General features: G+C 53.8%; 1 protein-coding gene across 1 annotated transcript; it reads left to right on the plus strand.

The window, feature by feature from the left end:
* Positions 1-9,501: 9,501 nt before the first annotated feature.
* Positions 9,502-60,122, plus strand: KLF13 (KLF transcription factor 13). The gene is made up of 2 exons (XM_045899559.3): positions 9,502-10,561; positions 54,006-60,122. The coding sequence occupies exons 1-2, from the start codon at positions 9,970-9,972 to the stop codon at positions 54,293-54,295; spliced, it is 882 nt and encodes a 293-aa protein (XP_045755515.1). The 5' UTR covers positions 9,502-9,969; the 3' UTR covers positions 54,296-60,122.
* The last annotated feature ends 10,035 nt before the right edge of the window (positions 60,123-70,157 follow it).

Below are 70,157 nucleotides of genomic sequence, written 5' to 3' on the forward strand. Positions count from 1 at the left end.
GTAGAACAAAGCACATCCCTCACTTTGCCTGGCACCGAGCCCCTTCTACATGTATCTCATTTGCTTGTTTTTCTCCCATCCTTTCCTCTCACTTGTGCTTTTACATTAGTTAAGGCAAGGTAAGCCCCAGTAACAGTTAGGCCCTGAATTGCTCTGGCTCAAATACAGTGACCATCCAGGAGAGCACTGTTGGCCAGATTTCTGGGTCCCTGTCTCTTCTATTTGGTGGCTCCATCATCCCTGAGGGCTTTGTTGTCATAATCATCCAGTTGGCAGAAGGGGAAAGAGAACACACAGGTTAGAAACCCACTCTCTTAAAAGCCCCAGGGCATAAGCAGCCCACAGCCCCTCCACTCATATTCCCTCACTCAGAACTGGGTCACCTGGCCACATATAACTAGACAGGTGGGTGGGGAATGGGGTCAGTCACTGCTATAGAAAGTGGAGATAGATTTTGTTGCTGTCTTAGTCCATCTGGGCTGCTATCACTGAATACCACAGCCTGGGTGGCTTATAAACAACAGACATTTATTTCTCACAGTGCCGGAGGCTGGAAAGTCCTAGATCAATGTGCCACAGATTCTGTGTCTTGTGAGAACCCACTTTCTGGTTCATAGATATGAACCTCACAAAGCGCTGGGTCCTCACAACACAGAAAGGGCAAAGGGGCTCTCTGGAGTCTCTTCCATGAGGGCCCTTATCCCATTCATGGGGGCTCTACCCTCATGACCTAATCACCTCCCTAAAGCCCCACCTCACATGAGGGGTTAGGTTTCAACCTATGAATTTGATGGGGAGGGACACAAGCGTTCACTCTACAGAAATTGGAAAAGGCAGAGGGAAGAATCACAATCACTACTGTGATTTGAGAACATTTTTATCTACCATGTCAGTTAACAGTGGCATAATATGCAAAGACCAGTGGCCCTCCAGGGAAGGTTTCATGGAGAGTCTGACACATCTTTTAATTGTGATTAGTCCTTCCATCAAAGTTATATATGCAGATACCTTAAAGGTGCAAGGTTTGTTATGAAACAGCAATCCCTCAGCTTCCCTGCCTTCCTTCCCCCATCCCAGAGACAACCCTTCTTGCCTCTTTTCCCTGATTATTTCTATAACTCAAACAGCGCGTGCTTGAGTTTTCTATTGCGTAACAAATTACCACAAGTTTTAGCAGCTTTAAACAGCCATTTGTGATCTGGCAGGTCTGTAGGTCAGAAGTCCAGGAATGGGCCAGCTGGCTTTTCTGCTCAGGTTCTGACGAGGCCAAAATCAAGGCATCACCCAGGCCATATTCTTCTCTGGAGCCCAGGGCCCTCTACCAAGCTCACATGATTGTGGTTGAAGTCTGTTCTCTGCAGTTGTAGGGCTGAGGTCCCCAGTTCCAGTTATCATCTGGAGGCCAGTCTCAGCCACCCATGTTCTTTGCCATATAGCCTCTCCTCCATCTTCAAAGCCAGCAACATAAAATCTCTCCCACCTCAAATCCCTCTCATGCTTCCAATCTCTCTGACCTCCCATATCTGACCCCCAGACCCAGATAAACAGGCTCATGTGATTGGGTCAGGCCTACCAGATAACCTCCCCATCTTAAGGTCAACTGATTTGGGCCTTAATCACATCTGTTAAATGCCTTCGCAGAAACACCTGCATTAGCGTCTGACTCTGTGGGAGGAGGTATGTGTAGAACGGGGACTGGAATGTTGGGGGCATCTTAGAACTCTGTCTGCCGCAGCATGATCACATCGCTACCTCTTGGGCTTTCCATTTGGGGTGCTGGCGGTTACCTCCTCATATATAGATGTGGACTTAGCTTCCTTTCCTCTTGCCTCTTCTGCCCATGTTCACTCCTCAAAAGGTCCCATTAGAGTGACATAGAACAGTTCATTAGATCAATGCTCCATGTTCGGTGTTCTCGTGAAAATACCCTCTGTAACTGAGCCAAGTGGTCAACTACAATGGACTCCTTTTGTTTTCTTTGGAGCTCTTGATTGCTTTCTTTTTTGTTTACTTAGTTTTCTATGTAATTACCATTAATTCAACCCCAAACTCTTTGCCAGTTTTCTCAATATCCTCAGAAGTCGGGCGCCTGGGTGGCTCAGATGGTTAAGCGTCTGCCTTCAGCTCAGGTCATGATCCCAGGGTCCTGGGATCGAGTCCCGCATCGGGCTCTCTGCTCCTTGGGAGCCTGCTTCTCCCTCTGCCTCTCTCTCTCTCTCTCTGTCTCTCATGAATAAATAAAATCTTAAAAAAATATATATCCTCAGAAGTCACATTTTGTGGAAGTCACAGGTTTTGGGGAAAGTATTAATACTTCGCTCAGTAGCTCAGCTCTTGTCTTCTGGGAACCTCATGGGGCTGCCCCTGGCTCCCTGTGGGTGGGGCAGTCCTTGTGACCATTATGAACAGAAGTGACTGTCTGTGTTCCAGAGCATGGCTGCCCCATTGATCTGGGTGCTGGGATGAAGGTGATCATGCCCCAGAGCAGTCCCCAGCCAATCCTCGATGGATGAAGAATTAAAGTTTTGGTATTTGAAGGCACAGAACTTTTGGAATCATCTGTTACTATAACATAACTTAGCTGCTCCTGACTGATAGAGAGTAGTAACCAGTGTGGGGTGTTGCTGCAACAGGAAATAAGATTTGCTGCATTGGCTTCAGGGCTGATGAAGGCAAAGAGAAAACTGATGGTGGAGGCTGGAAGGATAGCCATCATGTGTCCAGTGATAGAGTATTTGGCAAATTGTCACCTGGGATAACTTGGAAAAATCAGAGAAAAGAGACTTAAGGGTATTACTCTACCATCAAAGATCAAGAGGCTCAAGGAAACTGCAGTTAAGTTGAGAGAGAAAAGCATGTATCAAAAAGCACTGGAAAGGGGCGCCTGGGTGGCTCAGTTGGTTAAGCAACTGCCTTTGGCTCAGGTCATGATCCTGGAGTCCCTGGATCGAGTCCTGCATCGGGCTCCATGCTCGGCAGGGAGTCTGCTTCTCCCTCTGACCCTCCCCCCTCTCATGTGCTCTCTCTCATTCTCTCTCTCTCAAATAAATAAATAAAATCTTAAAAAAAAGAAAAGAAATCTTTAAAAAAAAAAAAAAGCACTGGAAAGAGGCTATTGACAATGTAGCTAACTGGAATCAAACAGATTAGGTAAGAAGTTAACTACATTTTGATTTAATCAGTTAGTAATATTTAAAATGAGAACAATTTATCTTTAAAAAAAAAATCAACGAAGTTCAGCCTTTTGATGTGGGTCAGAATGCTATACCCTCAGCCGCCAGGCCACCAAATGTATGCAAGTGTTGACTAGGGGTGTCTAAATCGCAGAGGAAAGCTACCACAAGGGACTCTCCAGAACAGTCATGAGACACACCACAGATAAGGAGGACACAGAAGGAAGAAATACAAATTAAAGTATGCACACACATTAGTGAAACCATGGAGAAATGACATTTCCAGATCTGTGACTTTGCAAGTTGATACTGTTCCTCTGTCTCTTTGGTGTTCTCAAGTTCGAAGGCATTAAAAAAACCTTTAAATATATATCTTATGCTGTATAAGTACACCATCTATAGTTACTCTTTTATTGTCATTGCAGAATATTTTACAGTTCTTCCTTGGTTATAATATTTTCACAAGAGTCAAGTAGCCATGAACATTGAAATTTGAATTTTGTTGCGTTCTTATATGGATTGAAATGGGAAAAACTTACTGTTTGCTCTAGAGCCTATGTATCTTAAGAAATCATACCTAAAATGCCTCTCACAGCTGTCCTGTTTTTAAATGAGAGGCATCGACTATATTTATTGTCTTCCTCATGTTTACATCAATGTCCTGTTGAAAATATTCTAAAAATATAATTATTTAAGAATAAAAAGAAGAGAAGTTAACTAAATTTTTGAGAGAAGTAGTATGCCAAAGAAACTATGTACAAGGACTAATAGAATTTGTGGCTGGAATTTACGATTAGCCTTCTACAGATGGAAGTGGGCTGGAAATTGCCCAGCTCCCAAGAAGGGTGTATTCCCAATGCCCACCCCCACCTGTGCAGATAAGGAAGATAACGATGAAGAAAGAACCCCCAAGGGTGAAGCAAGACTCCAAAGTACTGTGCACTGGCCAGGCCTTCCCAGACAGCAGGATTGGGATGATTCCAGGAATATCCTCACTCCTGGGTGGGGGAAAATACCTGCCGAGCAGGATTTTAGGTTTGCTATGGACACAGTTTACTGGGACTCTCCCACTCCTCTGCTTTCTGAATCAGGGTGTTTGTTGTGTTATTCTGTCCCTTTCTACCACTGTGCGTTGGGATTTTGCATTGGGGCTAGGAGTGGGGTGGGGGTGGAGGGCACAGGCAACTCCTCTTTAGGTCATAGGTTTCTAGACTAAAAAGAACTGTATGAGCCAGCTATACATGAACCACACACATGAAGAGACCACTGAGCCTCCTACAGAGGTCCTGGACCTGGAACTGGACACTGCAGTCCCCCTCGCCTCAAATCCCTGTCATCCTTCGGTCTCAGATTTCCCTGTCCCTAGCCTCTAGATCCAGATTTGAAAGGCTCATGAAAGTGGGGCAGGCCCACTGTGTGTGGGGGGGAGGGGAGTAGATGTTACGTGTGGGAAAGAAGGCCCAAGTGACACCTGTGGGTGAGTGCTCTCACTGTCCCTCTGACATGATGACCAGCATGTTCTAGAGAGGCTGCTCCATCAACCTGCTGGTCCCTGGGTGCCTCACTATGGACTAATAGCATGGCCAGAAATAAAACTTTGAGATCTGCAGGTTGTTTGTTCTGCAGGATGGCCCAGACTCTCCTGACTGATACAGGGATTCTATCTATCGTACCTTGTGAAGCGGTGTTCCCAGAGCTTCTGACCTGCTCCATCCAGGTTTGTCTGGTCGTCCTCTGTGCCCACCCCTCCTCGCCCCCCCCACCCCCTGTGGAGTGCTTCCTGGACCACATGCCTCCCTCTTTGTTGATGTAACTCTTCATTTTGGAAGCATTATCTCTGGTAGCTTCCTACCCTGAGAAAGGATGCATGGAAGGTAAATTTTGTGACCTAGTGCATCTAAAAATATTTGGTTTGTACTTTGTCTGGGAGAAGATGGGAAAAATAATTTTACTTTAGGTTTCCCAAGGCTTTGCTCTTTGCCTTCTAACTTCTACTTGTTGCTGTGGAGAAGCCCACAGACATTCTGACTCCTGACAATCTCGATGTGACCTGCTTCTATTGTCAGGATATTTTTTTGTCCCCATTATTCTAAGCTTCAACAGCAATCTGCTTTAGGGTAGGGCTATTTTTTCCCAATGTGCTGGGCTCCCTGTGGGTCCTTTCAGCACAAATTCTTCAGTAGTGGAGACTTTTCTTGGATTAATTCATTGATGACTCTGCCCACCCCTTGTGTTTTCTCTGATCATTCATTCAGGGTTCCTGTTATTTGATCAATGGACTTTCTGGATGGTCCTCTAATTTTTTTCTCTATTTCCCATCTTTGGCATTCTTTTTTGCTCTACTTTTTTTTTTTTTTTTAGGGTTTTATTTATTTTAGAGAGAGAGCACAAGCAGGGGAGGAGCAGAGAGAGAGGGACAAGCAGACTCCATGCTGATCACGGAGTCTGATGCAGGGTCCGATCCCAGGACCCTGAGATCATGACCTGAGCAGAAATCAAGAGTCAGATGCTCAACTGACTGAGCCACCCAGGCACCCCTTATTCTACTTTCATAGGGATTTCCGCAACTGGTTTTTTCCTCTCTGCTATCTTATTTCAAATTTCCAAGAGCTTTGTTTGTTCTCTGAATGTTTCTTTATATGTGTCATGCCTTCATGGGTTGCAATATCTTAATTTCTCTGATGACATTATTAGTAGTTTTGTTGACGTGGACTTCTCTCTGTATAGTCTCTGTTTCTTCCAAGCTGCTTTTAAAAAAAAAAATCCATTGGGGGCTTTAGATTTCATGATACAAGGCTTTCCTGAGATGCCAGGTCAGCTTTGGCGGCCTGTGAAAGACTGATTAGAAGCCCTGTACACATGGGTGGGGCCCATTAACAGCGGCCTTTCCTTTGGGTGATCTCGCTTAGTTGGGCAACCACAGATACCAAAGAATTTAGGTATTTCCCTTGGCCTCGTCCTGATGCCCCAGAAAAGACCCTTTGTCTCCTGGCTCCTGCAATCTGAAATGCCAAAAAGGGGGCAGGGGTTGGTCTCAGCATCCAATATCTGTAGGTTCATTTAGTCCCCCCATTCCTTTTATGGCACCTCTGCTGTCAATTATGCCTGGTGTCTCTCAGTGCAAGATGCTCGCTTATACTTTCTTTAGATAATAACCATCCAGTCTTTTGTCAGGATAGGGACGGCTGCACAGAATTAGGGAGGGGATCTGGGCAATTCAGTGCTTCTTAGCCAGGCTTTCCAGCTTCTTCTTAGGTTAGCCTCTCATTCACACTCACATCCAGAGGTACCTAGTTCCATCCATTCATGGACCTTCTGGACATTCCAAGGTTTGTTCCTGGCTATCATTTCAGGATTTCATTTTCTCCGGTCTGCTAAGTATTGTAGCTTCAAAAATTGTGTTGTTGTTACTTCCTCCCTTGCTCTCCCCATCCTTGACAATTTCTGTCTTATAACAAGCAAACTTACTGTTGTTTCAGGAGGCTCCAGAAATTAGTCAGTCTACCACCTTTACCAGAAACCCCAGCCACCTTTTCAGTCTTGTACCTCTTTACTCCGCAGACACATCTCCATCTACTTGTTCTCATCTGATCTTCCCTACTCTGCTTTTGTATATTCTGTTCCTTCCATCTGACACTTGATCCCCACCCACCCTCATATATACAATGAGCTACCTCTGCCAGAATCCTATTTAGCAAGAAAAGCATGGATTCACAGCTCTGGGGAAGAGAAATGAATCTCTGGATACTGGAACATACTTCTACATGGTAAAGGCTGCAGAGTCTGAGGCTTTCCTTTTTTTTTTTTTTAGAAATAATTTTCCTTTTTTTTTTTTTTAAACGATTTTATTTATTTATTTGAGAGAGAGAGAGAAACAGCATAAGAGGGGAGAGGGTCAGAGGGAGAAGCAGGCTCCCTGCTGAACTGGGAACCTGATGCGGGACTCGATCCCCGGACTCTGGGATCATGACCCAAGCCGAAGGCAGTCGCTTACCAACTGAGCCACCCAGGTACCCCCGAGGCTTTCAGTGAACAGTCATCAGATGGGTGGGAAACCAGCTAAGGGGCTGAGTTTTGCATCCGGAATGCCACAGGGCACCGCTGAAACCCTTAGGGAGACTGCACTCAGCACTCATGGGGAGAGGCCTAGGGACTGCTTTGAGCTGTGGATGGGGGTGGGGTTTGTGGCAGTGCAGGGGACCCTTGACCCAGGCTGGCCTCCCCTCACGCAGGGCAGGTGTCTTATCCATGGCTGTGGCCCAATGCCTAGAATAGTGCATACCCGTAGGAGGATGGCCAGTGTATGTGCAGGCGGGGGTGGGGGGGTGGGTATCCCAGCAGGGGTCATGGAGAAAGCCAAGAGATGTGGTATCTCAAAGACTGGGGCAGAGTCCCCCACTCAGGCTGGAGAGGAATAGAGAGGGGATGGGTGCTGGTAAGTCCGTGTAGGGCCAGCTCTATCTTTAACGAAGTGACTGATTGTGGCATGCAGTGGGACTACAGGGACATTCTGAATCATTATTTGGTCAGAACACAAATCTCTTAAATGTCATCAACACAATCTGCCTGACAGAATGATTTCTTCCTGCCAGGAGACCCTCTTCCAGGGACCTGACCCAGATGGCCCTTACAGAGCTCACCCCAGGGAAGCACGCCTGTGGTCTTCCCAGAGGGCACCAACTGGATCAGTGAGAGGGAAGTTTAGGGTTTCAGTGACAGACACCCAGGGCGCTCGATCATCCACGCCAGTTTACGGTTCACCATAGCACGCAACAGAGAACGTCTCTTTCAGTTCCTTCTTCGTTACCTGGAAAGACGTTTTATCTACCCAGGCCTCAAATTAATTTGGTGAGAAATGGCCGCTCTGAATTTTGTGCGCAGGATGACCTCGCCCCACCCAGCCCCCTTCTCAGGTCCGCAGGCTCCCCTCGCGGTCGGCGGACACATGCAAACCGTCCTTTAAGGCAAACCAGCCAGGGGCTCCCGTCCCAGGCCTCAGCCTTCCGGTTCAGGGGCTGCCAGCGAGGGTCCGGAAAGGGGCTTGCGGCGCTTGATTCTGAGGCAGGAGGAAGTTATGTACTGGCCTCTCCAGTGATGGCCTAGGCCTGTAGAAGGATGGTGGGGCCGAGGGGATGGGGGGGCGGGGGCGCCGGTGAGAGTCAGGGGCAGTTGGCAGGGCAAGGGCCAGGAGTACACGGGCTGGGCGCAGCGGAGTGTTTCCTTCGGGAGGCCCGGACAGGGGGTGGGTGGGGCGCGGTGGGCGGGGTCCTCGCAGCTGGTAGCATTTGAAGCCTTCCCCACCGCGGTGGGAGAGGGGCAGCCTAGAGAAGTTGGCAGCTGGCCTGGGGTGGGGAGGAGGAAGGGGCCCCGCGTTCCCCGAACAGCGGCGCCGGCTGCACCAGCACGTAGTTCACTCTTGCAAGCACAGGACGCGGTGGGCACGTCACCCACGTTGCCAGGTTAACCACCAGCCCGGAGCCAGCGCGGCTCCGGCTGACCTAGGCTCACCGGCAGCGCGATCCCCTCCGGGTCCCCGGCCGCCCGGGACCAGTCGGGGAAGCAGCCGGTCCTTCCTGCGGGAGCGGCCCCGCCCCACCCGTGACCTCGCTCCCAGCTGGGCCGCAGGGAGGCCCGGAGCTCAGCAGAGGTAGCATGGAGGGGGCGAGCGGCCTGCGTCTCGAGGCGCGGCCACCTAGGAACCCTGCAGCGGCGGGGTGCACGGGGAGTTGTTCCGCCCACAGGCCAGGCCCGCAGCCCCGCGCCCAGCCGAAGCGGACACGCCTCCTCGCCGTGCAAACGTCGCTCTGGAAGGGAAGAGAGAAGCGGAGGCGAGCCCCGCCGAGGCGCACCCATCCCTGGCGCCCCTCACGGGCGGGGTGGAGGGACAAAGGGGCGCCCTCCCGAGCGCTCGCTTCCACTCCGGGGTTCGAGGCTGTCACCATACAGAAGACCCGGCAGGAAAATGTCCCGCGGGTTCCCCGCTGCTAGGGGGGTAGGGTGGGGTGGGGAGCGGTCCCCTCACAGCCACGCCCCGGCCCACCGCCCTCGGACGTCCTGCGTCAGCGTGCCCGGCTCCCGGCTCAAATTTCCGCTCCTCCTCCCGCCGGCCAAAAGGGCACGCCCATTGGCGCGCGCAGGCCCCAGGGCCCGGTCGGCCTCCCTAGCCGCCTGGATTGGTCCGACCGCCTACCCACGAACCTACGGCGTCCGCCCCTGTCCTAGGCCACGCCCCCTCCTCAGACGCGGGCGCGCGACCGCTCTATCCTGACGAGGCGCGCTCTGGGATCCCCGCCCCCTCCGCGCGCGCAGTTCCCCGCGGCCGCCGCCGCCTGTAACCTGCGCCGCCAGGATGTGGCTGGGGGCTGACGTCGGGTCCAGATGTGGCCCCGGCCCCGCCCACCCCCGGGGCCGGGCCGCCCACACCGACCCGCGGCGCGCACGGCGGCTGTCCCGCCTGCCACAATGCGCGGCGAGGCTGCGGCCGCAACTTGGCGAGGTAGTCTCTAACGTCGCTGCTCGGCATCCCTAGGACAGGCCGCCCCTGACGCCGCGCGGGGACCCCACTGGCCCGCGCCCCCCATGCGCTCACTCTTTGGTGCCCGGCCGGGCGGGCGCCGCGCGGACGCGGAGCCGCGCGGGTGACGGCAGAGGCGGCTGCGCGCCCAGCCCAGCCCGCGGAGAGGGCGCGCCGCGCCCCCGCCCCCCGCCCGCTCTCGGGAGGCCGTGGGTGCGGATGCGCCTCTGACGACTCGCAGCCACCAGCAGTGCCGCCGGCCCGCCGGCCGGAGCCCGCAGCATGGCAGCCGCCGCCTATGTGGACCACTTCGCCGCCGAGTGCCTCGTGTCCATGTCGAGCCGCGCGGTCGTGCACGGGCCGCGGGAGGGGCCGGAGCCCGGACCCGAGGGCGCGGCCGCCGCTGTCGCCGCCACGCTGCCCCGCGTCGAGGAGCGCCGCGACGGCAAGGACAGTGCCTCGCTCTTCGTGGTGGCGCGGATCTTGGCGGACCTCAACCAGCAAGCGCCGGCGCCCGCCCCGGCGGAGCGCAGAGAGGGCGCCGCGGCCCGGAAGGCGAGGACCCCCTGCCGCCTGCCGCCTGCGCCGCCACCCGCCCCCGAGCCCACCTCCCCCGGCGGCGAAGGTGCGGCGGCCGCGCCCCTCAGCCCCGCGTGGAGCGAGCCCGAGGCCGAGCTCGAGGCGGGGCTGGAGCCGGAGCGGGAGCCAGGGCCCGCGGGGAGCGGCGAACCCGGCCTCAGACAAAGGGGCCGGCGGGGCCGAAGTCGCGCCGACCTGGAGTCCCCGCAAAGAAAGCACAAGTGCCACTACGCGGGCTGCGAGAAAGTTTACGGGAAATCCTCGCACCTCAAGGCGCACCTGAGAACTCACACAGGTCAGTAGGGCCGCCCGGGCGCCCCGAGCGCGGACGGGGACAGCGCAGGCCACCGGGCCACGCCCCCGGAGCTGCCGGCGGGGCGCGAGGGGCGGTCGGGCCGGGAACGGTCGGGGCCTCGCCCCTTCCCCCGCCACACGGTCCTGCGGTCGGCCCCGCGCGCCGAGCGAGGCGGGTCTGGGAGCTGGGAGCCGGCGCCCGCCCGGCGACCGCGCCCCCGCCGGGCACGCCCCCTCTCCGGGCACTCTCGGGCGGGGCCGCGGGGGCGGATGTCGTCATCTGGGCTGCGGGCGTAGGCCCCGCGGGGGCCGGGGGGCGGCGCGGGCAGGTGCGGGCGAGCTGGGTGGGGGCCTCGCGTGCTGCTCGGGGAGATGGGCGGCGGGGGCGCCCCGGGGCGCGGGGGAGGGGTGCCCTCGCCCCGGCCCCTCCCCTGCCGGCCCCTCCCCCGCCGGCCTAGCGCGCGCTCGGGAGGGGAGGGACCCGCCCGGCCCGGCCCGGCCCGGCCCGGGCGAGCGGCGGGCGAAGTTCACGCGGGGACAGGGCTCCCTCCAGCCACTCGGCACATTCTTCGCTCTCCTCTTCCTGTAATTTTTCCAGCGCTCTAAGGTTTAATTTGTCGAAACCAGAGCCAGCAGCGGCCGACGCGGGTGGCGGTCCGGGTTCTCGGCCGGAGGCTCTTTGTGGGAGCCCCGCCCATCCGGCCAGCGGGGGCGCGCCCGACCCTAGGGGGCTCCTCGGCCTGGGGGCGCTTTCACTCACCTAGTCCACAGCCTATTCCTCCGCGCCCCCTTCTCCTCCGCCCTGCTCTCACCTGCGGGGTGCCGGATGCGTGCGGGCGGCACCTGCACGGGGGCGGTCGGTCTCAGAGGACCATCGCCTGACCCCCAACCCCCGGGCAGCCGTCCCCTTCGCGCGGGCCCGGGACCTCGTCTTGGTTGTTTTTCGTTTTCTTAAACACAAAGGTGGGATGCAACCTTTCTCACCCAGTTTGGTTTTAAAGAATTGTGTGTTTTTTCTGGGTAACTCTTCTGTTACACTTAATTCTTCCACATTTGGAGCAGGTTAAAAACCCGTATAAATACAGTTACCTTGATACCAACGATTTAGACTTCACATTTATAAAACAGTACAGAAACTGGTTACAAGACTGGCTTAAAAACTGCAGTCCTCAAGACCCTGGAGCTGAAAGACCCCCTTCTCCTGGTATATTTAGAACTGAGCTGTCCCGAGGTATGCAGGTGTCAAAGCCAGCGGATTTCAGACAAACCTTTACCTCGGGGGCTGCCCACGCGGTTTTCGTCCCTTGCTGTGGGCGCCCCAAATCACGTGGCTGGTGGTGGGGTCGAGGGTGAAGGCGGGGCCATTTCTATTCATTTTGAGTCAGAATTAAGGATGTGTGGACCGAGATAGGGGGTGGGGTTAGTGTAGGGATGTTGGTTCAGCTTGGGAACGTTACTGCAAGGGTGGGTGTGGCCGTGGAGGAGGGGCCAAACTAGGTTGAGATCCTGGAGCACCCAGATTACCGGGGCGGGGGCAGTGCGTGGGGCGTGGCTCGAGGACCGACTTGGGGGGCGAGGCCGACACTGGACCGGTCATTTAAGGATTGGAAACTTCGTAGCCTGTTTGACTGTGGCCTTCCAGCGGGCTAGCGGGGTTCGAGAATTGCGGAGGGGCAGGCTGAGGGGCGGGGCTCGCTGTCATGGGCGGGGCAGGCTTGGACGGGGGCCGGAGCTGGAGGATAGCTGGTGGGTTGCCTTGCTCCCTGATTCAGGCTCTAGTGTCTCTGATGGGGTCCCTTGGCTAGAGGATTGGGCAGAGGCGTTGGGAACCCGGGCCTCCCCAGGTGGGGTGGAACCCAGTCTCTCTGGGGTGCTTTGAAACCCTAAGCAGGCAGAAGAGGATGGACCCCACACTGGCTGCAGTGTGCTGGGTTTAAGAGCAGGGAGGTGGCCTTGCCCTCCAGGTGAGCCCTACCTCCAGAGCAGATGTAGACCTCCAAGTCAGGAGTGTACGGGGTTCCTTTGGGGCCCTTGGAAATGTAGATTTCCAGGTCCCAGATATTGACCTTGCGCCGAAGTTTTAGTGGTGCCCCAGGTGAATCTGATTATGAACCAAGAAAACCTGCCTCTGGAGGGTGTCTGGTTCAGCCTCAGGTGGAGAGCACCTCTAGGGAGCTGGAAAGCCTGTGCCCAGGTGTGCAGAACATAATTAGCTGGTGTTCATAGAGGAGACAGGGGTAGCCCACAGGCCACATTGGGTGACCGAGAGGCCAGGCTACCCTGGGAAGACCTGAGCAGCAGACCTTGGTTCTGAGGTAGCTGTGGTTTGGTTTGTGGACTTCCAGCAGCTTTCTGGGGGGTCCCTGCCGGCAGTGGTTCGGGTCATGCCAGGCCTTCTACTCCAATAGGAACTGCCACCACCACCACCCCACCCACCCATAGCGATTTCATGGCGGGGGGTGAATATCAAAACCCCTTTAGCCAAGAAGGCAGTTTACAGCTTGCTCTGTCTAGCCTTGTGGCCAAGGACGGGTCCCCAGACCTCCCTGCAGCTTGGTGATGTCTCCCCTGACCACTTGGAAGATCTGTGGGAAATGAGGCTGTGAGTTTGAGAACCCTTTGGGAAGTACAAGGCTCAGCCTTGACTCTGGGGAGACCAGGCCTTCCCTGACTCTGCTGTGATCTCCCACCCCCACTCCCTGCCTGACTGAATGCAAAAGAGCTGCTTGTCCTGGTTAGTTGTGTGCCAGTCTCCTGGGGACTGATTACCCTGTCACATTTAGGTAATTGTTGATGTTATAAGCAAACACGTGATGAAACAAAGACACTAACGTTTTTGCAACTCAACCCACTTTTTTTTTTTTTTTAAAGCCACTTATTTGGCTCGTCAGAACTTCCCAGGCCAGATCTGGGAATTTGCTAAGTCTTGCCTTGGGGAGTAGCAAGACCAGGAACGTATTTTCTTGGAGGCTGAAGGGCTTTGATGTGAACATTCAGGACTTTCAGAAGGAAAGGCCTAGGGCCCTTTGAGGGCCGATCTTTCCCCTGAGCCAGCCAGGCCCTTCACCTGGAGATTCCTGCTTGTTGTCTGGAGTGGTGGGGCTTGGCAGGCCCCCAGCAGAATGGTCACTCAGCCTTTCTTGGCAGAGATGCCTTGAATACATTCCTACCTATTTGTTCCCACAAAGAATTGTTTTCAGAATGCCTCTGTGCCCTGCTTTCCCTGCAGCACCGGGAGCTAAAACATCCACTCGCTAGCTGCCTGGGCTGGGTCCGTATCAGCAGCTCTGGGGGCCTGGCTGGAAAGGGGGACACTGTGCTGTGCACGGCTCCTCCCTCCTGCAGACCTCGACGGAGACACATCCCTGGTCACCTGGCCCTCTTTGGGGTGGGGGTGGGAGTAGAGTAAGATTGCATTCTCTCAGCCATTTCCTGTAATAATTTGGGTGGGGTTAGTTGGAAGTTTATCTTGAGCCACTAAACAAGGGATTTGATCATGAATGAGATTATTGGGGCAGGATATTTAGGTTCCCTCCCCCAACACAAACTCTGGCTGTAGAGCCTGGTTTTCAACCACACTGCTCTCCTGGCCCCGTCGCAGCTGCGTCGGACCGGCAGCCTGTCGAGTGGAGGGTGAGCGGCTGGGGTCTCTTTTTACCCAGGGCGAAGCCAGGCTGGCAGAGAGCCAGCACTTTGTTCAGGATACATGCAGGCTGGCAGTTCCCGTCCCTGCTCGCATGGTCCCGGGCTGCCAGCCGGCCTGGTTGTGAAATTCTTCAAACAGCGCAGAAGCGAGTAGACAGAACGTGTCAGCCTTGCCCTCCTCTGGCTAACCACTATCACCGCATGTTGGTATGTCCCTTTCCAGAACCTTTTAATGGATTTGCATTATGCGTGCATGTGCGTCCACACAGACATTTGAAAAATACACATGCAGGATCGTAGCGAATACATTCTACCACAGGCTTTTGTTGTGTGCTTGTTTAATGAGGCCCCTTCGTTCTTTTTCCTGGCTGCGTGGTATTCCGGGGGGGGGGCGTGAGGCTGTGCCAGACATAACTGGTGAGCCTCTCACCCGTTGGAAGGATAGCTGCGTTGCCTTTCCCGTTTTTCATTGTTCCGTGCCTGCAGCAGTGGGCTCTGGTGTGGGTCTTGGTGCGGAGGGGCTGGCATTTCTGTAAGATTGAGCCCTGGCAGGTTACTGACCGTGGTGTAGACAGCAGTTCAGTGCACTGTGGAGTTACTATGTTGACTTAAAAGACACATTATGTTTTTAAAGGAAATAGATGGAGGTCTTGGTCTCCCCAGTACTGAGGTTCCTGCTGTGTTGCTGCCTTTTTTTTTTTTAAACTTCTCCCAGTTCTCCTTTTGCACATGTGCGATCATCATATTGAGAACATTTAAAACAACACTAACGAAACCACCATTACTCTCTCACGCCTCATGACCTCCCACTGTCTTTACTTGGTTTACGCTGTGGCCCGGCCCGGGTGAGGGCTCAGCCCCTGTTGCATTTAGGTGTGCCCACCCCACCCCCCACCCCTATGCCTCTTGGCTTGTTGGCCCTGGGCACGAGGCTGGTGTGATGCCATTTGAAACTCTCCCTTCTCTGGCTAAAAGAGGGCTGGAGCCCCTCCCGTGTGAACAAGCTGATAGCACTACACTTCACTTAACCACAGGTCCTGTGGGGGGGCTTTGGATGTGGAACACCAACAGAGGTGGCATCCTGCCCCTTCAGAGTCGGTGCTCTGAAGCCCACTCACTGAACTGAGCTGCGACAGCCCAGGCACGGTTAGGACCTGTTTGCTCTGACCTTCCTCCGAGTCCAGTTGGTGGTTGGGTTCCTAGACGTAGCAAATCAAAAGGGGAAGGGGGAGATACGTTGATAGCGGCTACAAGCAAGGAAGGAAGGAAACCAAGTTATTCATATGTATACATCTGTATATGCATGTGTACTTAAATATATAACTCAAGAAAACCCAACAAAACCAAACAGCACTGGAACAAAGGTGGGGCTGTTAGTGGAGGGGCACGTTGTCCTGCCCAGTAGTCCCTGAGGCCTGTGTTCTGTTATAATCGGCATTTTATAACAGTGATCGTGAGGTATCAGGGCACTGTTAAAGTGTGTCTGGTTTGTGCTTTAAGAAGCAGTTAAACCAATTTTTGAAATGAAAACTTCTAGAATGACATACTCCGCTCTCACAGTTGTATCTAATGCTTGTAGACTGCTTGCTAGGGGCTGCATGGTTCTGTTTGCATTCGTCTCCAGTAAGCTGTTTCATCTTCCCAAGGACCCTGTGAAATAGGCACAGTCTTCAAATAAGGATGCCAAGGCTCAGATGGGTTAAGGAATCTGCCCAGGGTCACACAGCAAATGAGGGGGAAGCTGAGGTTTGTGCCTGGGCAGCCACACTGCTGAGTTCGGGTATACCCGCTGTGTCTGACTGCGACTCCTGTCTGGACCTGTGTTCTGGGGCATGACAGGTGGACTGTACCTCGTGGTATTAGAAGCCTGCATGTCCCCAGCACACTGCTCCCCCGCCCCACAGATTCCCATTCTGAAATACAGTGAACACTCAGACGTTCTTCTAGACTCATCAGTTAAACATTTTGTCACCCTCTTTTTATCCTTTTTTTCCTTCCTCCTTTTTTTCCTCTAAGTACTGTATTTTGTCCCTTCCCTGTCTCTCCTCTTTCTTTAAATAGTACGTATTATGTAATGTGCAGTCCATATTCAGTCTCCCTAATGATTCCCAAAATGTCCCTTATAGGATGCAGGATCCAGTTAATCACACATGGCGTTTAGTTGGCCTGTCTCTTTAGTTTCCTGTTGTCTGGAGTAGTCCCCTATCTTATGGCCTTTTGTTGCATTGGCATTTAGGGATCTGGACCAGTTGTCTTGTAGAATATCCCGCAGTCTGGATTTGTCCAGTTGCTTCCCCCTGATTAGGTGCAGCCTAAACAGATTTTGGTCAAAAACATGACCCAGGTAACGTTGGGCACTTCCATGCACCACCATGGGAGCATATGATGTCAGGTTGCCCGGTTGCTGGATCACGTCTGTGGTTAAGGCAGCGTCTGCCAGGTCTCTTCACTATGAAGGGACATTCTTCTCTCGATAATAAATAACCAGTAGGGTGACACTTTGAGACTGGGTTTTTGGAGGGTTAGGGTGCTGCTGGGCCTATGTGTATAGCCAGGTGCCTGGCCGGTGCAGGGGCGGTGTCTGGTCACCTTTATTCAGCCCCCTTCCATCTGGTCCACCTGGTAGGTTTCTGCTGCTTCTTCCAACTTCATTGGACAAGCACTGGGATTTCTGGGTCCTGTTGTTGGGAGTCCTTTTAAAGTCAAAGGATAGCTCAGCCAAGTCTTAGGTGCTCCCTTTCCAGATAAACAACACGCCCTAATTTTACTTTGAGTGAAAATGTTTTACTTTGAGTGATAATGGTATTTATAGCCTTTTTTTTTTAGTTAGCCCACCAGCACCCTGGCTCTGTGGCCACAGGTGACCCATCCCCGAGGCCTGAGTAGGGCCTGCAGCCAGTGATACCCTCAAGGTCCTGGTGGGTCTCTGCATGCTTTCCAGAAAAAAACAAATATTGATCTAAGTCCACACACCTGAGTCTGTTTTACTTCCCTTTCATTAGCCCCAAGTGGGACTATTTTCTTGAGAAGTCAGCTTCCCATCAAAATGGAATTGAACTTTGGAGTGTTCTCTCTGGCTTGGCAGTTTCGAAGCAGCTACTGTGGTGGGACTGGGGTGGGAGGGTAGTGGGGGTTTGGGACCCTGAGCTCAGAAGGCCTTGGCCCCTGCTCTCAGTCAATATAATGGAGACTTGAATGCTAACTTTTTACTTTGTTGGCAATGATTTGACACTAGGCACTTGATGTAAGACAAATCCTCACCCAACCAAAAGCTCTGCCGTTTGGCTACACACACGCACACACACACTCTCTCTCTCTCCTTGATTCTGGTTCATTGATTCAGTTTGATCTTAGGGTCTCCCTAAACCCCAGATTCCAGCATCTGTGGATCAGCTGTATGCAAGTCAGGCTTCTTGGAGGCATGGAGTTCCCTCAGCTGAAAGTAGGCCGTGGTAAAGAGACGGATCGGCTGCCTTGCCAACCCCCTTGCCCCTCTCAGTGCCCTAGCACTGAGTGCCTTCTGCCCAGCTCCAGTCCCCCTCCTGCCCCAGGGCCTGGGCGTCGTCACTGTTTGCTGTTGGGTGTTGTGTGCAGGGTGGGAGCAAGTAGCCTTGACCAGTCCATAGTTTTAACTAACATCATTCTGGACAAACAGAACAGAGGGTACAGGTGTTTTTTGGGGGAGGTAACGTTGAGCGGGGGGTCCTGTTTATTGTTCTCCATTTTTGAAGTTCATCACACAAAAACACTTGCTAACCAGGAACTTGGCCACACTCCGTGGCGATTAGCCAGTCTGTCCCAAGGTGACCTGCTTGGGAGAGCGCTGAGGCTTGATGCCTCAGATTAAATGTCCCTGCTCTGCTGCCACAGGGGCGTGGCCTTCCCTGCATGGGTGGGTGACCCATGGTACCTGAGCACAGGGTACAAGCTCGTCTCCTTGGAGCTAGAGTCCAGGGTACATCATGAAAGAGCTTTGCAAGCAATGGGGGCTCAAATTAAAAATCACTTGCCAGGGAGCACGTGGCTTGGTGCCTGCACCAAGGGCTCCCAGGAGCTTCTGGAGGTGGGGTTCTGGCACCTGCCTGTCTCCTGCGAACAGTGACCAATTGGAAGGAAGCTTGGGAATGGGGAGAAGATGAAGTGGGCTCAGAGGAGCTCAGGAGCCTTCTGGCCTCCCACCCAGGACCACCATAGAGACATAGAGGGACATCAGCAAGGTGATGGCCAGGCAGCTTGGCCCGTGGTCAAGGTCCCAAGTTGGGGCCTCCTGACACTCTTGCCTTAAGTAGACCTGAGCTCATTCTCCTCACGTATGTGTAGGATCTATGATATAGGCAGGAATTTCCACCCCTGTAAACTCCTTCTCTGAGCTTTTTTACTTGTCTTTAACTCTTTTTAATGGTATACATGTTCACACACAGAGGATCAAGGGAACTTGGTTTGGGGCTAGAGGTAGAAGTTAGTTAATGGTAGATCAAGAATAGAGGTTTTTGCACGGAAGTATTGGGAAAGAGAGGAAACAGAAGAGGCATTCGTGAGCTTCGAGCTCCGCCCTTTGAGGGGGCGGCGCCAGGCTTCTAGGTCTGTCCTTGGTGCCCAGTGATGTTTTGCCTGGGCTATCAGCTGGGCTGGTTGTTCAAAACCGTGTCTGGGATCAGGGGAAGGGTCTGGAAACTGGTGTTGGCACTATGAGTGCACCTCAGACATCTTACCAGTAACAAACTCCAACATATTTTCATTGAAAGAGAAATAATAAATGTGAGCTAATTATAAAGTTGCCATTGTAACCAGTGCTGGACAGTCCAGCTCCTTAGCAGTCTCTCTGTTGTCTTAGTTAACACTCTGCAGTCTGCTTCCCTGACTTACTGCCTCACAGCAGCGTGCGAGGGCCCACGGGCGACTCCGGCTCCTTGCAGCCCTGTGTGCTAAGGGCAGTTTACCAAGGCTTCCTCGTTTTTTCCAGAGTGCCCCTTTTTGGCTGCTTTCATGGCATGTCCTGCTTTCTAAAATTACTTTGCTGCTTGGCCTTATGCATCAGGGGATATCAGAAGGGTCTGAGGGGCTTTGCAGATGCTGTTTTTTTATCACGATGAAGCATAGTCTCAGCATTTTATGCCATGCCCTCTTTGTGGGGGTTCCGTAGTTCGGCCAACAAGCGTCTGCCATCATGGGCATCCTGTTTCCCTGTTGGTGAGCACGAAGGTGGTTGTCCTGAGTTACTGTCAGGCCTTTGGGTCTCGCAGGAGATTCAGCCTCTGCTCCTTCTAGGTTCTGATGTGAAGCTGTCCTTCCCTAATGATCAGTGGGTGTTACATGTTAGCATTTTGCTTTGGATGGGTTGCCTCATTCTAAAGTGTACTAACTTTGGCCTTCTAAAAACTTCCACTTTCATTTCCCTTTCCCTGATCTCACTCGTCTCCCTGAATCTGAGCTGAGGATTTAAACTCCTTCCCATACCCAGGCCCTCCTGTCCCACATTCAGCACTGCACATGGCCTCTGAAGACAGATATTTGTGTGTGTGTGTGTGTATGCGCATGCGCGCACACTGTCAGCCACCTGCCAAAGCTCAGGAGGTTGTTCCTTTGGAAGTAAGCCAGTCACAAGGCATCTGGCCAGGTGGCACAGGCTGCGGCAGGGATGGCTTTTTCTCCATGACCCCTAGTGGGGCTGTTTCACATCCAGGCCAGTAACTTGCAAGAGCACAGAAGGAAGGAGCAGTGTGTGCTGGGTAGGTCTGGCCTTCAGGGTAGAGTGGGGACCCTGGAGCCAAGCTGGAGGGTTTGCATTCCTGGTCCCTGATGGAGTCTTCCTTCTCAAGCCATTCTGCCCTTGACCTTTTCTGCTGGGGCAGACAGCCTGGTATGGGGGCCTGGCTGAGGCCAGGTGAATGGAAGCTCTTTAGCTACCCAGCTAAGTGTGCAGGCCTGTGTGCCCTCACTTCTCATGCTCTCCTCCTCCTCCCCTCCCTCTTCACCCTTCCCCGTCCTCCTCCCCCTCCCTTTCCCTAGTCTTCCTCTCTCTTCCCCCTTCTCCTCCCCCCTTCCCCTTCTCCTCCCCCCTTTCCCTCCCCCTTCCCCTTCCTCCTCCCCCTTCCCCTTCCTCCTCCCCCTTCCCTTTCCCTAGTCTTCCTCTCCTTCCTCCCCCTTCTCCTGTCCCCTTCCCTTTCCTTCCCTCCCTTCCCCTCTTCCTCTCCCTCCTCCCCTTCTCCTGTCCCCTTCCCCTTCCTCCTCCCTCTCCCTTCCCCTCCTCCTCCTCCTCCTCTCCCTCCTCCCCTCCTCTTTCCCCCTTCCCCTTCCTCCTCCCCTCTCCCTTTCTCTAGTCTTCCTCTCCCTCCTCTCCCTTCTCCTGTCCCCTCTCCCTTCCTTCTCTCCTCTCCCTTTACCTAGTCTTCCTCTCCCTCTTTCCCCTTCTCCTGCCTCCTTCCTTCCCTTCCTCCTCTTCTTCCTCCTCCCTTCCCCTTCCTCCTCCTCCACCTCTCCCTTCTTTCTCCTTCCACCTCTTATCCCTTCCCTTCACCCTTCCCCCCCGTTCATCTCTCTCCCCTTCTCTTTTCCCCCCTCCCCTTTCTTCTCACCTTGCTTGCACCCTAGGATATAAGCACATTTTTTTTTTTTAAAGATTTTTATTTATTTATTTGAGACAGAGGGAATGAGAGCCAGAGAGCATGAGAGGCAGGAGGGTCAGAGGGAGAAGCAGACTCCCTGCCGAGCAGGGAGCCTGAGGCGGGACTCGATCCCGGGACTCCAGGTTCATGACCTGAGCCGAAGGCAATCGCTTAACCAACTGAGCCACCCAGGCGCCCGATATAAGCACATTTTTAATCTGCCTTCAGGGGTTTCCAGCCCACAGGACTAAGGCAGGAGGTGTGCTGGGGAGTAGGGCCCCCGGGGCTTGAGAGCTGGTGAAGACCCCTCTCCTTGGTGCTGTAGCTCTGGCTCAGCCTGGGAGACCCCATGGGCTGGCTTCCTCCTCACACCCTCTGGGGATGCCCTGGCAGCCCTTCCCAGTGTGGTAGCCTGGTGGGCTGTTCCTGGGCAGTCGGCCTCCTCCTACAGAATGGGAGGTAAACAGTGGGTCTCCTTGGCAACTGGCAGAGCTGGGGCTCAAAGTGCTGGTGGCAAGAGTTCTCATTGTCTCAAGTTTCTGGGATGCTGTTTTTGTTTTGATTTTTTTTTTTTTTCTTTAATTAGCTGGAGTGACTAAGATACCAAAATGCCTGACCCGGTTCCTATAATTTCTTAATAAACATTTATATTCCATTTATAGGAGGAATGTGTTTCTTCCCATGATTCATTGGCTTTTTCTTTTAAACTGTGGCGAGGCAGGGCGGGGGTGGTACAAAGGGGCCCCCCCTGCACACGGCTGGCTGGGCTGCAGGCTGGAGGGGAGGGGGGTTGCCTGGCAGGGGTCCAGGCACTGGGAGCACTGACATAAACACCACACCAGGATTGTATTGGCTTTGAAGCTGATTAAGTTCCATGGAAAATTTGGGGGTGATGCCTCTCTTACCTCGGAGTGTTCGGATCCCCATAACTGGAGCTTCGGGAAGCCATCTGACAGAGCCGTAAGTCTTTCTGAGCCCGAGCAGTGCTCTCTCCACCCAATGCCAGTTATCCAAGGTGTGAACTAGTTTCACACCTCGGTACAAGGTGACGCTTTGGTGTTTGCTGTTAAACAGTAACTACCATGTAGGTAACTTGGGCTGGATGTGCCAGGGCGGGTCTCCTGCCACCCTGCTGGCTGTTTCAGGGAGTGCCGGGAGAGGGGTTCTGGGCCAGGCAGGGCCCTGGGGGTGGTGTGTCCTTTAAGCTGCTCTGCAGTTAACACCCAAGCCTGTATCCAGGGTCCCTTCTTCATTGTGGGCATGTAGGCCCCTTGGTTCCCTTCTCTCTACGCAGACAGGCTGAATTCTTGCTGGGTCAGGCACGGCTGCCCCGTGGCCCCTCCCTCCTCAGCTTCACTGCCGACGCCCTGTGTGTACCTGTGTCGAAAGCCTTTCCCTGCAGCAGGGGCTATTGCGATCACCATGGGGGGAGAGTTCCCCCCAACCCAAAACTGAAGGAAATGTCTCTATGTGTTGCATTTATTTTGTGTTAAGTGGTGTTACTGGTGTTACTGGTTCATGCACTGTACCTTTCAGCTTTTCCAGCTTTTTCCGTCAAGTGCTGGGCAGCCTACTTCCTTGGGCACTGAGAAGCCTTCTCGTCATCCTTTCTCCCTTTGTAAGGGACCCTTTTCAAGGATGTATGCAGAATTTGATTTTTTTTTTTTTGGTGAAGAATTTGTTTTTTTTTATAGTGTTGGAGAAAAGACACAAATTAAAGATATTAAACTGGTATTGAAAAGTGTTGGCAGTCCAAAGCCCTAATCCATTTGGGAGTTTTGTCAAAAGCCCAGTGTCTCTGTGCCCTTTGTAAGTCCTAACTAACAACCTGGACTTTGGACTTCCAACCCGGCTGCCGAGCTCCCCTCCCAGCTGCAGCTGCTTCTGGAGCCTCTCAGCGTTTTTATCAGAGGAAGTCCTTTTTGCCTGATACGCTTTGTCCTTTAAACAGAGAGACAAAATGGAATGTTGTTGAGGACTCTGGGCTCTGGAGTGAGAACAGATCGAGCCGGCCAGTGTTGTTATGTGGCGAGCAGGTCGGGGCGTGCTGAGCTCAGAGCAGAGGAGGGTAGTGGGAGCGCTCCAGGCGCCCGGTAGGAGGTGCGTGAGAGGTGTGGTGTGTGGCGTGTGAACGTGTTGTGTGCGCGTGCAGTTTGCATGTGTCTGGGTAGTGTATGTTTAACCTGCTGGAGCAGAACTTTACCCAGAACTGTAATGCTCACCAGCACCTGAGTGAACATTTTTGCTGCCTGCTCTTTTGGAGAAAAACAACAACAGATGCTTTAGAACTCCTTTTTTGAAGCAGGTGCCCGCTCACGCCCCCACCCGCTGGTACCGCGTGTGGGGTGAGCACCCCCCCCCCCCCCCCCCCCGGCAGCGCGGCCCCAGCCGGGCCCCAGCCTCCACGCTGCAGTCTGGAAAGTGCCCATCCTGGGCTGTGGGAGGATGAGCCCGGAGCCGGGCCCCTGGAGGCCGGTGGAGACGTGAGGCTCCTGGAGCGTCTTGTTGCTATGGAGACCTGCGGCGGGCGCAGCTGCGCTCAGCCTAGGGGGCGGCGGCCCCCTCTCAGGTGAGCCTCACCGGTTACCAGGGAACGGAGCCTCCCAGGCCCCAGCCCGCTGGGCCGGGCCTGATGTTTTTTAAAGCGCAGCAGCGGCTGAACTGGGAGCTTGAGGTGAAAGCCGCTGTCACTGGGCACAGAGCAGTTCTGGGGGGCACCAGCAGAGACGGGCGCCGGGCTAGCGGCTTCTCCCCTCCGCAGGGTCAGACAGTCTCGTGGTGACAGGTGCTGTGCTATCCTGCCAGGCGACTCCACCTCCATGGAAGGACTTCCCGGGTCCAGGTGTGCTCTGGGCGCCACTTGCAGAAGCATGCCCACCCCTCGGGGAGGAGTTCGGTAACTGGCCGCCTGGCTCGGCAGCAGCCCTGCGGCTCCTTCAGGTGGAGGGCGCTCGGCTCGGCTGTCACGGCCGCTTCGGCGCGCAGCCAGGGAATCCCACTCAGGGCTTACATTTGCTATTTTTATAGCTTTCCTGGGCTTCTCCGGTTTCAGCACGCATGCTGCTTTTTGTTTGCAGGAGGAGTTGCTTTCGTGAGCTTTGGGCCATCTGTGGATTCCCCCCTCCCCCACTTTCTTTTCTTTCCTTTTTGGGGGGGGGGCAGCTATTCAGTGTTTGTAGATAGGAGAATTGTTTCCTAAAGGGAAGCAGAAAAGTGTTCTTGAGGCTGGCTTTTCAGCTGTCGGACCACAGTTTCATACCCCTTTCCTGCTTGCTTTTCATCTTTGTGAGTGTGTTTGGCATCAAGATGCTTCCTGTGTGGTCTGAGGTGAATATTTTGAATGAATATAAGGGCTGAGGGCATCGATTCTGAGATAACACCTGGGCACCAGCGTGGCCTTCCTTCCTGTCTCCTGGCATCTCCCCGTTCCCCGGGATATTTGTGATGGGGTGTTGTTGGGTGGGGGCAGGGGCTCCCCAGTCCCCCGCGGACCTGCACCTCTGCTCAGCCAGGAGAGGCCGCTGGGGGCCTGGGCTGTTCCTGTGCCCTGCTCACATGGTGGGCTGTGTCCCTTGCCTGCTCTGAGTGACGGGGCTGTGGGGAGCCCCCTGAGCTGGGCACACCCTGCAGCCCTGTGCAGGACCCGCTGGCTCAGGTGTCCACTCGATCGATGTCCCCCCAGGGAGAAACAGCCCCAGGTCTGTGGTGGCCACGTTTGCATGTCCTTCAAAGTGCACAGACACGCACGCCCCCGTCCTTCTCACAGGGGTGAAGGGGCAGAAGCCAGGGCTGTCTGTGCAGAAAGGCTGGAAAGGCATGGCCTCCAGTAGAGATTCCTGCAGGCTGCTCCCTGGCATGTAGAACACCAGGAGGCCGGAGAGGCGTCCAGCTTGCTGTGGGGCCCAGAGTGGGGAGGCACTTTAGCCAGTGGGTGGCCTGAGTGCTCATGGGCCCTCGGAGGGCCATGTGCCCACCTGTGGCAGCCGCATCCTGGGCCCCAGGAGAGCAAACAGGGTTTCATATGTTAGGGGACAATTTCCAGCCACAAGGAAATGACCTGGAAACTTTTCTGCTTACATTGCCCATTATCGAGAGCGGCCAGCCCCGGGTGCTCAGCGTGCCCTCTGGGTTTTGGATGTTCTGACTCTGGACTGCTGTGACTCCATGGAAGACAGAGCCTTGCAGAGGCCAGACATAGAAAACCCAAGGGCACCTTGGGCTCCCAGGCACAGAATTGGTGTCTCCTGGTTCCTGAATCAGCTTGGGAAGGGCTTTAGGAGTCTGCCTTCTCAGTTTTTCTGGAGGGCAGAGTTGCCCCTCTGGGGCCCTTGCCCAGCTCCGGGGTGCTCCGTGCGGTCATCTTGCTTTAACGTCTCTTCGTTGGGGAGATATCTTGCTGCTACCCCCCACTGCACCTCCTTTTTCTCTGGGTGCGTTTTTGTGTAATAGTGTGTCTCCCTTGCCCCAGTGAAACAGGTCACACCAAGCGGAGCAAAAGGCCCGTGCCTACTCAGGAACTACTTGTGGCACAAATGGCTGGATCTCGGAGATGACATTGACCTTGGGGGATGCTCCCTGCTGTTGTTTGAATGTGTCCCCCACCCAGATTCTCAGGTTAAACTCTAATGCCCTATGTGTTGATATTTGGTGGTGGGGCTTTGGGGAGGTGATTAGGTCCTGCGCCCTCCTGAATGGGATCGGTGCCCTTATAAAAGAGGCTCCGGAGAGCTCCCTTGCCCCTTCTTCCTTGTGAGGACACAGTGAGAAGGCACCAGCTAGGAACCAGGAAGAGGCCCCTGAGCCTTGATCTTGGACTTCCTATCCTAGAACTGTGAGAAACACATTTCTGCTCTTTGTAAGATACCCTGTTGGTGATATTTGGTGACAGACTGAACAAACTAAGACACTCCTCAAGCCCTTTGGGCAGATACCCAGCAATACTTCCCCAGCTACCTCAGGTTAGCACCTGGTGCCCGTGCAGTCCAGAGCCCTTCACTCCAGTTCCAGAGGCGGGACTTACCCTCCCAACCCTGTTCATGAAGATGGGGTACCCCCAGATCTTCCCTGACAGCATCCTAAACCTGGAGGCTGGCTGGCACCTGGTCTCACCCCTCACTTGCGCCACGGCTGGGGGTGTCAGCAGAGTGGTCCCCTGAGTGTCTTCATCACTGCCTTCACCTGAATTTTCAGGCCATTGCCACTTGAAATGGGCCGTGGCTCAGAATTTTCCATGTATCCAGTTGGCAGGGGTTCCAGGGAAGGGGTTAGGGATGTTGGGACCAAGGCCAGGAACCAGCAGCAGCCCAGGTACTCACCAGACAGGGTTCCTTAGTACCTGAGCTGGTGACCTTTGCCTTGTAGGGTAGCCTGCTCTTGCCCCCTGTCGTGGACTGGGTCCACGATGGGGTGAAGGGGTCACCCCCTTCTCAGGAGCCTATTGCCCCCAGTGATAAAGGGAGAGCTCTTAGAGGTTTGGGCTGTCATTCTGCACCCTTCCCCAGGGCCAAACATGGTGGTCACAGGATTTGTCTTAAGAATGTGGGGAATGAGTCCTGGTCCTTGAGTTTACAGGGTTGTGTTTTTTTTTTTTCCCCCTAAAAGCAGTCGAATCTTTCCTTCAACCAAATCCCATGAATTCCAGTGTAGAACAGAGCTGGGGAGGATTGCTGGTAGGGGCTGGAGGGGTTTTGGCTGTCACGCCTTTTGTCACTGAGCACTCCAGGGCACTCTCCACACACCCCGAAGACAGTCCGCGGTGAGGCTGGCTGTGTTGTCCCCAGGCTAGCATAGGTCCTGCTTCTGTACCTCAGTGATTTGGAGGGGAAGGAAGCGAGATGAATGGGGTTCAGCCCCTAAGGCTGCAGGCTAGCTGCAGGCTAACCCTTGGGGCTGGGCCAGGGAGTTGGGCCCTCAAGGTCTGGGGCAGGTAACTTCTGGGGTCTGTGATCAGTGTCCTCTCACCTTTCAGAGGGGTGCTACCCTGGCTGCTCAGGCTTTAGTCGAGGGTGATTGGGTTAGGGCTCTGTGGGGTCCAGCAGGCAGAGGTAGTGATGAGACCCTGGCCAGAGCAAAGGGCAGAGTGGAGGGCAGACAGGAGGCACATAAGGTCACAAGACAGGGGGCAACAGGGTCTTAACCCACCCTGCAGGCTGGCTGAGAAGCACTGAGCTCTCAAGAGTCAGGAGAGAAGGTGTCCAGGGGTCAAGGCGATGGGCTGGCAGGTATGGGAGTGGGGTCGGCCAAGCCAGTGGCACACACTGGACTGGTGTGTAAAGCAGACGGTGTTGGGGTGGGGGATGTGGGGCATGGGGTTTTGTCACTCATTCCCTGAGGGCCGCAAGGGTCCTGGCTCTGGCTGTGCTTCTGCCCCTTGAAGGGAAGACTTGGTGTCTGAGGCCAGAGCCATGTGGCCTCATCCCCATATGCTGTTCTGGGCCTGGGCTGGGGGGTCTGTGTCCCTCACTCCAACCCCCCTTCACCCTGGGTGCCCTACCCATCCCACTTAGCCAGGTCTTTCCGTCCTTCACATGCCTTCTCAGAAAGCACAGGGGTGGCGGCAGATCCAGGCCTGAGTGAGCACTGTGTGCCCAGCAGTATGTGACCAGGGAACACACAGGAAGTGAAAGGAAACACTTTAGTGAGCGTGAGGAGAGCCAGAGAGGTGAGCTGCTCCTGTGGCTGCCTTTCACCGGTGACCCTGATGTCCCCGGATGGGCAGCACCCCACCTGGCTGGCGTGCTGTGCCTGGGGGTGTCATCACAGTGATGGCAGGCTGGATCTCCCACCATCCCAGCTCTAAAGGAAGAGTATAAGAGGGCAGACGTGTCTCAGGACATCCCCAGAGCTCAGATGGAGCTTGTGTGCAGAGGGGGTAGGACACCTGAGTGCCTGTGTGTGCCCAGCATGAGCCCCGGTCCTGGCACATGACCACACTGCCCAGTATCCCTCATGAGTCTCCGGTCTGTCCCCATGGGAATCCAGGCCTGTTCTGTACAGAACACCTGGTCGATGATCTTGACTCTGTTGTTTCTGGGAAGATTACCCATCTTAGTTCCAGAAAGCTCCTTCTTCCTTTTTCTGAAATGTGGAGCTTTCTCTCCCCACCCCGTGAGTCAGGAGCAGAGCTGTCCTCAGTGGGCCCCTCACGTTGCCGGCCTGGGTCTGGGCCGTCCCTCCTGGCTGTGGGAAGCCTGCACACCTGGCCCTGCTCTGGCCCTCCCCCCCACCCCTGCCCTGCCACCCGGTCACGGTGTGGCTCCGTCTTGTCTCCCACAGACCTGTGCCCGGTGCTCCCACACCTCTCTCCTGCCAGTGACTCCATGCCATCTCTCCTTTCTCTTCTTTCTCCTCAGGTCCTACCTGGTCTCCTGGCCTCTCGGGATCTCAGGGGCTCCCAGGCTAGGGGCTCCAAGCCTCCTGCTGCCTCCCCGACAACCATAGCCTCTGCTCTGGGCTGGGCCTCCCATGCGGCAATGACCTGCTTTGTCACAGTGGTTCACTTCCGTACCTTCTTTTCTCTTTCAAAAGCATCATCTTCAACTGGAAGAAGAAATGAAAGCACCACCTGTGCCTCAAAACCATTCAGTTTCTAGACAGGGATGTGCCAGGCACTTGGTAGTTGGGCCTGGCTCACCCCTGCCCTCCGCTCTGCCCTGCGCCCGCCCCATGCAGTCAGGATTGGGGGTCAGCGGCCAGGCGACTGAGGTCAGAGAGGTGCAGACTGGGATGGTGGTTTGGGTGGGCAGCAGGGGAGAGGGGCAGCCTGGGGCGTCAAGCACAGGAGGGGCTCGGGGTAGGAATCTCCGGTCCCCTGGCCACTGGCCTTCAGCTGGGGCTGTGGTGGGGCTGGGTTTGTGTCAGGGCTCCAAACTCAGTAGGTAGGAGTATTTGCGGGCTTGAAAAACTCGGTTAGTTAGGCGAGGAGCTGGGGTTTAGACACCTTCCTGGCATCAGCAGGTATCCCCCCAGAGCTGTGCTGGCAGCACCGAGGCTTCCAAGGAGAAGGCTTCGAAGTTTAGTCTGGGAACCACCTGGGAGTCCAGGGCCACCAGGAGACTGGTTTCTATGAGACGGAGCTGGACTGAATGGTGGTGTGGGAAGTACTGTCCCTGGGGCTTGTGTGTGTGTGGGCGGGGTGGGGCGGGGTGGGGGGGCTCTTTTCAAAGCTCTGAGCAAGGCTCATGTTGTTGAAGGGATGGTGTAGAGGGGGCCGTGGCTGGTGTGGGAGCAGGGAGGGGCTGCCCCGTTATTGGGGTGGGTGTGGGGAACCTGACAGAGGCTGGGTAGCCAAAGGAAAGTCAGAGGGAGGGCTGGGGTTTTTGTCCTCAGGGTGGAGGCGTGGCCTTGGCAATGAGAGACAAGCCCTGGGGCATGGAGATTGAGGGGATTGTGCTGCTCCTGAGAGATGGTGGGGTGGGGAGAGAAGTCCTGTGGCAGCCCTTTGTGGCCGGAGCCTGGATTGGGGTGGGGAACACCAGAAAAGGGGAGGGAAGAAGAGAGGGAGGCTGCGTGATTGGGAAACCAAGGGGAGAAGAAAGAAGGAGGTGTCATGGTGGCTGGCATGTCCTGCCCTCTGTGTCCCCTGGCCTCTGGGGTGCTGTGGCTGTGTGCAAGGCCTCTCCGTGGGCAGCTTTGGTGGAACACTCAGGCATCTAGCTGGCTTCTCCCAGACTGCACATTCCTGGGGCCAGCACCTGCCCCGCCCGCCTGCCCTGCGGATGGTGCTGGCCCACACTGAGCAGGAAACGTGTGTTTCCATGCCCGGTGTCTGCTGCTCGGTCATTCCCACCCCTGGAGCATCTGCCTTGACTTGGGCAGCTTCTTCCTGCTCATCTGGGCACCTGTCATCTATGGCTGAAGGCAGGACCCACCCCAGGTTTTCCTGCCGGGGGAGGAAAGTGGAAAATGCGCAGGACTGGTGTGTGGGACGTGCCGCTTGGCTCTTGTGGGGATGGCCGCGGGAGCGGTCACGTGTCGAAGAGGGGCAGGCAGCAGAAGCGAAGGAGTGGCAGGCAGCCCCTGCTACTCCCTTGAACTTGGTTTTGTGCTGAAGTGACGGTGGGACCCAGTGGTCTGGATGGGTCAGCCCAGCCTGTGTGCTTTCTGGGAAGAAAAATGTCGTGCATGGCACACGCACACACATACACGCATTTTTACTGAAAGTGATACGTTAACTGCAAACAATTCAGAAAATAGAAGCTCAAAGCAAAGATTAAGCGGCCCGCATGGTTTTACCTCCCAGAGAGCACTGTTGTTTGGCCCTCTTCACACCTCCAGCGAACCTGTAGTTCACTGCCACTCAGCCCCAGGAAGCCCCTCCTGGCGCCCATGACCTGGCCGACCATGAAAGCAGCACATAGCCTGCCAGCCCAGGGCCCTGACAGCTTCGTTTCTGGGAGCTCGGGGCTCAGGCTGCAGGCTAGGCCTCTGTGCTTGGGCTGTGGGGTGTAGCCTGAGCTACTGATGTTGGTGCTGGCATTGTCCAGGGCCATTTGTGGAGGCATGATGTTGTCTTGGGAAGCGGGGAGTGCAGATGTGGGTGGGGTGAGACGCTGTATTCCCTGTGGGCCCACTGCCCCCACTTGCAGGGGCTTTTTAAGATGCCTGAGTTTGGAGGGTCATGGTCTGTGACTGTAATTCCTTCTGGGGGAATCCCGGGACCGGTGGAAATGCTGCCCAATGCTTTCCTGACTTGGGCAGGTCCTGGCTTTGGCCTTGTTTTCCCAGAGCTGGGGATGGGCCACCCGCCGGCCTGGCCCACATGGTAAGCATGTGCCCTGCTGGGCTGTAGTGGGAAGAGCGGCTCTCTCTCGTGTGTTGAATGGTGAATGGTCGGGGGGCCAGGGATCAAAAGTGCCCTTGACTCATGCCGTGCCTGATCCTGGACCTGAGTCTCCAGGCCCCTGACTCGGTGCCAGCAGTGTCCAGCCTCCACGCAGCTGCCTCACCCTGATACTTCCACGGGCCTCTTGCTATGTGAGCGTGCAGGTGGTGCCTGCTTCGTGAGGCCTAGCAGGTGGTGAGGGAGAACTGGGTGCCCGCCAGGCCCCTGGGGGGGTGGGGGTGGGCCAGGCCTGTGCCACTCTCTTTGGACCAGCAGGATGGGAGTCCAGAGCCGGGAGCAGGGCTCCTCAGGTGCTTCAGGTAGCTTTAGGCCTGTCTCCCAGGGCTGGAGCGCTCCGGGGGTAGGGTCTGTCACAGCTTCCAGGACCCCTCCTGCCAGTGCAAAGTTGGGCATGAATTAATGAAAAGCAGACAAGTTCAGATGTCCCTGGAATTCCACATGAAGCTAGATGGTAGAACAAGTGATCAGCCATGTGTCCTTGGCTGAACCAGAAGTACTCGGAGAGTTGCTGAAACTGCCAAGTCTTCTGAGAAGCTCTTGCAGAATTTGTGAACATTTCTGTGGATGATGTGGCTCTTCTCCACCAAGTAAAGCCCTACAGAGAATTTCCCTGACCTCCCAGAACTTGGAGGGTGGTGTGGCGTGGTGTGGCATGTGGTCTGTGTCTTTAAGCCAGTATGCAAATTGCAAACTAGAAAGGGGAAGAGTCTGCCCAAGTCCCAGTGGGGGAGTGGGTGTACTGGGCCCAGGGATCCTGGCTTGGGGAGGGGAGACTCAGAGGGCTAGAACCAGGTCCCACAAGTCACACAGGCCCAGTCTTCAGAACCTGTCCTGGGTTCCTCTGTCTGCGTCACAGGTAGATGTCTGGGAACTGCATCTCATTACAGATCGCAGGGTGAAGTGTGTGAGGTTCCAGGCAGGGACGCTCCCCTTAGGTTCTGTTTTCATCAGATGCTCAAGCTTGAGGTGTAGGGAACTGTGTCCCCCAGGATGTGGGGTGAAAGAAATGAGGCCCAGGGCTTGGTGCTTTGCACCTGCTTCACTCACACAGTGCTTAGAGAATGTGGTTTGGTGTGTAAGGCAGCCTCTGGTCTGACATCAAAGAATCCACAGGGTGACTTTGGTCTGGGTACAGCCCCCTAGACAGGCTTCGGAGGAGGCCCCATGGCCAGGCTAGAACCCAGGCTGACACCCAGGGCCCAGAGTGCTTTTGGGGCTACAGCAGTTTTGAATAGATGAGGAGCCTAGCTTTCTTTCTTTTTTTTTTTTTTTTAAAGATTTTATTTATTTATTTGAGAGAGAGAGAATGAGAGACAGAGAGCATGAGAGGGAGGAGGGTCAGAGGGAGAAGCAGACTCCCCGCCGAGCAGGGAGCCCGATGCGGGACTCGATCCCAGGACTCCAGGATCATGACCTGCGCCGAAGGTAGTCGCTTAACCAACTGAGCCACCCAGGTGCCCAGGAGCCTAGCTTTCTGTGAGAACATGGTGGCGACGTGAGAATCAGGACACTGAACAGGGACGTTGGTGGACATCCAATTGGAGAATCCCACGGCATCTGTAGGGATGACTTGCCTTTCCAGATGACCCAAATCTGCCATCCCTGGACCTGTGGCAGCTTCTGAGTTGGGTCTAGTCAGTAGTCAGAAAATGTGTGTTCCACCCATAGCGTGGACTGGGTTCTGGTGCTCGGGGAGGGGGTGAGATGTGTGTTCCTGTTTCTTACAAGAACTTGGCTTGCCCAAGGACTGACTTGGGTGCACCGCATTCATTTTCATTTCCGATTGTAAAAGTTGAACGTGTTCATGAAAGAGGATTTGGGAAACAGAAAAGTATTAAGAGAAAGATTAACCCGAAGGAATATCAATAACTTTAATCCTACCCGCCCACTGAGTCACCACGGTTAACATTTTTGCCTCTATATGTTGTAGTGTAAAACTTGGGATTGCTTCACAGAAGTCATTTCGTGTTCCGTTCTTTTCCCACTGGAACATTCTGTCATGATCACATCCCTGAGGTGCTGACTGGCTCTTCGACCTGCACTTCCATGGTCGTCTCCGGTATCCTACGCAGGCACTGGGGGTCGGTGGCTGTGGTACCTCCAGCGACTTGCTCTTCTGGAATATCTGTGACTGAGGGCCATCCATAGTGACTCATCCTTATGATTTTCACAGCAGGAACTCCTGGGAGCAAGTAGGGGAATGTGCAGTTATGGGCAAGGGAGAACGAGCCCAACATCCATAGCCAAGCATGAGAGCAGCTGGTCCAGCCCTCTGGCAGGGACGGCATTATGAGAGATCCAGAAGGGCTTCCCAATGAACCGAGGTAGCTGGTTGTATAGAGTTGATGTAACAAAAGCCCCAGACCCACTCTTTATCCTGGGACCCTTACACCGTCCTGTTGTGTCCCCACCTCTGGACCCTCACAGCTGTAGGGTGTGTGGTGCGGCCTCAGACCCCACGGGTCTTGAGATCTCCTGGTCAGGGAACGGGGGTTTTTCTGCAGCAGCGCCCGGCCAGGGAAGTTGGCTATGGGAGCTCTTCTCTTTAGGGCTCAGCCATGCCCAGGGGTTCCCATCCCTCTTCTCAGCCCCAGAGTCCACCCAGGGCCCTCCACGTGCCCTGGACTTCCGCACTGCTGCCCCTCAAGCTTCCCTGGTTCCCAGCATCCTCAGCCCTACTCAGTGCATAGACTTGGTGGCCTGGGTGGTGGCCAGCTGGGCTCTGGTTGGAGCTTTCTGGAGATATAAATGCAGCCAAGGCCAGTCCCGACAATAGAATGTCATTCTGAGGTTGGGCACAAGCCTTGCGAGTCTTCTGGCCTACCTAGGTGTGGCCCAGGAGCAAGTCTTATGGCAGCTTTGGTGACTGTTGAGATTAGCGCACACGTGCAGTGATGTCACTCGGTGTGGCTCTAGCCCCTGGTCTGGGGCTGGCCCCGTGGAAAAGCCTCTGGGCACCTGCTGTGTCCTGGAGACAGGAGCCCCGTCGCCAGGGCTAGGGCTGAGGCTCTCCAGGCTCCCCAGGCCTCCTGCGTGCTGCAGGAAAAGGCTGAATGAAGTCTTGTGCATCACAAGGCCAAGCTGAGTACCCTTACGAGTGAAAGGACATCGTTTCCAGGTCCCAAGCTGTGAGCATCAAGATAGAATCCCAAGACCACTGGGCACTGGGACTCCAGAGTGGCTACTTGGAGTTCTTGCAGGGAGGCAGCCCCCTGACCATGGAGTGGTGTGGAGGCTGGGCTGCCCTCCCCTTTCTGTCTGCAGCTGGCCCACCTCGGGGCAGTCAGGACTCAAAACTGCTGCCTGCCTCTGACCTGGGGCCCAGGGCCCTTGGCTCACAACCACGCCCTGCTGTGGTCAGGAGCTCTGCTGGTGTCTCCTCCAAGTGTGTAGGCAGAAGGTGGGGCAGGGGCGCCAGGCGGGGAACTGGGCTCAGAGTTGGCTGCATGGCCCTGCGTGTCACAGACCCTCGTTGGGCTTGATTGGCTGGCCTGTCACTTGGGCAGTTTTACTGGGTTGTGAAAAGGCAAGTGCCCGCAGAAGCAGAACAGAGGCTCGTAGCCCTGGTTACATGGCGCAGTTACTGGGGGTTTTACCGCTGCTGCTGCCGGCCCTCCCAGCAGTGGAATTCAAAACCAGACTAGTGCCTGGGGAACCGTTCCTTCAGGGCCTTCTGTAACTCACAGCTGTAGGTGTCGTCCTGGCTGTGGAAGGCCAGCTCAGAGGGAAAGAGCAGCAAGTCCCGTGGGAGGAGGGGAGCCCTGGAAGGGTCTTGAGCTGAGCAAAGTCCCTGCCATCTGGCCTGGCCTACCCCCGGCCGACCCAGTGTCTGCCTTGGTCCCTGCAGGGGTTGGACTACTTCCAGATTTGTTTTCGTTTTCAATTCCCTTTATTGCTCAAACCACCTCAGGGCCGCAAAAAAACAAACCGTTATCCTCAGCTGACCTCAGATTCCTGGCCTCAGTTGTTTGCCATTTGCTAATTTTAGCTTTTGATCATTTCCACCCTTATCCTCCCCCCCAAAAGGAGACACAGACCGAGAATAGCTGCCGGGAAGGGGGGCTGTGGCGTTTGCGGCCAGAGTTCCCACAGTGATCTGGCACCGTGTCTGGGGCAGCTCGCTCGCTGCAGCTGGCCTCCCCCACCCCAGGCGGAGGGGGTGGTTAGGGGGCCCTCAGCAGGCGGGACGCCCCCTCCCCCAGCCCCTTTCTTGCCAAGGACCCAGCACCCACAGAGTGTGAACATGCAGAAGAGAAGGACTCTTCTCTGAATCCCTTTGTCCTTTCAAACAGAAACCAGGCTGCTTCTTGGGAAAAAACACCCCTGCCGCCCTGCCTAGCGCACAGAGCCCTGGGAGTCAGGAACTCCCCAGAGCTCCCAGACTGCAGCACCAAGTGGACATGCACAGTCTGGGGTCAGACATGGCGCTTGGCCACGGTGAGGCCCAGGAGACAGCATCAGGCTGGAGGGCCCTGGCCAGGCCCAGTCCCCGCCTGGTGCCCTCTGCTCTCCCAGCCGTGGGAGCGAGCACAGGGCCTATGTGGACGAATGGCGAGTCCGGGGCACTGGCCAGGCCTGCAGGGCGCCTGCCTGCCCACGGGAGGGCGGGCAGAGAGCAGCCTGGGGTACAGTGAGCCAGCCTTGGGAGAGCCAAAGGAGGGGTTGAAATCCAGTGAGCAGAGGGGCCTCCAGGCTGGGCCTAAGGCATATGGTTGCACCCTGCGTCCGTGCAGTAGGGAGAACATCAGGCAGACACCCTGGGTGAGAGGAGCACATAACGAATGCCCACATCCCCAACATCCCTTCAGCTACCCCCCACATTGTTTTCAAGGAAATCCCAGACACCATACCATTTCATCCATTAATATTTCAGTGCCACACATTTTTAAATGCAAGTCCAGTGTGTCTAATGCTAGAGTAACACTAATTAAATATGGAGTAAAGAAAGCCACAGCCTATAGTCACCCCAGAGGACTCCTCAGACTTGGGAAGTGGTGTGGGCCACACCCCCTCAGGGCCGTGCTTCGTTGCAGGCAGAAGGTACCCGGTGCCAAACCGTTCTGGACACAGGTTTTTTTTTTGTTTTTTTAAGATTTTTATTTATTTGTTTAACACAGATAGAGAGAGCACAAGTAGGCAGAGCAGCAGAGAGAGGGAGAGGGAGAAGCAGGCTCTCTGCCGAGCAGGGAGCCTAATGCGGGGCTCCATCCCAGGACCCTGGGACCACGACCTGAGCCGAAGGCAGCCGCTTAACGACTGAGCCACCCAGGCGCCCCCTGGACACAGGTTTTTATCAAAATCAGCAACACAGACAATCAGAAGTGCTGCTGGGGTAACACAAGTAGGCAAGGGAGGAGGCCCAGCTCCCCAGGAAGGGCTTTCCTCTGGTGCAGGGGGCCGGGGAGGAGCAAAACAGGGTTACACTCAACGCCCCTTGGGTACCGGCCCGTACCCTCACACGACTTCCGAAGAGGTGACGGGGATAGCAAAGCGGTTCTGCATGGAAAGGCTTGGCCGCCACGAATGTTATCTCCTTCCCATTTTGTAAATTATTTTTAAAAATGTATTAGAGGGGCACTTGGATGGCACAGTTGGTTACACGTCTGCCTTTGACTCAGGTCATGATCCCAGGATTCTGGGATCGAGCCCCGTGTCCGGCTCCCTTCTCTGCGGGGAGTCTGCTTCTCCCTCTCCCCTGCTCATGCTTGCTCTCTTTCCCTCTGTCTCTCTCTCAAATAAACAAATAAAGTCTTTAGAAAAATAAAATAAAAATAAAAATGTATTAGAGTAGTGCACCAGTTAACACATGTAGCCTAAGAACCAAATCTTCCTGCACATTTTATTATGATAAACGGGTGCTAGGCTGTGCCCCTTCCCTCCTATTCCCTCTGCCAGAGGCAGACGCTGTTGGCTCCTTCTTTTGGGATTTACCATCCTAGCTCTCGACTGCATGCTCCTGGGGGCTCTGCTCTGTGTTTCGGCTTTGAGTATGATGTACTGACTTCCCATGGTGGCAGATAAGTGAGCTCCCTGTCACCACCCCTGTCCCCACCCCTGTCCCCACCACCCCACTAGGTTAGAGGGGTATTTTGCATTAGGGCAGCATTCAGTCCTTACAGATGACCAGGACTAACTAAATGCTAGTTGGCAGTGACCCTAATGTCACACGTTTCTTTTCCATAGAATTAATAGTTGCTCCTTTGCTTGGTTTTCTCAGTGCTATTGTCCTTGACTTGTCCCCACGCCCCCTGGCTATGTGGCTCTCACTGGTGTGGAGGTCTCCTCTCCAGACCTCTGGCGGCTCCCTGGACTGGCCATTCCTGTTGTCCCGAGACCCCCTCCCCACCCTTAGGCCCCGTGTCCTAGAACCCATGCCTCTGCTTTCTGATGAAGGCATGGGAGGCCATGTCTTGGAGACGTACGTGTCTGGAAGTGTCTTGCCCCTTGTCTGATTGAGTTGTGGCAGAAGTGCTGGGCCTGAGGCTCTGTTTTCCTGCAGTGGGCCCCTCGGTGTGGCCACGAGTGCCCTGGGCTTCTGGGACCCATTCTTGCACATACTCTGGATGATGGTCCACTTTCTGTGTTCTCAGGGCTCTCAGGGTTCCTTTTATCTGGAGTTGGAACCGTTGGCTGATCCTTCCAGTATCTTACCTTTTCCCTCCTATCATCCACTTACTCGTCGTTTGCTCTGTTTTCTGTGAGACTTTCTCCCTTTTCTCTTCCAACCCCGAAATGGAGATTTTAACTTCTGCCATATTCCCCCGCTGTGTCTTTACTTTCAGACTCAGGTTTCCGCCGGATTGCCTTTTTTTAAGGAGTATCCTGTCCCTGCTCCATGGATGCCATGTCTTACCTCTGAGGCTGACTCACACCTCTGGAAGTTTTCTTCTCCCCATGTCGCATGGACTCTGCATCCTCTGGGTGGAGTTTTTCTGCTTGCCAGCTTGGATCTCTCACCCGACAGCCCTGGTCAGAGGTTCTTCTCTGACTGGTGGTCCTTGGTTCCTGGGGATACTGCTCAAAGGCCAGGACTGGTGCACAGATGGGCTCAGTGACTTTCCGCCCCTGCCTGGGGGGTAGTCCAGGGCCACATGGGGAGAGGGCTGGGAGTGGCGGCATGGAGCAGGTGAGCTGTTCCTCAGGCCCCCATTAGGGAGGCTGTCCTGCCTGCCGTGAGCCATGTCTGGGGTCTCCAGTCCAGAGCCTCCACCTCCCCTGACCCACGCTGCAGTAGATTGTTCTTTGGCAGGTAGGGAAAAGACAGGCGGCTATGATGTGTCTGCTGCTTCTTTAACATTCGGGTGCCCCCTATTTCAGCCCCATTGTGCCCTCACTACCCGGGGCTCCTGAGCCTTCAGGAGGTCACATCCTGCAGGGTAATGTGCTTCTTTGCTTTCTCTGCCATCCCTCTAATTTCCAGCTTCCAAATTACTATTGTTTTCTCTTTTCCCTTTCACTTAGTCCTTTAAAGTCCCGGTCCTTTCATTTTAGAGGGATCTGGGGATGGGAAGGTGGTGATCTGCTATGTTTATCCAGAGCTCCTGTTTGGCATGTGGACTGGTGCAGGGAGGTCCAGGGAGAGACAAGAGGCCAAGATGAGGACATCCCTCATCAGCAGGAGATTCCCTTCCCACTTAGGCTCCCACCTCTGCGTGGGCCGAACTGTCCAGCCCTCAAGCTGCCAGTGTCGTCCTTTGGTTATGATCTAATGATGTGACCCAGGAATTACAGCCAGCGCTACAGTGAGCAATAACCTTGAAGCAACTGAAGGCAGCTCACAAGAAGACGGTTGCCCGGGGAAACAAGAAGGTCTAAACCTAAGGTTGGTAGGTTTGGGTTTCTTTTTCTCCGTTTCAGGTCCCAAAGTAGATATCCAGGGCTGGTGTAGCAGCTCCTGGTGGCATCCTGGAGAGCCAGAGAGCTCATCGTCTCTTTCTCTTTAGTCGTTGTTAACACATGAATTAGGCTGTGCTTTCCACCCATGATCGCATGACAGCTGCTGGTCCTACAACCTTGGAACATTCTCCAGGTGGGAAGAAGGGCAGCAGGCACAGGGTCCTCTTTATCATGACGAGGCTTATCCAGTGACTTATCCAGAACTCACCGGCCACAATCAGTTCACAAAGCCAATCCTAGCTGCAAGGTAGTCTGAAAGGAACCATCTTTACTGGGCTCATTGCCACTGCAAACTTAAGTCTTGTTGTCTGGGGAAAGAAGACACGGAGAATGGATGCTGGACCAGTTGGCACTTTGTCGTCACTGTCATGGTTGCTGGGCGACTCCTATGCATTTGTCCTCAAGATGGGCAAGCACTGATCAGCTGGCAAAGGTGACCACTGCATGAGCCGGTGCTCCCAAAGCATTTGAGGAACCTCAGAAATTATGTGCTTTCTCCAGCATTTACTTTTTCCCCCAACAAGTGAGGCTGTCCCAGCCATTTGTCCTAGCTAAGAAGTACTGACTTACTACTTAGAAATGAGCTACACAGTCACAGCTGTAGTGATCACAAAATGTGAGTGAAATGGGTTTTCTGTAATTTATTACCTGAACTGTAGTTGTCATGCCTTCTCAGGCTCTGTGTGGGTTGTGACAGTTCCTTAGGCTTTCCTTGTTTTCCATGACCTTGATAGTTTTGAGGGGTAGTGGCCAGATATTTTGTAGATTGTCCCTCAGTTTGCATTTGTCTGATGTTTTTCTCATGACGACACTGGGTTTATGGCTTTTGGGGAAAAATACCACAGAGGTGAAGTACCCTTCTCATCAGGTCATATCAGTGGGAGAACGTTACCACATGATTGCCACTGATATCTGGTGCTCGGTTTTTCCAGCATTGGCCAGGAACTCTGTCAGGTTGGCTCTGGTGTCCCTCTGACCCATCCCCATCCTTCTGATTTTTTGTGCACTTCTTTACTCTCTGGCATTAATAAGATAAGTTGGGTTCATCTTCTATTTTTCCTGATCTAGTCCTAGACTCATCCGTTTCTCTAAGGAACCCTGATTCCTTTTGCCGGAAAATGGTATTTAAAAACCAAGATCTGGGTGCTGGGTGTGCTCCCTGTTCTTGGGGGTGTCGCTGCTTCTAGCCCCTCCCAGGGGACGGACCCAGGAAACATGTCTGTGTCCCAGCCCATTTACATGTACATATCCTTCATAATTTCTCTATCTGGCCCTCTGCGTGCACATTGAACTAAGCATGCATTCACACAGATATCTCAGATTCTGTGGCAGCCCCTAAGGAAGGACTTATTCCCGCCTCCCCCTGCTGATCTGTAACCTTCCTCTCCAACAGTGAGATGCCAGGTCCCGCCATCCACCGTGCGGTCACCTGTTTGTTCAATCCCAGCATACGTGGGAAGCAGTTTCATAATTGTTTATCTCGTGAGAAGCTGGAGCAGTGTTTAAGTACTGTTACTTATGTCTGCAGTCTTTCAGTTTCCGGTCAAAACACCATTTCCCTAAGTTACTTATGTCAGCTGCTTTCCACCCTCCCCCCCCTTCCCAGAGGCCACGTCATACATTTGTAATATGGTCAGAGTCTGTGGTTACAGTCTGCATTCCATCCTGGGATCCCCCAACCTCCTTTATGTGTTCAAAATTTGCATACAGTGCAGTCGGCAATGTGCAGTTCTATGGGTTTTGACGAATGCAGAGTCTTGTATCCACCATCCCAGTACCAGGCAGAACAGTTCCATTGCCCTAAAAATTCTCCTTTGAGGTCAGCCACTTCCTGAGTCCCCAACTCTGACAACCCCTGATGTGTTTTCTGTCTGTACAGTTTTACCTTTGGCAGATATCATATGAATGGAGTCATACAATATATAGACTTTTGGATCTAGCTTATCTGACTTTGCAAAATGCATTTGATATTCAACCATTTTTTGTGTTTGTGAATCAGTACTTCTAATTTTCACTGATTTGAATAAATCTGCTATAAACATTTGCAGATGGCTCTTCAGTTCTCATGGTAGATGCCTAGGGCTGGGGGTTCCTGGGCTGTATGGTGAGTCTGTGTTTAACTTTATAAGAAACTGCCAAACTGTCTTATCAAATGACTGTGCCACATTCTCACCAGCAATGAACAAGAGTTCCAGTTGCTCCAACAGCTTTTAGTGTTGTTGGTTTTTTGGCATGTAGCCATTCTCATAAATGTATGGTGCCACCTCATTGTTTTACTTTGCATTTCCTTAATGATGATGTTGAGCTTCCTTTACTTTTGATCAGCCTCAGATGAAGAACATTTTTATCAAGTAAATAAACCTGAATCTTTAATTGTGGATTCCAAACTCATGTCCTTGTCCTTGTTGTTTGAGAAAACCTCTGAAAAGACCAACTGAGATGTCATCCGTAGGTTGTCAGCAGCTGTCAGGGCTGTGCATGCAGGAGATCACATACTCCCAGAACAGTACTGTTGGTGACAGCACCCTGGCTCCTGAAGCGGGGGAATGCTCCCTTTGAGATTGCAGAGGAAGGCGGGGGGGGGGGGGGGGGCGGCGGGGGGGGAGGTCAGGGAGCTTGACACAAGTCACTCTGTTCAGCCCAGGGAAAGTGCTCCTGGGTTCCCTTTGGAAACAGTTAGTGGTGTGACATTGGAATAGATGAGAAAGAAATGGACGTGTCTGTGCTTTGGGGCGCCTCACATGAGTCCACCCATCACATTTGGTCACCTGGTATACCGTTGCAGTCCAGGATCTGGAAGTGTTTGGCGGCAGGAGCTGATACACCTCTCTCTCCATTGTCCCTTCAGGAGAATGTGTGTGTGTGTGTGTGTGAAGGGGGTGGGGACCTCTAAAGCCCTTGTTTGGGGTGGCCTCTGGCTGCCTGCTGGCAGAAATCATTAGTATTTTATTATTGCTATTTTAAATGGGACCTTGGGAACGGAAATTTTCAAATGTGTTTTGTAACCCTTAGCAAAAGGGGGGAAAATACCTTTGTGAAATTTCTGGCATGTGGGCTTTTGACCTTTCCAGGCACGTGCACCCGTGCCTATAAATTCATGCTCTCCCTCACCAGAGGCCAGCGGTGCTGAGTTCTGTGGACACAGGCCCAGTTAGTGAGTGGGACTTAGGGTGAGCTATTATTATCTTGTAACAGAGGTTCATAACATATACATAAGTACACACATATAGGTAACTATGTATTCATCCAATTTCATGAGATAACACAACTGCACTCTGCAAAAAGCAGCTCAGTTGAAAAGTATAGGAATGCAGAAAGGATAATCATGCATGAATCCCATCTTCCCAAGATAACGGCTGTGTTTCTTTCCTGCCCTTACAGCTCTGTAGCATGAGCATTTCCTGCATGCGTTAGGACAGTGAGGCTCAGCTGCTCGGTGGTCTGTTTTCTTGGTTGGTCTACTAGAATATAACTACTTGGAAGTGGCTTATGAGACTTTAGAGAGGGACAGCCAGGCAGCCTTCATGCTGACCCTTCCTTTGTCTGCTTACTCAACACATGAAACCTGGTCCCAGTGACATTGGGGGTGACACCAAGGAGCACCAAGCCCCCGACACCCCACCTCAGGGTTTCCCTGCCCTGGGCAGCTTGCCCCAGCTTTTGCTGGCCCTCCCTTGTTATCAGGCTGACACAGGTAGCCTTGGGTCATAGAGTCCCCTGCAGAGCTGTTACTTGAAGAAGGAAGGGATCACCCTGGGGGATGGTGGGGATTGGAGTGCCGAGCAGCATCTGCTTTTCTTCCTAGCTGGTGTCCTCAGGGCCAACCCCCGTAGTGACCTGTTCCAGGCTAGGCATAGGAACAGGGTTGAGCGGGAGGCAGGGTGTTAATGAGGAAGGGACCGGCTCAGAGAAGCTGTGGGCAGGCTCTGTGATAGGGAAGGGGCTGGCCTTTGTGCCCTGAGCCTCAAAGGACCCTGGGAATGCTCTTCCTTTACACAACAGCGTGGGTTTCTTCAGGTGGGGAGAGGGCTGGCTGGTGAGCGCTGCAGGGGGCCACCTCCTCTTTGGCAATGGAACTCAGATTTACTGAGGAGCAAGGCCTCTGGCTTACTATTCTAGTATCCTGTTCTCTGCAAGTGGTTTTGTGAACAAAATAGTTTTCCTAGAACACACCAGGTGTAAATTGCTCCAAGTGGCTGAGGCTGTGGTGGGTCTGGTGACCTGGGCTACTGAAGGAGAGGCCCCAGGAGATCTCCGGGCTCCTCCCTAAGTGTCTGAAGCAGTTCCTTAGCACTCTTCAGCTGTTCTAGAAAAGGTAGGTCAGTGCCTGGCTTTTTTTTTTTTCTTTCTTGCATCAGCTCCCTCAAAAACCAAAAGCATTTTAGGACTATAGAAAAATGACTTGCTCGTTTTTATTCTGATTTATTTGCTTTATGAAACCAACTGTGACAAATACATTGTTTTGCTAGGTTCTGTTTGAAAGCTTGTGATTTTTTTTTGCCCCCTGAGGGAAATGGACGGCTGCTTTAGTACCTGAGGCCGGCCAGGTATAGGTGCTGGGTCTGGAGGAAGAGTGCACGCTCCCCAGGGGCCACTTCTTAGATCCATTATTTTGAGTGCGCTGCCTCAGGGTGCTCAGTCCTTCTCAGACAGGCAGGCGGGGCCTCTTGGAGAAAAGCTACACGGCCACGGGCTGCAGAAGGACTGGTGACTGCCTGCCAAGGCCCCCAGCAGGCGGAGTGGCCCAGTGCTGCCCTACTGGGCTGGGCGTGCTGCTGGGGAGCTCCCTTCCCTGGGAAGCTGGAGGCCCCAGCATACCGAGGGTGGCAGCTTATGGTGTGTGTGCTGGGCTTCCGTGCCTTCATCTGTGAGACGGGCTCTTGGCCTTGACGGTCCCTCTTCTGCTTTCAGCTCCCAGGACGCTAACTGCCGAGGTCAACTTGGGCAGCTCACCATAGCAGTTCGTATTCCACAGTGGGGAGAGGCTGTGAGAATGTCCTCCTAAGTGAAATCTAGACTCGGAGGGCCAGCCATTCTGGGCGTGTGGCCTTGGTGAGGTCCTAGGACCTTCCACCTTTAGTCCCCATCCCTGAGGTAGGTTTCATCTTGACACCCTTCTCTCCCCCAGGGTAGAGTCACATGAGCTTGCATATGTCCAAAGTAAAAATTGTGTCCCTGGAAAACTCTGTGCTTGCAGATGTCTGTGCTGTGGATTGTCCCCGCCACGGGGGCAGCTGTGGTGAGGCTGGGTCCCTGCCGGCAAGGCCCACCCAGGAGGCACAGGGGAGAGGACGGGGAGTGAGGAAATGAAGGCTGGGGGAGGGGGAAGACACAGGAAGAGGAAGTGGGACAGAATGGTTGCCAAAGGCTTTGCAGAGCAGGGCCCCTCCCTTGGTTGCCTAGAGAGCCCTGGGTGTGGGCATGGGGCCTTGGGGTGCAGAGCAGGGCAGTTGGTCGCACACCCTGGCAGATGGCAGCAGGGAGGGGACCCGTTTGCTCTGCTCCGTGCCCTCTCCCAGGCGCCCTGGCTGACCTTGAAGAGTTTTGTTTCTTTGGGGAAGGGGTGGTGTGGGCAGCCTCAGGTTGGCTGAAGTCTTGCTTGTCTGTGTCTAGGAGCATTTTGGCTTCTCCGTGAGTCCCTGCGGACTTCCCTGTGTGGCTGCCAATGACTTGGTGCCACCCCAGATGTCACAGCCGGGCACAGCCTGCCAGAGGCTTTTCTGCGCTGCGGCTGCCTCCCCACCCCCACACGCCGAGCCCTCTGTCTTCCCGCCCTCCCTCCCTTCCTTTTCCTTTCTTTTGGTCCAAGAGAAAAACCTTTCCCAGAAGCCTGCACGGGTTCCCTAGTTCCCACCCCCTCACCAGTCCCTGGCAGAGGGGACCGGGGGACCAGTTCTGCCTTGAACTTGAAGCCTGTGTGCTGACAGGCAGATGAATTCACCTGGCCACGCCTCGCCCATCTACTGCTATTGGTTCTCCACAGTCCAGTCCCATGAGGGTGGACCCGGCGACGTTTATGACAGGTGCGTGGTATTTAGGAGCCTGAAGGGGCCTCTGACCCACCCAATTACAGATCTGGGTCTGCTGCTCAGATCCTTCTCCCTTACCTTTTAAGTCAGACCGGGTCTGTCAAACCATCTATCAGGGAGCGCCCTCCAACACGACAATTTGCGGTGTGACCCAGGGACTCTGGAGCCCTCGAAGTCCTGCCCCGGGAACACCTTCTGGAAAGGTGGATTGGACCTCATGGCTATTTTTGAATTTCTCCTACACCAAGGAGCTCCCCTCCCCCTCCCCCATTCTGGATAGAATCTATTTTAAGGGGAGCTCTCAGGATCCTCTGCAGCTGCGGAATGTGCTGAGGGATGTGCGTGGCCACATGTGGCGTGAATGGACCTGGCCAGGAAGGCACAGAATGTTGTTCCTTTGACTCCTCTTTTAGAATTTGCTTTCTTTGTGGCTAGCGTTTCCTAGTTTGCTGTGGATTCTTGTTTTTAATTGTTTGAATAGGTAGATGCATTTGTGTGTTTTGAAATCCAAGGGATTGAAGCGCTTTTCAAGGAAAATTCCCAGCGCCCCTCCATCCTCCAGCTCTCTGTCCCCAGATAATCCCTGTTGTGACTTTCCCAGGTATCCTCCCAGAGGATCCTACTGCACGTACACGCAAATGCACACGTGTACACTCACTGTTTATCCTATTTCATGCATTCTGCTCTAAGTCTTGCTTTCCTCCCTCAACAGTACCACTTTAGAGTCTCCCCCTATCAGTTCAGAAGGAACCCAGTCCACTTCTTTCTCATAGTATTCCGTGATGTGGCTGTTGCATAAGTGATTTAACGGGCACCAGGGGAAGGGCATGAGTTGTTCTGAGGCTTTTGCTGCCTCGAATAAGCAGGCACCTATCCCATTTTGTAGGTGTGCAGGTATGTCTATAGAATAGGTTCCCAAAAGTTGTTTTGTGGGATCAGAGGTTGCACACATCTGTAATTGTGACCAGTATCACCAAGTCGCCTTCCATCGAGGTTGGAGTGGTTTGCACTTCCATTTCCAAGCTGCCAGAGTGCAGGTCCTGCAGCCTGGCCACGTGGCAGGTACAAAGTAGGACCTCAGTGGGCTTTAGTTTGCATTTGCTTCCTGATGGCTGAGGCTGAGCATCTTTTCAGATGTTGGAGAGTCCTCTGCGTTCTCTTTATCTACTATCTTATAGCCTTTGCCCATATTTCTTTGGGTGTTGATTTTTCCTTTTCTGTACCCTCTTTCTGTATTGGAGAGTAGGCCTTTGTGATATGAGCTGCAAATATATTTTTTTTTCTCAGATTGTCATTTATCTTCTGCCTTTGCTTCTGGTAGCTTTGTCCTTAGAGAAGTCTTTTATACTTTTGTAGTCAAATTTATCAATCTTTTCAGTTATGGCTACTGGACTTGATTCATAGAAAGAACTTCTATCCTAGGATGGTCCTTACATTCTTTCCAGATGCTACTTAGTTGTCCTTACACATTTTTTTTTTTTTAAGATTTTATTTATTTATTTGACAGAGAGAGACACAGCGAGAGAGGGAACACAAGCAGGGGGAGTGGGAGAGGGAGAAGCAGGCTTCCCGCGGAGCAGGGAGCCCGATGCGGGGCTCAATCCCAGGACCCTGGGATCATGACCTGAGCCGAAGGCAGACGCTTAACGACTGAGCCACCCAGGCGCCCCCTTGTCCTTACACATATTTTGGACCCTCTCCCCTCCACCCATCTGAGATGTTAATTTATGCTAAACATGTTTCCCATTCTTTTGGGGTCCAGTTCTGCCATTTCTGCTCCTCTCCACCGGCCAGTTACCAGCTTGTGTAGCAGTATGTTGAATGTCTGGTGGTCTAGCACCCTCACATCATTCTTTTTCAGTTTTCCTCGGTGTTTCTGTTTGTTTTTCTGTATGAATTTTAGGATCAAGTTATCCTATTCCAAAACAAAGCAAAGCAACACCAAAAATGCCTACTTTAAAAGTACACTTGCATCTATTGTAGAAAGGCAGATTTTGTTTTAACTGCGCCTCCAAGCTGTGTGTAGCAATGTCCAATCTCCCCTCACGTCCTGCCACCTCTGCTCAGTGCAGGAGTGTGAGGCAGCGTGTGACCCGCAATACTGGTGTGCCCGCACCCATGACAGCCGCACCAGATCAGAGTGCCTTGGGGCATCTTCTGGCAAAGATGAATACTCATGTTTGCCAGTGGCTTGCTCATGAGAGCTCCCCTCAAGGGGCTCAGGAGTCCAGGAGCAGCCCCCTGTCCAACTGGTGATAACAGTGTCGCTCATATGAGCATGTATGTGCTCCCACTTAGGTCTCACAGTAACTGTGAGAAGAAACAGGCAAGATGACAGCCCCTGGAGCTGTCAACAAATGAGTAGGGGTGCAGGGGTGAGGCGGGGGCTGACCACTGCAGGGGCTGCTTCCATGCAGAAAGCACCTCTCTGGCTACAGGCAGAGTCCCAGGGCAAGGGGGGGGGGCGGTCCCCGCTCTCCATCCTACTGGGCCTCACCTCCCTCATTTGTACCGTGGTGGGGAGGGGCTTCCAACTGGGGCATCCTAGGAGACAAGGCACCTGCATGTCAGCTCCATGTGGGGCTATAGACTGCGGGCATTTTCAGTGATCAGTGGAGTAGTCAGTGGCCTCCTAATGAAAGGAAAGTCTGCTTTCCACCACAGGGGACAGGCCTTTCTGCTGACCCCGAGGCTGCCTGTGGGCCTGGGTTTCCTTGGAGGCTGGCAGCTGATTGGCTCCAGTGGTTGGCCATCTGCCAAGCTGCCCCAGAGTGGGAGGGTGAGCAGGAGGGATTCCCCGGAGTGACAGACATGGTAGTGTTGATGTGGGGAGCTGGAAGTGGCCCCATGCCAGTGGCCACAGGTCAGAGCTAGCTAGTGATGAATGACAGCCCACTTGCTGGCAGTGAATAGCCAGGACCTGGGTGCTGGGCCCTCGCAGGCCGGGAAAAGCTGCAAGTCTGTGGAAGCCTCTCCCTGTGCCTCCCTCTGACTCTCTGACCAGCCCTGCCCCTCATCATCACTCCCCAGACACACACCTCTGTGGATTCCTTGTGCTCACTGAGGTCTGGTCATGTGAGTAGGCCCTCCTGTTAAGTCGATGGAGCCATCTGCCCTTCCCTCTGGGGGCCCTCTGTTCAGAGATGCATCCCCTCCCTTCTTTCATCCACAGATGGGAGCTCAGCGAGGCTTCCCAGAGCCCTGGCTGGTAGAGAGCCAGCAGGAGGCCGAGGGGGCCAATAGGGCAGGGCACTTACTGCCCACAGGCAGAAAAGGCTTTAGTCTACAGACATGATTCTGGCCTTGGCTCTGTGTGAGGCACTGGGACACAATGCCAGAGGAGCCGCAGGACTGCCCACAAGAGGCCCACAGACAGAGAAGAGTAGCCGTGTGCAGGTGCCGTGGGAGCCGGGAGGGACCCACTCACCTGTAGGACCTGGCGGTCTGGCCAAAACGGGCTGGAGCAATTGAGATGATTGGGAGCATGCCCTTTGGACAGGGGTCAGAGCTGGAGGGAGTCTCACTGTGGCCCGGGCCTGAGCTCGGGGCATGAGCTGGATCGTGCACACTTCCCAAGCTGCACCTGCAGGCCACCTGGAAGGGGGTGAGGGGGGAGGGCCCAGGGCTGGGTGCCCAGTCAGGGGCTCAAGCAGGAGGAAAGCCCCTGTGCTCCGAGGCTGGCCTCTTGCGGCTTCTGGGAGGAACAAGCTGTCCCAGCCCAGGCCTGTGGCTTGGGCAAGAGGAGCATGTGGGACGCAGTGTTCCCTGATAAGATGAGGCAATCGCTCTCACAGCCTCACTGCAGCGCCAGGGAACATTTATATAACCCCCGCCCTGCGCCCCACAAGCCCTTGGCCCTGGCGCCCCTGCCGCCCAGCTGCCCCCCCTTACTACACGCCAACAGCACCCCGCCCTGTACAGACCAGTTGTCCCCTGACCCGCAGTCCTGGCCCTTGCACCCTGGCACCCTCAAGGCCCTCCACCCTGAGCACGGCCTGGCCCCTTCCCCAGCCCCCCACAGTGACCCCAGCCTTCCCCCAGCTTCCCTCCCTCCCTGTGCACCCTGTGCCCCATAAAACCTGACCTCTATCCCCTTCCTCTCACTCTGCCTCCCCCTCCCAGGACCCTCTCACCATTCAGTCCCGCGGCCCCAATCCTGGCCCCTGCAGCCCTCCCTTCTTTGGAAAGTGAGGGCAGGGGGACTGGAGTGGGCCCATGCCAGGCTTAGGCTTCAGGCAGGATGCTGCAGGAGGGCTGAACTCCCTTCAGGGTTCTGGAATCCTCGATTAGGTTTCCTGTCCCGAGAGGGCCAGTGTCACTTCTGAGCTAGACTGCACACACTCCTTGTGATGGCCCTGTGGTGCTGTTGCTGTCTCCCCATCACATGCCCAAGAGAAAGCAGATGCAGAGTTTGAGCCCAGCAGGAGGGAAGCTAGGGTTCACTTAGTCTGGAGGGCCGACTCCCTGTAGGGCCTGGACCTGCTGGGCCCCCACTCCAGGCTGGGTATGCTCCCTCTATACTCACTCAGCCCAGTCACACCACCTTGGGGCCAATTCCTAGCAGAGTAGTTGTTTTCAAAGGGAGGCCTAGGGACACCTGTAGGTAACCTGAGACCCTTCTAGGAGGCCATGAGGCCAAAACTATTTTCAAAATAGTAACATTATTTGTCCTTGATTCTCTGAAAAAAAAATAAAACGGAATATTCCAAAAGCTAAATGATGTGTGATGACATCATCCCTCTGTTGGCTACTGGAATGTGTGCTTGAGTTTGAATTTTTGTTTTAATTTCTAATATGATAAATATCAATGGATATAACCCACATAAACAGACACTCTTTGGGTCCCTCTCTACAATTATGAGAAACACCATCATGGGTGACCGTCCCCCTGTCCAGGCTGCCTTTTCCCCACCTATTCTCGATTGTCCTGGCTGTTCTTCATTAGCCTCCTGGGTACTGCTTGAATGTCACCAGCCCAGCCAGACCCTGGTGCTGCTCCTAACCAGGATGAATCATAACTTCTAAGTGTTTTATTCATCTGTTTGTGGGTCAGTTTGTTGCCATCTGCCCTCCTGGAATGGACTGACAGAGGTATAAAGGATGGAACAGGGAGGACCCTGTCTGCATCAGGATCCAGTCCCCAGGGCCAGACATTGGGTCTGTGTTCAATAAAAGTGCCGAGCTGCTGACGCCCAGACAGACCAAGAGCCATGTGCTGGCCTACGCGTGATGCTGGCTTTCCCTACCTTCTGCCACTCCAGACTACCCGGTACCAGCATCCCATGGTGTTGGATGCTGCAGTTCTCTGTGGCCCTGACATCATTGTAGCCCATCTATAATTATACCTGCCTCACATGCCTCCCAGAGCTGCAAGCATAAGGACCCTGAAAAGGACAAGCCCCCGTGAGGGCCCAGGGCTTCTTAGAAAGCAAGGGTGAGTCTGAATTTGGGTTTGTCCTCCCCTACTCCCACCACAGGCTTAAATTTGAGAAGACACGGGTGACAAAAATAAAAGGTAAGAGCAAAAATAATAGCTTAACATTTTAAGGGTAAGCATTTGGCATGTGCCAGGCACAGCGTCACGATCTGGTTGTGTGTGACATCATGGAATCACCATGTGTACCCCACTGTGAGGATGGGGTAGTATATTCATTTCCGGTGACTACCATAACAGATTACCATAAACTGTGTGGCTTAAAACAACACAAATGCACTTTCTCATTGTTTGAGAGGGCAGAAGTCTAAGATCAAGGTGTTGGCAACTCACTCTCCTGCCCACCTCTATTCTTTCTGAAGGCTCTGCTGGCAGGGGGGAAGTGGGAATCCATTTCATGCTTCTCTCCTAGCCTCTGGGGGGCTGCCCTACAATGCTTGCTGTTCCTTGGCTTGTGGATGCATCACTCCAATCTCTTCTGTCATCGCTTGGCTTCTCTTTTGTGTCCTTTCCCCTTCTCTTCTTTTCTAAGGACACTTGTGATCTCATTTCAAGATCCTTACCTTAATTATATCTACAAAGACCCTTTTTCCAAATAAGGAAAGGGATTCAAGGATTCCTTGGTTCAAAGGATCAGGACTTGGACATCTTTTGGGGGGAGCACTCTTTACCCCACCTGAAGACAGGTCTGAACCTCATCCATCACACTTGGCACACTGAGCTCTTGAACTCAGCACCCAGTCACACAGAAATGAAACCATTGTATTTAATGCTGGACCTTTCCAAACATTTAATGACCAATGTGCATTGTGAAGTTCCTAGAGTAGACTTAGCATGCAGCATTTCTCAAACTTTTTTGTTGACAAGATTTTTCCCCCCAGAACCAATTAACAATATATTCAATTCTAAAAAGACACATAACACAGAAGAGCTTACAAGGACAACAACAAAAATCCTGTTCCCAGTGCAGCCTCACTCCCCAGAGACCAACACTGCTCTGATTTTAGTTGTGTTGGTGGTTTCTGATAAACTATATATATATATATATATATATATATATATATATATATATATATACACATATATATATATATTTTTTTTTTTACTGTTCTTTGATGTATCAGATTTAGATACGATCTGTTATCTCCCTTCCATAAAATTTAAGGATTTACCTCATTCCTACCCCTCACCTCACCTCCTCCTGAATTGATGGATGTGTTATTATTCTAATTTTTTTGTTGATTATCCTTATAACTTTAACCTCATTTAGACATTTCCTTTATGCATGTATGTGTTCCTACCTTTCTTGTAAATCCACATTGTCTATTGGGGCCATGAGTCAGTTGTCTATAACATTGATTCTAAGCACTGACAACTAGCTAGTGCTAGGGTTCACATGACCATGACTATGGAAAGATTACTTCCATATGCCAGGGCCTGTACAGGGATTTCATTCCCTCCTGCTGCCTCAGGGGTTGTTGTGAAAGATAAATAATATAACATACAAAAAACCCTTAGACTAGTGTTTGACTCAGAGCTCTTCCCTGATTGCTCATAGTCTTGTAGCATTTTAGTTTGCTTCAAATTTAGACCCCTATTTTCTTGCATGTCTTCTGTTTTTCCTGGAGTTTCTAATTGCCTCTCTTTTTTCTTTTAACCAAAGAATAGTATGTGCCTTCACTATATCCTGAAGTTTATTCAGTCTCTTGATCATACTCTCTGATGCATGGAACTCACTTTCTTCTTGGAACTATCCCCCTATGAATCCTGCCTCAGTGGTCCCCAGGTCTCTGCCTCACTCTCCTAAACACCCCTTCATTTTTCACTCACTTCTCTGACTTCTCGGTTTTTTTCTTATTTTTGCTGGAGTTTGAGAGGTAAATTTGGAAGAACCTATTTCTTTGTCATCTAGAATCCACTGTGATTTATGAGAAGTCTTATTCCCTTACGGATAACTTGGTGTTTGTTTCTCACCTCTTTCTAATAAGTTTTGTGGTCTCTTTTTACTCAGTGTTCTGACATTGCAGAATTTCTCATAGCAGGAGCCTTTACTCACTACCCTGCCCGCATCTGTGCTAGCTAGTCTTATTTGATTCTGACAGATACCATTTTCTTGTTTCTTTGATAATTTGCTCTCCTCCCTTTTTTTCTGTTCTTTTAACAAACAGAAATTAGTTGAATATTGCATCCCCAGGATTGATTCCCTGTAACTCTGAACTATCATTTGTAACTGTTATATAGGTTTGGGAAATGATGGTTTGCTCTCCTACTTGATTTTGAATCCTCCCCACCAACACACACCCTTTCCCCCTCCAAAGAAAACTCCCAGAAAATCAATAAGAACATATACAACCACACATAGCTCTTAGTTTCGCATTACTAGGAGACAGAGAATGCAGCAACATTCATGTATTTCCAAAACCTTTTTAATGTTGTTCCATTTTTCTGGGATATTTCCTTGAGTTTATTTCCAGCTTTTCTGTGGAATTTTTGTTTGGGCAACAATACTCTCAATTTCTTTTTTTTTTTAAAGATTTTTATTTATTTATTTGAGAGAGAGGATGAGAGGAGAGAGAGAGCACATGAGAGGGGGGAGGGTCAGAGGGAGAAGCAGACCCCCCGCTGAGCAGGGAGCCTGATGCGGGACTCGATCCCGGGACTCCAGGATCATGACCTGAGCCGAAGGCAGTCGCTTAACAGACTGAGCCACCCAGGCGCCCAATACTCTCAATTTCTAAACACTATTTTTTGTTCTCTGAACTTCCTTTTGATGGTATCATGTTTGCTTTATGCATGAATTTTGTTTGAAATTTCTCTCAGAATACTAATTAGAATTTTTAGGTTGACATTCTCTTCTGTCTCCTGGCTTCACTCTTTTTCCTCTCGAGTAAGCTTTGTTTTGTTGCTCTTGGACTTCTCCCTTTCATGCTGCTGGTTTTCCTTGGCCATCTGGCCATCCTTGGGTGTTTGTTTATATTTAAGGTTGATGGGCTCATTTGGGGTGGGTGGTGTGGATTTCCTCCTCCAGGCACAGGTAGGCCAGCTTCGAGGACTGGCTGTTGGCCTTAGGGCCAGAGTGAGGGAGGGAGGGCAAAGTAAAGGGTTGGAAGGGTGGCTGTGTGGCCACCCCCCCGTGCCATAAGGGCTGCATTCTGGGGTGCCAGGAGCTCCTGCTGGTTCTTTCTGAGCAGTTGATGTCATTTTTTTTTTGTGGTTCATAGTTTGCCTAGGTAAATGCTGGCCTGTTCCTTGCTCTGAGCAAGAAGGGATGGGGGGGGGGCGCTCCTGATTGCAACCGACATTTGTTACCTCCCACTCATGGAGTGTTCTGAGTAGCTACCCTTGTCTGTCTTGGTGCTTGGGTCTGCAAGAGCCTGTTGTAGTCTCCTGCTCTGCTGGCTGTTGCCTGTTGGCCACGTTGGAACTAATGTAAGAGAGAGGGCAACAAGAGAAGGAAATTCCCTGGCCTGTGCTCCTCATGTTATAGGTGAGGAAACTGAGGAAGGGTCAGGATGGTGGTCGGGCACTTGGGTTTGGGAATTGTCTCTTGGCCCTGAGCGGTGTGGGGCTCTGAAGTGTGGCTCCCCTAGGGTCAGTGTGGGGCAGCTGAACTTGCGCAGACCTGCAGGTCCTTCCTGGCCCTAGACCCTTCACTCCTGTTCCCCATCTTTGATCCTGAAGATGGGCCTGAGCTCCCCACAAGCCAGGGTCAGGGGGCCTACACAGGCTGTTGGGTGCCACGACCAGGGGCCTTGGGCCCTGCACTCACATTACCTGAGATGCTGCCATTTCATCCTGGGAGGTGTCTGCTGCCTTCCTTGGGTACCAGATGGAGGGCACTGGCAGGGCACACCTTTGCCCTGATGGCTTTGTCACAGAGGCCGGTGGAGACAGGGCGCAGAAGGCGGGGACCATCTCGGGGTGGGGAGGAGCGGGCTGCGTGGAGGGCAGGCCCAGGAGCGGGGACTGACGCTCTGCCCTGTCACCCGCAGGTGAGAGGCCCTTCGCCTGCAGCTGGCAGGACTGCAACAAGAAGTTCGCGCGCTCGGACGAGCTGGCCCGGCACTACCGCACGCACACGGGCGAGAAGAAGTTCAGCTGCCCCATCTGCGAGAAGCGCTTCATGCGCAGCGACCACCTGACGAAGCACGCGCGCCGCCACGCCAACTTCCACCCGGGCATGCTGCAGCGGCGCAGCGGGGGCTCGCGGACCGGCTCCCTCAGCGACTACAGCCGCTCGGACGCCAGCAGCCCCACCATCAGCCCGGCCAGCTCGCCCTGAGCCGGGCCCCTGCCCGCCCGCGGCCGCACAGCCCCGCCCTCCCCGCCCTCCCCGCCCCGGGGCCCCGCCCCCCCGGGCGCCCTGCCCCCCACCCCCCCTCTGCGGGAGCCCCGCCCCACTCCGCCCCGCCCACCCCGGGGCTGGCCGAGGACCCTCCGCCCCCACTACAGCCATGAGCAGATGCTCACCCTTCCTCTCGTGATGCCGTGTCTTTTCCTTTTGTAATAAGAAAGAAGAGAACTTTATGAAGTCAATAACAACAACACAACAAACAATTTCTTCACCTCAGGTGTCAAAGTAAATTTGTAAAAAAACAAAAAATTTTCAAAAAACACCATCCACAAATTGCACAATAGACATACCCACAAAGGTGAGATTCAGTGGTGTTGAACCCCCCCCTTTCTCAGGGATGGACATGTTCCACGAGGTCAGTGAGGACACCCCCTTCCTGCCGCCTTATTCTGTACATAGATTTGCACTCTGGAGTTTTCTGTTAGGTTCGGGAACACACTGGGGACAAAGGAGATGAAGCAGTGCAGGTGGGGCTCAGCATCCAGCCTGTGTGTCAGTTGATCAGTCAGTTCTGAGTGGACGCGGTCACTGACATTTGCTTCCAGGCCAGATTCCCAAGCCGGAGACCTCCTGGCCGCCAAGCCTCTGCCCCAGCAGCCCAGCCGGGCTCAGGACGTAGATGATTCAGAGGGATGCCTTAAGCTGTACTGGGCAGAAGAAGCACTCCACCTGGGGAGACTGCAGAGGTGCCCGCCTTGTGCGGGGGCCCTGCCCATCTCCCTCCCCCTGCCTCCAGGAGCCTTTCTCTGGGCCTCTCAGAGCACTGGAAGCAGAGATGCGAGCCCGGGTTGATCAGCCCGCTGCACCATCTGAAGTCCGATGTGACAGGGCCCGGGCCACGTTTTCCCAGCCCTTGGCCTGCCTGAGGTATGTGCCCCGCGTAGGGACACCTGATGGTCTGTGTCCTGCAGAAGGCACATGGAGACCTCTCACTCTCTCGTGTTCTCTGACTGGAAAACAGAGCCTGGGAACCCAGTCTTTTTCAGAGATGTCCGAAAGTGTCTCTGGTGCCTCCAGTTCCCGTGTTCTCCTGGACCGGCCCTGCTCTCAAGACACCTTTGTTTGAAACTGCGGGGAAGGTTGTTGGGCCACCTTGCCAGAGGCCCAATATGTGTGGCCGTGCACGTGGCAGCGCTCGGTGCTTCACAGAGACAGTTCTGTAGCAAGAGACCGGAACATTGTGACTTGGAACTTTTTGGGAGTGGTAAAGCAGATGTTATGGGAAATGCTGTCGGAGAATGTGCATTCTGTTTCCTCCCTGGGGAACACCAGACAGAAAGTTGTGGGAAATACTTTGCTCAGACCCACCGTGTTCCCAGCTTGGAATTAGCAAACCTCCAGCTTCTCCATGAGCTTTGCACCCCCTGGACTTCTCCCTTTCCCTCCCACTCCTCCCCTCCTGCCTGGGAGGCCCCGGCCCACACCTGCCCGCCCGTGGTGCAGTAGGGCTCCAGGGGCTCCGTTGCCAGCATTCTCCTGCTGGGAGAGGAAGAACAGAGAGCTGAGCGGTTTCTCGGGAGCCCCCGCCTGGGCTGGGCTGGGGCTTGAGCCCTGGCAGGGCAGTCAGGCTGGGCTCCAGCATGCTGCTCCTCTGCAGACATTTGGAGGCTCCTCCTCAGTGCTGCTGCCTGGGCACCTCCCTTCCCTTCCTCCTGAGAGTTGGGGCGTGTAAATACAAGCCCCCAGGACAGCGCGTGTGTGTGTGTATGTGTGTGTGTGTGTGTGTGTGTTGGGGTGGGGGGGTGTGGGTTTGGGGTGGATTTGCGGTATCTCGCAGAGACCTCTGCTCATTTTGGTGAGGAGGAATGACCCTTGGGACCTCAGAGGGCTGTAGATGGGCTTCCTGGGCCCAGAGTGCCTTGGTTGTGGCCATCCTGCGTCCACCCCACCGTATCCCGGCATGAGGGGCAGCACAGAGAAGCCCCAGAGACCCAGGCCTGCCTGGTGCTCACAGCCCTTGGCCGCAGCTTTGGGCCGGCACCCTCTGCCCATAATGACCACAAGGGTGGCAATGTGCCGGATGCAGCACTTGGTGCCCCTTTCGAACTCTACTGTGTGTCACCTGGGATCGGCCAGGGGCATGGTGGTGGCTTCTGAGTAGCGTGTTCGGTACCAAGTTGGGCAGTAGCATTGTTCTTGCTGTGGGTGGAAGCCAAGCAGGGCTGGGGGGTCAGGTGCAGAGCTGACGGCCCTGGCTGTCATGTCCCATTTGGGCTGCATGACAGCCCTGCTTGTGTTTGGTCTGGGAGAGAGGGTGGAAGATCCTAGAGAGATCTGGACAGAAGAGCGCCCTGAGTGCTTGGGGTGAGAGATCTTCGTGTCCAGTTCCGAAGTGAGGCCCAGAAGGCCCTCGGAGGCCCCTCCCAAAGTTGTTTCTGTGTGAGGCATAGAAAGCCACACTCTGAATACATTTCATGTCTCAGGAACTCACATTCCAGGTTCAGGAATTTTATTCCAAAGTCCTTTGGTGTGCTCACCGTCCACGGGTCCCCGAAGGCAGGGAGAGGGAGCTGTGTGTCTCCGGGAGGCCACACAGTGCTATCCCCTTGAGGAGCCAGGAGTCTCCTTGTGATCTGCCCACTGGCATCTCAGAAGGAGGGTTTCTAACCCCACATCTGTCTGCACATAGGAAGGGGAGTAAGGACTCTAAACCCAGTCATCTTGGAATAAAAGAAGAGCTGGTTTGTTTTAGAGGCGGGGTGGGGGGTGGGGGAGGGAAAGCGGGTGTTTGCTGTTTCCAAAGAGAGCACTTAATTTAATTTTTCCTCTAAATAACCCAGGGCTGTTCCGTCAGATAGATGGAAGGGTAACATTGCCTTAAAACAGAAATATGCAGGCATTGGCTATTTTTGGCAAATGAGTGTGTCTTCATTCCCAAAGCGGTTCTGGTCTAATGGCAGGGTGCGGTCCTTCCGCTATGGGCCTGGCCTGGGAGATGGGGCACTGCTCTGCTGACTTAGGGCACCTGGAGGGAATCCCCACCTGGCTTCCCTGGGCACTTGGCCTGGGGCTCCGGTTGGACCATCCTGACTCATCTGGGGCTAAAATTCATCTCACTTGAAGGGTGGGAAAAATCCATGAACCTCAGGCGAGGTTTAAATGGGCTCTCCCTGGCATCTCATCACCATGAAATGAGTGCTCGTGGAAGGGGGCGGTGGGCCTTGGAAAGCCACTCCCTGGGGCCCCCCCGGAAGCAGTTACATAGGGCGGACCCTCCTGAAACAGCCTGCATTTTCTTCTAAGATGTAGAATGTCTTCCCAGCCTGGGTCTATTTCAGGGTCTTTCATTTTTCTGGTTTATGGCCATGCTTGCTGGCTTCAGTGTGATTGAAGAACCCATAGGACTCCTAGACATAATAGTGAAAACTCAAACGTTTATTTTGTAGCAGACTTGTTCTCACAGGCCAAGGGGGCAGAGATCTCAAAATGAAGGTTGCCTGAACAAAGGGAGAATTTCCTCCAAAAAATCCTAAAAGTGACCCTGGACTCAACCATCAGGGGGCTGGTGTTTAGCTCACATCCCAAATAAGAAAGCCCCTCTTTGCGTCAGCCATGTGAGGGGACCAGTTGTCAGCTCCCTATATGCCCACGGAATCCTACAGCCATCCGGAAAGGAACAGGTGAACACAGCCGTTTCCACAAAGGACCCCAGGGTCCTCTTCTGTAGGGTGCTATGTAGGGACAGGCAGCGATGCCCTTGATGGGAATGTAGTCCTGGAGGTGCCCTACCTGCATCCCACGACACCCCCACTATGGCACTTGAGGTGCAGGACACCACCCACCCTTTATTCCGAGGCCATGCAACCGGGCAGGTGCAGGATTCGCCACGGTGCAGCCTCCAGGTGCAAACATCAGTGGGACTGGGGTCCCCAGATCTCACCGTGCCCTGGGTCACAGCTCAGACCAGTGGGGAGTGACTTGGAGATAGGGACAGACAGGCCACAGGTAGCCCCCAGCCCACCAGTTGGGACGTGAAGAGAGGGCCGGTGGCTTTCTATGGTCCCAAGGGAAGTGTGGCAGAACTGGGGTCTCCAGTCGAGCTCTCTGCTGCCCGGCCCAGAGTCTTCAGAAGACCCAGCCTCCTTTCTTGCCAGAAGCAGGTGCTAAGGTGGACGGCAAAGGTAATAGCACTCGCCAGGGACTTCATCCATGGTCTCAGCGAGCAGGAGTGCCACCTAACAAGAAAGTGTGATCTGAGCAATAGCGTCCCATTGTCATTTAACTCCTGATTTGGGCTGTTTACAGGGCTACCTGATTATTTTGACTTCTGACAGATATCACTGATTTTTTTTTTAACCCGTTTTTAAAGTCATTCAGTCAAAAACAGTGCTGGAAGGTTTAAAGGGGCTGATGTAGTGGTCACATCGAAAACAGTTAGATGCTTTGTCGATCACGCACATCTTTTGCTACCCAAAGATTCCATATGCGATTCTGGTGACTGTTTTCCAAAGGTAAAATCAAGGATGTGGGCCTACAATTTCTGAAAGCAGGTTTGCCCTGGGAAGAGCCAGCTCCTATGACTGATATTCCCAATTCTGAGGCTCAGTTTCAAAGGTTTGTCCAAGACACATTCCAGAGAATTTTGTACCAGAATTTGGATGTGCAATCCAGCTTACTACTGATAAATGCCTGCGCAGCATTTAGGGCGAGGCCCTTCCTCCCACCCACTGCCCTGTCCCTCACTGGTGTGAAGATTGGCTTTGGTGGGAGCTTCGAGCCCCAGATCCATGAGGGCGGAGGCGCCATACTTGGTTTCTTCTGACCCCCTGTAGCAATGTCAGACTTGCAGTACGTCCAGCTGGCCCTGCCCAGCCTCTCCCCTTCTCATGCAGCTTTAAAACCTTACTACTTTTATTTAAAGATGAGCAGGATGGGAGGGGAGGGGACCACATGAGCAGCTTTCTCCCAGGGCTCAGGGGCATTTTCCCAGGGACGTGTTGACAGGATGTTGTACATGCTCATTTAAGAAACCCAAGTATGTGAGCTGAATGCCTGCAAGACAACCACAGGTCTGGCCGAAGGTTGGCCTCCCCTACTCGGAGCACAAGGGCTGGGGGTACCGGCCGGATCCCTCCCCAGCCTGCCCTGTGTATGGGGTGAGAGGGCCACTTCCCAGCGGGGCTCAGGCAGCCATTCCCAGGTCAGGGTGCAGGTGTCGGGGTGGGTGGCTTCGCTCCCAAGCCTCACCCTGGAGAGTCCGTGTGCCTAGTGCCGAGGATCCCAAGGGCTCAGCAGCATCAGCACGAGCTATGCATTGTGGGGCGTGGAGCTTGCTGTGTTTCCACATAACTGGGAATACCTCGTGTGGGTGTGTTGGGTGCATGAGTCAGCCACCCCCAGACCCGCACAAATGACCCCTTCCCCATCCAAAGCCATTGATGGAGCTTCTCTGGAATCGTATGCCAAAATCCCAAGGCAGAATCCAAGGGTCCAAGACCATTTCCATGGATCACATGTTTTCCTTTTCTGTAGGAACTTTTTTTTTTCTTTTTAACCAGCACCACACCATGCTTCCGAAGGCCATGTTTCATCTTTTCTGGATCACTACAGTGAAGTATTACAGTTGTACAGTTCCCAATCTGGCCTTGGCTTGCTTGGATAAAACTTTGTATGTATTTTGTATGGCATAGATTCTATATTGTAATGATGTCCTATGCAAAAAGAAAAAAAATAACTAAATTGTAAATTTTATTGTTTTAACGTGTATGCATGTTTAGTGACGTTTACATTTTGAAATAAAATTTATGATTCATTATTTTATTTGCCAGAGCTGGTTCCTTGGAGAGGCCTAGGGTGGGGGAGGGGAGCAACCTAAGTGGACCAACTCCAACAGCTGTATAGAATTGGCTGAGGGGGCAGAAACCAACCTGGAACTTTGTAGGCCTTTTACAGGAAACAAGGCTTTGCAGAGAGTGGGTGCCCCTCTGGCTATCCCCTCCCACCTACTCAGCCGATTTCAGCTTGTCACACTCCCACCCCTCAGCTCTTCTCCCTTCCCGCCCCCCACCGCCCAAAAGCTCTACCTGACAGTTCCATCCCCAACAGCATCAAGGAGAAAGGTAGGCTCTCAGGGAGGCAGCAATGATGGGCTTCTGAGCAGGTCATAGTGATTGTCCCTAGAACTCCCCATAAACACCTGAACATCCTCCCCCCTGCCCCTGCCCCGGCAGCAGCCCCCTTTCTCCACCCCAGTCGCCCTCGGAGGTTCTGACAGCCCGTCAGACCACACTGTCACTCAGCCAGATCCTGCCTGCTCCCCTCACCCCTCAGCCCAGAGTCCCAAGAAGGACCTGTTGGCAGCCACTGAAGTCCCCGAGGGTGGCTGGGGGCACTGACCCCAAAGCTCTTCGCCACAGATGGCAGCCCGGAGCTGTGCGGACAGGCCTCGGGGGCGGGGGACTGGCATGGTACGTGCTGCTGCAGAGCTCGTTTAAGTCTCCTGTGATCAGGCTGCTCCCCCAAAATGGCATTTCCGCAGCAGGCAGCGTCCAGCCTGTGGCTGGTGGGAAGAGCTGGGTGATGGCGGCTTGTGTCCACAGAGCACGGAGAGAAGCCCCCAGCCAGGTGCAGACCCAGGCCTGCAGCCGGGACCGTGCATGCTGCTCACGTTACCACCTGCGGTTTGGAGAGCACTCGAAGACACGGAGAAATGGAAAATGAGTAGTAAGAGTGACAAGCATTGGAGCTGATCGAAGGCGATTTTTCCTAAAGCGACATCTACACTGGCAGATGTTTCCCGATAAAATCTTCTCTGTATCATAGATGAGGAGGAGGGGCCGCGAAGTGAAGGCCCCGGTGCACACACGGAACCGTCAGGAAAACAAGCACGCAGTTTCAAACAAAAGTCTCCTGGTGCTCAGACATGTGGAGCCCCGTCTTGGTGGAAGCATTTTCCCAGGACAGGCTTGTTCCGCCTTCTCAGAGACCATTTCTTTCTGCTCGGGAACTCCCTGATCGCAGCAAGCCGATGGATCCACTTCCATAAATAGTTGCGTGCTGCGAGGAGCCCAAATGCTTTAGAAATACTGACTGGAGCGGGGAGAGATGCAGCCATCCGCCGTGACATCGCTGCTGAGGTTTGCAAGAAGTTTTGGGTTCCTGCTGGGGTTCCTTTCTAGAAGATGGGGGCCTGGCCATTCAGGGAACCTCCACCTCTAAAGGCCGAGGAATGTCCTGCGACCCTGAGAGGCACCCAGTAGTGTTAGAAGGAAGAGAATGCTCAAGCAGTAGGTTTCCCCGGTGTTTAAAAACCACACATGTTAGTGCGTGTGGCGTGCACACAGCACGTGAGCAGTGCGCGGGGCGGGGGGTGGGGATCTCAGAACCGAGCAGGGACTGGGTGTCACTGAGCAGTCAGCCCCCAGATGCTCCTTGCCCAACACCCTCTGCCTTTTTTATCAGGACCTTGAATTACGAAGTCCAACTCGGGGCAGTTAGGTGAAGTACGCGCTGTCGGGGAGGGTTTGCACAGAGATGGGGACGTAGTAGTTAATTTCTTGGATAACAGAGGATTCAAAACGGCATCCACAGGCCAGTAGGATGGCAGCCAGCCCCTGACCACAGCCGACAAGACGAAGTGTGCCTACACCACATGACACAGACCCATCCTACCGCGTAGAGTCCGGAGGAGACCCAGCCTCTGACCAGCAGCGGGTTGCCGGGGGACACGGGGGCTGCTGGCTTTGAGTGGGCAGGGGGTGGCATCAGAGGGCAGAGGCCGGCCAGGGCTCCCACGCTGCAGGAACTTCCCATCATTCGGCATCATTCAGCAGCGGTCTGCGGGCAGTGAGCACCCCGCCGCTGGAGGTATTCAAGCAGAGGCTGAAATGCCACCACCACAAACGCCACAGAGGAATTCCGGGTGGGAGCCTGGTTGGTAGGCAAAACCAAGGCCACGGTATTTTCCAGGGGGGCCCACTGGGGCATAATCCTGGGAAACGGTCTCTTTACTACGGCCGTGTCAGTCATGTTGGGGGTCTGACGGAGACGGGGTCGGAAGCAGAGGGCCCCTCCTAGTTTGCTCTTACTGCTGTAACAAATCACCGCCAATGGAGCAGCTTAAGGCAACACATATTTATTCTCTTATAGCTCGGGAGTTAGAAATCTGCAGTGAGTCTGATAGGGCTCACCTCAAGGGGTCAGGCGGACTGGTGCCCTCTGGAGCATCTGTCTCTTGCCGTTTTCAGCCTGTAGAGGTCACCTCCATTCCTTGACTCCTGGCCCCTTCTTCCATCTTAAAGCCCAGAGTACAGCAACTTCTCTCCTCTTTGACCCCCACCTCCCTCTTATAAGGGCCTTTGTGATGACATCAGGCCCACCCGGAAAGTGCAGGATAACCTCGGCCCATGCCCCAGCCCTCGTGGCCTTCCTGCACCCACCCTGCGCCACGGAATGCACAGCAGCTGGGCAGCCTACAGCGGACAGACGCTGTGGGGGGACCGACCGCTACGTGGTGGGAGAGCCCTGCCATCACACGGGAAATTAAATCGGACTCAGCGGCTGCCACGTGCACTTTGTAGTCCTTCGCAGTATTTTCCTGCAGTTGTCAGCCCTGAAAAGTAGAAATAACAACCATGAAAACAGTAGTCACTGCACTGTAGCTCTCTTTAAAGAAGTGACTGGGGGGCGCCTGGGCAGCTCAGTCGGTGAAGCCTCTGCCTTCGGCTCCGGTCGTGATCCCGGGGTCCTGGGATGGCAGGACAGGACCCTCGTCACGGGCCAGGCTCCATGGCCGTGCGAGGCCCTAGTCTGGCCCCGTCCCGGTGTCTTCTATTCCCAGCCTCGCCACGGGGCAGGGAGTCATTTATTAATTCCCCCGGAGCACTGGGTGAGTATCAACACTAAATATCAATATGGTTGGCGTAATCAATAGGCTTCCTCCTCGAAGGAGTCATCCGCACACAGAGCCGCCACACGAGGCCTCGGCTTATTGATCCGTTATTGCCTTCGGAAAATGGTTACTGACGGCTGGCTCTGATGAACGTAAGCTGCGCCCTGTCTTTGGTCTGTCTCCTGCCCTTGCTAACCACAAGCACATTCTGGAAGGTTAGCGGAGACTGATCGCAGGCCCGTGAGGCCAGGACACCCAGAGCAGGGAGGGCGGCCCCATCCAGGCCTCTGCAGCTCTCTCCCACCCCTGGTCCAGGGAAGTTCTTACACGAACCTTTCACCTTGGACAGGAAGACCAGCTGCTAGTGCTCGAACCTCGATTGTAATGGAAACACAAACCCCACGTGGAGGAGAGGGGGTCCCTTTAGTGTGCAGGGACAGGCGGCTAATGGCAGCCATGACTGGCTCTGCGGGGAGCGGGGGGCGAATGGGGGGGGGCAAAACTCACATTTCTGCGGGCGCCTGGGTGGCGCAGTTGGTTCAGTGTCGGACTCCTGATTTCGGCTCAGGCCATGATCTCAGGGTTGTGGGGGTGAGCCCTGTGTCGGGTTAGGCACTGGGTGTGGAGCCTGCTTAGGATTCTCTGTCGCCCTCTCCCTCTGCCCCTCCCCTCCTCTGCTCTCTCTCCCTCTCTTAAAAAAAAAAAACAAAAAAAACCCCCCACCTCACACTTCCATTACATATATTCTTGTGAATGTAGCAAGTATTAAATAATAAAACACTTTAAAATTATCTGTTAAAAACACCAAAATGTTTAAAAATAGTGTATGTAGGAATAGGGGATTGGCTAAGTGAACTATGTAACATCCACTGTCTCCAGTGGCCAATATATTATTAAGTTAAAAAGGCAGGTAATAAAACAGTTGGCAAAGTATAATCACTTATTTAAAAATTTTTCTCTCTAAGCTATATAATTGTGCTTATGAATATATGCATAGAAAAATTCCTGGTAAAAGACAAAACTCAAGCAGTTATATGTCAGTGGTGGAAAATGCAAATTATTTTTTATTCACTTATTTTTGTTTATTTTTTAAGTTTTCAGAACTACCCAGGTGTAACTTCTGTAGTTAAAGACCACAATGGAACTTTTGTGAGGCTAAGAGCTTGTCAAGGGTAAGCTGGGAAGCCCACCTCCCACCTCCAGAAGATATCCACTGGCATCGGGGACTGTGCCCTTAGGGAGAGCTAAGCCCAGACACACCCCAAAGGCTCCTGGACACGCAGCCACGTGAGGAGGGACACGCCCAGTGGCTGCCGGCCCATCCATGCAAAGGTGCAACGCAGAACCGAGCGCATCAACCTCAGACCATGCCGAAACAGTGCTGCGTAAAGAAAGCAAGCTGCAAAAAGGAAACCCTGCCAGAGAGCGACATGCTTGGGAGCTGGAAGACACAGGGTAATGCTCTGTGGTCCTCGTGCATCCATCCCCATAAGCCAAGCGTGGGAACCACGGAGGGGAGGTCGGGGCAGGTGGCTCAGAGGCCTTCACCTGCACCTGCTCGGTGGTGGGAGCTGTGGGGGCTCTTTTTTCTTTGCCCATATTTGCTCTAGGTGTGGAGTGTTCGACGATCTTACACGGTCCGGGGATTTGCTTCCTGCATCCAGGCTTGTCCAGGCAGGCCTGTGGGCCGTCCTTGCAACGTGCAGCCTGAAGCGTACCTGCGAAGCCTTCGGGCTGCCCCCTGCACTGGGCAAGGCCTGGCACCAGGAGCATGGAAGCTGGCTGGGACATAAGCTGTGCATCACAAGAAATAAAACTAGACCTGCTGCAGCCCAAGGGAAGTGGTGGTGGGGTGGGGAAGGGGTGGGCAGGCTCCTTGCTGGGAGGCCTCTGAAAGGAGGGGAGTGTTCATTGATCTTAGACTACAGAGGGATGCTGGCCCTGAGTGCCTGGAAGGGTCCCAGCTACCTGCTCTGGGACCTGGAGGCCCATCTGCGGGTAAAGGCGGGGGACTCGTTATTCCTCATCCGGCCTGGCTCTTACCCTTAGGTAAAGGCTTGAAACTTCTTTTCCCCTTCCTGTATACAGGTAGGGTAAGGAAGGCATGCTCTGAATACATTCGGGTGCTTGTAAAACTAATCGAGAAAGTGCCAGTGAAATGCTTTACGAAGTAAAACAGCAAAATATGTTTACTCTGCTTTATGGAGCGTTGAGTCGTGGTGTTCAAGGACTTTGGAAGCAATTCAATCATTGGTTTCATTTTTAACATTTGCGAATTTTAATCAAAGTAATACATGTGAACAAGGTTAAAAAAACAAATGCCAGAAAACCTAGTGATAAAATAATCTCTCTCCTCCGGCTCCCCACCCCCACCCCAAAGTTCCCCCACCCCAGGCCTAACCCTTTTCTTTTTATCATTTCTCTTTCTAGAGGGCGAGGAGCAAGATGGCGGAGGAGAAGGAGACCTAAATTTCATCTGGTCTCAGGAATTCAGCTAGATAGTTATCAAACCATTCTGAACACCTACGAACTCAAGAGGAGATCGAAGAAAAGAGTAACAGCAATTCTACGAACATTTCTCTTTCTAAATATCTTGTTAGTTATTCCCTTAAGCCTCAATGAAATGCTTGTCTGTCCTCCTGTTTCGCAATTTGTGAGCATTTGATAAAATATACTGGCTTCCTGATATGAAAGAGGATGGATTAATTCCATCTCCCAACCCTGTGCTCACGTGACGAAGACTGCTTGAGCTCTGTAGTTTCCCTCTGAAGCTTTACAAACTGCTGTTCTTCTCATGGATGCTACCCCACCTTTGGTCCATGTCTCTACTTCCCTTTCTAGAAAGTGAGGGTCCTATGGCCCTTGCCGGCCGCCCCTCAGTCATGTACTCTTGCAAACTTTGTACAGTAAACGTGGATTCAAGTGGCACAGTAACAGGCACCTCTACCCGCCGGGGCTGTGAGCATTTTGGTGACACACCTGTCACTCACTGCACAGCCAGGACCTGAGTTAGGGGACATTTCCTTCTCTGTGAGCCTACTATTCTTGGCATCCAGGGCAAATTGGGTGAACACATTTTATTCCATCCGTAGCTTAAAATCGTATCTCATTTTAGTTTGCTTTATATTTGAAACTTAATGTTATTATATACATGTCTTTTTTTTCTCCGTAGCTTTTAATCCCCTTTCTTCCTTTTTGTCAACAAACTAATAAGGTGCTTCTGCCATAGCCTCAGTTTTACCACTGTTGTGTTCCCGAGACTTCCTCCCCAGCTGTCCTGCTCTGGCCCGATCCAGCTGCTTGCTCCTCGGCTCCTGCACGGGTGTTACCCTGGGACTCCCTCTACCGCCCCTGGGAGGGTCTCTCTTAAGCTCCATTTCCATGTCTGTCTATTTCTTCATTTTCTTTCTCACTTTGCTGCAATATATCCTCAAGTAACTGTCCAAGAAAGGATGCGTGTGAAGCGTATATATGTATTTTTGCATCTTTGAAGGTGTGAAGATATCTTTATTCTGTCTCATTGCTTGAGTGATAATTTGGCCAAGTATAGAAAACTAGGTTCAAAATTCCCTCCTGAGTGTCTTCTTATGTCCATTGCTACTGATGGGAAGTCTGAGGCACTGTGAATCTCACTTCTTTGCAGCGAACATTTTACTTTTACCGTTTTTGAAATCTTTCAAGCTTTTCTTACTCCCTGTTGTTTCACACTTTCAAGAGGGTATTTCTAAGGGCAGGTAATTTTTCCTTCATCCTCTGTCCCATGTGCCTCTTTAGAAATGGAAATGTTTTCTTTGATGTTTTATTGCTAATTTTCCTCCCTTCACGGTCTCTCCTTTTTTGTTTCATGTTAGTGGAAGGTAGACTTACAGAGTCAACCTTCTGTATCTCTTATCTTTACTTTCACTTTTTTTGTCCTGGATTATCCCCCTATTTACCTTCCCTCTTATCTCCTGGTCTGCTTCCTGAATTGCAACAGGCTTCTTTACTCAAATCTCATACATCCTCTAAGACGCAGGCCGCACTCCTGTCCTTTGCCAGCCTGCCCTGGCATCCCTGTCCCAGGTAGTGCCCATGCCCCCTCAGCGGGAAGCACCCTGTCCTGACCCTTACTAGGCTGCCCCAGCAGGAAAGGATGCCAGAGTATCCACTGCATGAGACTCCTCTACCAGGTGGAGGGTTGTGGGGGTCTGTGGGGGACTGTGGGGTGGGGCTGTGGGAGACTGCAGGGCGGGGTTATAGGTGGGGCCGTGGGCGGAGCTGTGGGTGAGGCTGTAGGCGGGGCTGTGGAGGCTGTGGGCGGAGCTGCGGGGCTCTGGGTGAGGCTGTGGGTGAGGCTGTGGGGTGAGGCTGTGGGTGAGGCTGTGGGACACTGCACTGTCCAGGCCTTCAGGGGCTCCTGGAGACATTCAGGGAGAGGGAATAAGAGAAGGAGTGGGAAGGAGGGAGGGGGGAGGGGCTAGGCAGACCATCCCTCCTTGCTTCCCAAGGCTCCAATAAATTCCTGAAATTCAAGAACTGTTCCCAGTGGGAGGGTTTGCTATAGAAGCCAGGAAGGTTCGGGATTCTGTGTGACAGGCGTGAAACAGCACGTGCGACAGCAGGCCTGGAGGCAGGGGAGCTTCTTCACGGAGGCTGGTGGGCTCACATCCAGTCTCTCCCTCTCAACCAGAGCCGCCCGTCTCGGTGCACCCCTCCCAAAACTCTGTTTTCCTTCCCAGGTCCACTCAGCTCCACGGGAGACCACATCCCCGGGTTCTGGCTCAGGCTCCCGCCACACCCGTGGGCCTCCCACAGCCGGCGTTCACGCAGCCGCCCACCGCGTCTGCACCTACGTCTGAATCCTCCGGCTGCATCCCGTGGCCCCGGGAGTGCCCCCGTCCTCCCTCGCACTACCCCCACACTTGCAGACCAGGGCCCGGCATTGCCCTTCGCGCCGCAGGAAGCCCCTTTCGGCTTCCGTGCTCAGTTCCCACCCAAGGACGGCCCAAGGACTCCTGGATGCTGCCCTTGTATTTCTAACCACCACGTGTCTTTCAACCCTGTGCTTCTGAGAGTGTGTTGAAGACACTCTGGGACACGCACACCCGCACTACTTACGTGATAGAAAAATGATGCCGTAGTCTTGGGGAATAATGACGATAATCATTACTTGCATTCCTCTTTGTACTTTGTAATTCTAAGGTGCTTTTGACTCGCATGAGCTCATTTAATGCTGCTGCTGATCCCCAGAGAGGAGAGGAGACTCCTTCCTCATTTCCAGAAGGCCCGCTGAGGCTCTGCAGGCCCTATGCTGGCTGTGGCCCCAGTAAGTGAGGGGCTGAGCCTGGAGCCCTGTCCAGGTCTTGCTGGGCTGTATCCATGAGGCCAGTGGCCCCAGCCTTCTCCCCTGCCTCCATTCTGCAACCAGAACCCCCTGGTTTCTCTGGTCCACCACTACATGTCCTTTGTCCTCCACCATGTCCCTGCGGATTGGTCCGCAGGGGTGTCCCAGTGGCTCTGTCTCTTCTGCCCCCTCATGGCTGTCCTTGGGGGCCACTGCTGCTCGGCTTCATCCCATGGGGCTCCTTCCTCCATGTTCTGGAGCCCTTGCGGCCCTAATGTCTGGAGAACCCCCAAGGATATCTTGGGGAGGACCCATATAAGGGCCAGAAAGCAGAATGGCTTGGGCAGGTGTCATCTTGGAAATTCAGTGAAGATCTGATCACGTTATTTTAAGAGTGTGGGCTCCGCACGGACCCCACACATGGGTCAGGAGGGAACTGGGCCAAGAGCCCCATCTGGGGATCCACAAGCAGTTCCTCTATTGCCCCTCTCACCACCCTCCCACCCCCGGAAACTTCCAGAAAGTCTCTGCAGCAGACATAGGCTTAATAGACATGACAACTCTGAGACAGGCCCAGGGCCCAGCTAGGCCCTGCTGCCCACGGAGATGGATAGATGCAGATTCTGTCGGCCCCATCATCGAAGTAAATCCTTCTCTGAAGGCTTTGCAGCACGTCCACGGCTGCCACTCGGGCTCCAGACCCCATCCTCTCTTGCCTGGACCAAGACAGCGGCTACCCCCACATACAGCTTATGTCCCGGCCCAGACCTGGAGGGAGCCTTATAAGTCTAAAGGCAGACGGATGGATGCTTTTCTGATCAGAAGCTGAACATGGCTTCCCTTCCCACTCACATGGACCCTACTTGACTTGGCACCCGCCTCTCCCAGAACTCTGCCTCACCCCTACCTTCCTGCCAGCCCCCAGCCTGCTGGAATCACATGGGCTTCCCGGCAGAGTCTGGGGTACAGCGAGTGAGCCCTGGCCGGGGCCTCTGACATTTTCGCACCCAGATATCAACGTTTGCGCCTCACACTGTGCAACTCTCTGCACAAATGCTCCTCCTTGGAGGTGCGCACCTGTCCCGTCACTCTCGGCCTCTCCCAGAATCCCTCCAATGGTGGCATGTGCCTCCGAAGCTGTCGCCACAGCCCCTTCTATGCACCCTCTGTTCCCCTATCGGAAGGCCCCTGCTTGCACCCCTACTTGTCTCCCCCCTTTATGGTACTCCCCCCTGCCGTGCTCTGGGGGGAGGGTGCAGCTGCTTGTCTCAACGAAGAAAGGGGGAGGGGGGCCCGTGCCAGGCGGCAGCAGAGCTTCCCAGCCAGACATTGGTTTGTTGGCCTTGAAGGTGAGGGTAATCATAACCAGAGTTTCCACTTAAATCACGGTCATTATGTCCCAGACACTGTTCTACGTCTTTGACCGGTATCAACTTGCCCGACTCCCACCGCAGCCGGTTTGCAGGTGAGAAGCCCCAGGCGGCAAGGAGCAGCTCCACAGCCCTGGGGCCAGCTCTGCAGCCCCCACCTGGGAGGGGCCAGCTCTGCAGCCCCCACCTGGGAGGGGCAGGCGCAACGCCCACTAGCGAGTGCTCCCGGGCACTGGGATCCAGGAACCTCCCCCGGTGAATCATCAG

The sequence above is a fragment of the Mirounga angustirostris genome, unplaced genomic scaffold (assembly GCF_029215605.1).
Source record: "Mirounga angustirostris isolate CCGP_5_RB_7025 unplaced genomic scaffold, mMirAng1.0.hap1 SCAF_9, whole genome shotgun sequence".
In the NCBI taxonomy this organism is placed as follows: domain Eukaryota; kingdom Metazoa; phylum Chordata; class Mammalia; order Carnivora; family Phocidae; genus Mirounga; species Mirounga angustirostris.

Excerpts from the sequence above, each read along its gene's own strand:
- KLF13 (XM_045899559.3), top strand. The coding sequence starts at position 9,970 with ATGGCAGCCGCCGCCTATGTGGACCACTTCGCCGCCGAGTGCCTCGTG. Across the intron at positions 10,562-54,005 it reads GCACCTGAGAACTCACACAG|GTGAGAGGCCCTTCGCCTGC; the intron begins GTCAGTAGGGCC and ends TGTCACCCGCAG.